The sequence below is a fragment of the Rosa chinensis genome, chromosome 6 (assembly GCF_002994745.2).
Source record: "Rosa chinensis cultivar Old Blush chromosome 6, RchiOBHm-V2, whole genome shotgun sequence".
In the NCBI taxonomy this organism is placed as follows: Eukaryota; Viridiplantae; Streptophyta; class Magnoliopsida; order Rosales; family Rosaceae; genus Rosa; species Rosa chinensis.
In genome coordinates this window covers 27,756,362-27,811,882 of record NC_037093.1, presented here as the reverse complement: position 1 = coordinate 27,811,882, position 55,521 = coordinate 27,756,362, and the positions used below count along the sequence as shown (strand labels likewise).

The window sequence follows — 55,521 nt, the reverse complement described above, 5'->3', positions numbered from 1 at the left end:
TTTGCATGGGAAATGATGGAGATAATGTGAAAATCAAGGAGATTACGTTGAGAAAATCTTGGGAGAGTTTCAAGGGATTGTGCAACAAGAAAATGCTCAAAACAAGTCCAGATTCGTTCCTTAATTCCCTCAAGATATGTTGGCTGAAATTAGAGAATAAAATCTACAATTTTAATGTGAAAATCAAGGGGCGAACATTGAGGATAAAGCCATGGAGAGATTTAAGGGAGAAAAGGTCCAAAATGCATCCAGATACATTGTCTAGGTTCATGCCTAGATATTTGGCCGAAAATTGTGAATAAAATCAGATTAAATCATGGGAAAATCAGCAACAAAATATTATGGATTGATTTTGGAGCTTTTTAATTGGTTGGATGACACAACAAAGCTGACGTGACGCTATGTGATTGGTCGAAGCTGTGTGGTGCAACCAGAAAATTCTTTGGAAATTAAATTCATGAAGCCTTGCCTTCCCCTATATATAGCCTCCTCTCTAGACGTTTTATATATCAACACACCTCTCTCCATTAGAAAATAAACATTAGAAAAATTCTCTTCATTCTCTAGTTTTCAGAAGCTCTGCGTCTCAACCAAGGAGGAGAAGAAGTCATGCAATACATCAAGATCCTAGCCACCATCCATCCTTGTGTCGTCCCTAGAAGATTGCTTGCTTTCAAGGATTTTCAAGTTCTTCTTCTCAAGACTTGTCATCCATCTTTCACGGTGTATTTCATACTTTCTTTTATTTTCCTTTGTTTGATTCGTAGAGTTATGAATTCTAGTTAACATAACGTTAAGGACAAAGTTTAAAGCCCGTTTATATATTTTGAAATAAAATTGTGATTTTTATATGTTGATTTATATGTTGCTTATGTGAGATTGCTTGATTGATTTTGGATTACAGAAAACTTTTGCATGTTTGTGTTCTTTGGTGGCCAACTTAGGATGTATGCATGTAATTGGAGCTAATTTAAGTAGTGAAGGCTTTGGACAAAAGTCGAAATCAATTAAGGAGGATTGCAAATAGGTGAACTTATTCATAACTAGGTTGTGCACTTTGGTTGACATCACTTCTTTGTTCTTAATACGTTGAATGTGTTATTGATTAGCTAGCTTTCTAGACTATGATTGCATGTTCAATAGGATTGATTTAGGTGCTTTCACTTAGATTAATTATTCAAGGAAAGTAAAAAATGGGAAATCGTTTGCTTTCTAACGTTTCACATAGTCAACTTCTTTCTCATGACATAGAATTTCAACTATAGGAATTGTGATTGGATTTCATTCATATGATTGTGGATTTGATCATTGTTCCTAATTGCGTTCCACCCTTGTATATGTGTTTTTATATTTTATTTCTTTTATTTATTTTAATTTTCAAAACCCTAATGTTAAAACCCCCTTTTATTTAGTTATTTGTATATATTATACTTTATAATTTTATTAATTCTTTATTTGTTTTACAATGACAGGTGTACGTACCCTCAATCCCCGGTTAGAACGATCCCTATTTACCGTATACTAACGATGACATTTTCAGGGTTAAATTATACGCTTGCTTTAAGCGTTTCACCGATCGATAACAAAACTTCTCCAAAATCTACCAAAATCATATTTACAAGTCCGTAATAATCTCAACCCAATAGACCAAAGCAGGACACCAGGAACGGCAGGTGATAAGAGCATAAAATGCGACGTTTATAATGTTTAACTCCCTATATTTTGCTAAGTTATTTCCTTTAACTTGATCAATTTAACTTAGTTAGTGTTTTACAAGTAAAATGGAGTCTCAAAGTCCAAAAATGACTAAGGAAAGCACAAGTGTCGTGAAAATGAAGGAAAAGGAAGAAATGGAAGTTCTCCAAGTTTGACTAGGAAAAGGAATCCCAGTTGGAGTAGGAGTTTGAAGCTGACTTGGACTAGGAGTTCTACTTGGCCAAGGAAACCCAATTCTACTCAGATAAGAAAACCTAGTGTGGCAAGGAGTCCCTATTGGATAAGGATTACTCAAGAAGGTTCCCGAAGAGTATAGAAGCATCTCGGGAAAAAGTTTGTATTTGATCGAACCAATATTTCCTATGTTTTTTGTGCATTTCTCTCTACATTTTACTTATTTATCTCCTTAACATTATCATTTCTAACTTAGTTTTGTGTTTTTAGGTAGTTTTGAGTCTAAAATGAAGGCAAAGAGGAAATGTGGCGCAGAAATGGAGAAATGAAGCTTTCCTAATTCTATCAGGAAAAGGAATCCCAGTTGAAATAGGAATCCTAATGCAACTAGGAGTGAGCTCGGAAAAATGGTGTTTGGAAATAAGAAATGATAGAGTCCCAGTTAGATTAGGAAACCTGTTGACGCTAGGAGTCCTGATGCTGCTAGGAGACCTGGTGAGACTAGGAGATGCTGTGTCTTGAAGATGACTCAAGATAGTTCAAGATTGTTCTAGAATATTGAAGAGGAATTTCGGCAATATAATATGGATTTCGAATTGGCCCATTTTGGGAAAGTTTGGCCCAAAGATTGAAGCATGTGACTTGCACATGATGCTCTAGATCATTCTTGACATCTTGGAGGAGTCATTGGCCCATTCTAATTACTTTTTTTCATGATAATTAAAAGGAATATCAAGGATTTTTGGGAAAAGATATACTAGGATTATTTTGGATTTTCTTGAGAATTTTTGGAGAGAAAATAGAGGAATAAGTATTGAATTATGACTCTACATACAAGGAGGCCGAAATATGGTCTAAATACATGGAAGAATTCGGCAAAAGAAGGTTACTTGCTCTACAATTTTCTTATTGGCCAAAGTGATGTAATTCAAGAGAAATTCAAGGGAACCGTAGCCCTTTCCGTTCACTATATAAAGAAGGTTTGTGAAGCTCTTCTACACACCACAAAATTCAGAATCAAAAGCCACAAACACTTCCCCTTCTCTTCCAAGTTACAGCAATTTCAAGAAATTCAAAGTTCAAGGGCGTGGAGCATCCATTCATCCATTCAAGCATCCTTGCCATAGCTCTAATCCATTCCACCACCTTTTGAAGCTTCTTGCATCCTTGAAGATCAAAAAGTGTAACTATGAAACCCTATTTTCTGTGTTTTGAACTATGTAAACCTATTTCAGGTTTTTATGAATTTCGATTTTGGTTTTCTTTCTTGGATTGATGATTTGCGATTTCTATGGATGATGAAGTATTTATTTTAGATATGTGATTTCCAAATACTATGAAGCATGATTTAGGTTTTAGGTTTTCAAGTTGAAAAATTGCGATTTCTATATGTTCTTGCATGATTGTTAATTTCGAGCTTCAATCCCAATTTTTATGTGTTAATTGATCTTTGGATGCATACTGTAGCTTCCGCTGTGTTTCTACAAAAAGTTTTTCAAATAAAATGCCTAGCGGTCTTTAGAATGTAAATCGAGCGTTCGGTTTATGTTTTAGAGATTCGCGGCACTGTGACGTGCTTAAACTGGTGAGGTGCAGTTTGGGGCGTTACACATACTTAGGTTGATGAACATGTAATTGAATCCATATTAAGGTACTAGCGTTCTAGGCTTTAATTATTTTGGTAGAAAACCTAAAATTACTTAGGTAAATTAACAATGAGTCTTGCAGGCTTGATTAGCATTCTAACTTGTGTTCTTGACTTGAATTGATCAAACTTCCATGATTCTTAATGCATTGAAAGTGTTTTTATTAGTGATTAGCTACCACTAGTGATTGCATGATTAATAGGGTTAACTATGGTGCGTTCATCTAGTTAATTTAATTAAGGGAAGTAAAAAGAACTTCGTATACGTTCATCTTTGTTCTTGATCGATTCTATGCTTAAACACATTTTGATTTGTGATTTGATGTTTGAACCCTTGCCAACGTGTTAGTAGTAGTTAATTACATCTAAATTTGTTCCATTCATATATTTCTATCTTGATTCTAGTTTTGATGTGTCACATGTGTATATTTACTTAGTTGTTAGATTAAATAAATCTTAAATCCCTCTCTTGTATTTTTCTTAAATAATATGTATAAATATTCTTTTATTTGTTTTACTAACGTTTTATTTTTCAGGAATTAATTAGGCCCTAATCCCCAGTTGAGAATGATCCATACTTATTCTTACTACATTCATAAGGTTTTAAATTGATGCACTAATTTTGTGCACGTCAGTATTCAACTAGGAAACCTGATTGCATATGGAGTTCTACTTGCACTAGGAGTCATGTGGAAGCGAGGAAACAATATGGAAGACTCAAGAAGTGTCTAGAAGCCTTGTGAAGGATCATGTGCCATGCATACTTAGAGGAATACACAAGGAATTCGGATTTCAAAGCAATGTGGAGTTTGGATTTCTAGTTGGTATTGGATTGGATTTTTCCGTGAACTTCATGAAGGATCTGAAAAGAGCACAAAGTGTGACTTTTTAATATGTATTTTGCCTCATTTAGCTAAGTTATTCTCTTAAAATTACTAATTATAACATAGTTTTTGTTTTTAGGTACTTTAAGGTTGGAAATGGAGAAAAAGAGCAGAAATGAGCGTAAATTAAGGACAAGTCATTTTAGAAACTTTCCTCTTTCATTTTAGGAAATATTTCCTATTTTGTTTTAGGGAACTTTTTTCATTTGAACTTTCCTATTTTTGATTTTCTTGTTTTAAAGAGAGTCCATCCCATTGAAAACTCTTGAGTGATGAAATCAAGGAAACATGAAGGATAAGATGAAGCACATAAATCAGGAGGAATTCAAGGAGTTTTCAATTACATAAAATTCTTCTTATTTCATGGAGATAAAAAGGGGAGTTTATAGTCAATATTTATTCCTAATTATCTTATTTTCTATTGATTATAAACTCTAATTAATTTCTAATTTTCTTGATTATAGGAGTTCATTGTGTGCACAATTGGAAGAAGAAATTAGTGCAATTCAAAGGAGAGGAATAAGGGATGTATCTGGTCACTATTTAAGGAAAAGAAGGAGCATTGCATAATTAACTCCAGAGATATCCAGGGAATATATCAAGGGAAAAGATATCAGAAATTTCATGACTTTGTCAAGAGAAAATCAAGGAAATTTGGAGGAGAAATCACCTCTAGATGAATGGCCATGATTGCATCACAAGAGAGGAGGATCCCTCTATAAATAGTAGCCATTCTCAACACCAAAAGTATCACTTCCTGGCCTAAAAACTAATTTGAAACTCTACCCAATTCACTCCTCAAACCTCCATCACCTACAAGATCGTGACCACCATCCTTCCATCAATCTACGAAGTTCTTAGGCGCTAAGTCAAATACGCTCCACCACTATAGCAGAGACGAGTTCATCACCTTGTTGCTAAGCCGTTGAGGAAAGCTTCAAAGTGTAACTATGACTCTACTTACAATTTTTGTTTCGGTTTTGTGTGTTTGGATTTGTGAGTTGTGTAATTGGAGATATGAAATTTTCAGAATATTTTTATTAATATTTTTGAGATTTTCAGTTTATTATTGAGTTAATTTCGAGAATTCTTTGATGAAGCATGTTACAATCTTATGCCCTTTTACGTGTTTAAATAATTTTCAGAGTTAGGTTAATAAGTTTGCATGCTAGAATCACCCTGAGTATTCTTGTGTGTTTGCTTAATTTGCCAAGAGTAATTATTATTTGTTAAGACGCTAAGTTAAACAAGTAGTAATTAGTTTTAAAGAGTGGTAAAAATCATGTTTTAATAATTAAACGATTCTGGAAATTACGTGTTAATTGCTATGTGTAATGGTTAATTTGCACGTGTGAGTTGATTCGAAGAACGGATCAGATAAATGGATTGGACCGTGACAGCTTTTCATTTGAGCTCTTATCTAGCATTTAAGATGGGCACGTTTTTGTAGCATGTTGAAATAAATTTTCTGTTTTTACACTTAGTAATTTCCGAGTGGTAGTGGTCTAGGTTACGAAAGTCGATCATTGTAGATAATTTTATTTATTTTGTTTTTATTTTAAGTAGATTAGAAACCAAATTTCAAAACCCCCAATTTTATTCTTTTATTTGTTAATTGACCTTTTTGTGTAGGTGTATCCTACAATCCCCGAACTGAACAATACATGCTTATCCTATACTGACAACTACATTTTGCAGGGTTAAATTGTGAGGCTATTTCAGCCGCATCAGGATCTAGAGGGTTCTTGACGTCAACTCTTCAACAAAGGCAAAGAGGACACGGATTTGGACTTGTGACGTTACTTTGATGATGTGAAATTATTTTATTGGTCAAGGGATGTGTCAACCAATCAGAAAATTAGAAGGAAATCCCGAATCAACACAACTTAGGAGAACTCAAGTAGGAACGAATTAGGAGAGCTCTTGGTGTTCCATTATATAAAGAAACATGTTTCTTACGTCAAGAGGTTCACCATATTCTCAACAATTTCGATTCCTCACTTGTGTGCTCTTGAGTTTTTAGGTTTTTCACATCTTCAAGTTGCTAGTCGTGCCATCCTCCATCCTTTCCGTGAATTCTACCTTGCACCACCACTTGGGAGCTACTTTGGATCTTTGGGATGTGACTAAGGGTTGTTCATACCACATTCCATATGTTTTCTTCACGGTTTAGTGTTCTTTTAGATAGAATTTCTGCTTTTGATTTTCTTTGTGTAAAACCGAAACCATGAGTGTACAATCTGATTTTTGGATTCAATTTTGATCTTCTTTTCAATGTTTAATTCGTTTATGTGTTCTTGAATCTTGTTAGTTGCCGAATTCATGGAATGATGATCTAATTTTGTTTGATTGAAATCTTTTATGTGCTCTTGTTCTTTGGTTCGAAACTTAGAATGCTTGTATGTAATTGGAGCTAGTAATTAGGTTTATGCTTTGTAACCCTAATTCAATTGAGTAGGAAAGGCTTAGGACATAAGTCAAAATCAGATTATGCATGCATTGAATTGACTTACTTTGAGTACTTGGATTTGCATGATTATTAACCAAACTTTCACTTGTTCTTAATGATTCAAAAACATGAGATTACAAGTTGCTTTGATTGTGTGATACTTGTCTTCGAAATATATTTTTTGAGTGCTTTGCTTGATCAATTGTGTAAAGGAAAGTAAAATAAGGGACATTGGTTGCTTTGATCTTTGTTTCTTGGTTGATAACGTTCCATGGTAACTAATAAGATAAAAAGATGCATGAATGAGTTGATCTTGAATTGTTCTTGATGAATTGTTTTCCAAAGATTCTTCTTTTCCCACCTATGTATATAAAACTTTTTAAATCTTTTTATTGTTTTCTGAAAATTTTGAATTTGATCTTAAAACCCCCCTTTGTTCTTACGTTTTTGTGTTCTTGTACATGTGTAAATTGATTAAGGATTTTTAGTATGCATGTAAACCATAAATAATAAAGTAAGTAATCTGAAAATACTTAAAGAAATCGTAAATATTGTTCTTGGAATTAATTTTGGCCGAAAATTAACTTTGGTGTTGTGTAGGAATTGTTTTGGTGGTTTTTAGGGATTCGTTGTGTGTTTTTTAGGAATTGTGGTTTTTAGGGATTTTGGTTGGTAGTTTTTAGGGATTTTGTTTCCTACTTGTTTTTGGTTTCCTAATTAGTGTATGACTAGTAATCCTTATTGTATATGGATTCCTAATGTGACTATGACTTGTAAAATGTATATAAGTAGGAGTAGGATTTCCAAAACCCATTCTAACTTGTGTTCTTCTCTCTAATTTCGAATTGTATGCCTATATAAGTGTTGTATTTCGTTACTTTCATGTTTCTTCTTCTCTATTTTTGTGTGATATTGTTGTATGCTCTTGCTTGATTTTGTGTATTGCATGTAAGTACCCTCAATCCTCGGTTTGAACGATCCATGCTTATTCTATACTTACAATGTTTATTTTCAGGGTTTAAATTGGCACTCCTCTCAAGTGTATCAGTGGGACACGCCCCCATGTGTGCCACAAGCGGCTGCGCATGGGCCCCAGGTGCCGCCGACTCTGACCCCGAATTGGATCACCAAATCTACATCAATTTTTCTTACAACATCCCCAACAACTTTCTCAACTACAACATTGATCAATTTCAAGTGTACAAGTCAGAATTTACCTCGAAAACCTGAAATCCCTAGATTTCCTTCCGATCTTCGATTCATCCATCTCCGAGTGAATTGGAGCTTATAGCTGGGTGGGTTTGAACCACGAAGAAGAGAGCTTCAAGATGTGGGTGGGGGCGCGGCCTGAGGTAGCCGGAATTCGGCTACTGAACCAAGTCAGCAGTATGGCGATCGAACTGAGGTTTTTGCTTCAAATCTCCTTCTCCGGTGCAAATCGGAGCCTGTGGTGGCTGAAGACTTGGTCACTGTGGAGAGGAGCACCAGACCTAACCAGTCTAGCGGTTTGGAGTGACCAGATGGCGGCGGAACCCGCCGAGCTGTAAAACTGGGTTGGTTGGGAATCGGGTCTGGGAGAAAGAGAGAGTTGAGTTTCTCGGAGAAAATGGAAACTTCCCCAAAAGTTTCTAAATGAAATTTTCTATTTATAGAAACTTCCTAAAACAGTAATTTTCATGTTTTTCACCATAACTTCGTCATACGAACTCTGATTTGAGCGTGCCACGTGTCCACGAACTTGGTTTAGCGTCCTCTACAACTTCTGTGAAGAAAATTTTCTCAAATAACAAACGATAAAAAAAGTCAAGTTTTGGAACCCCTAAAAGTAGTGAAACGAAGTCAAAAGTAAATCGAAATATTGTTTACCGTCCCAATGACCTGTAAACAGGTAAATTAAGGTACGGGACATAACAAAAAATGTATTTGTACTTACATAGATCAGAACCAGGTAGCCGGAAAGAGTCGTTGGCTTCTCTTTTCTCTACTTCTAAAGTCCATCCAGCAGAAAATCTATTATTACCTTTGCCCAATTGAACTGGCTGATGTTGTCGATGTCTTTGTAAATATTGATCAAGTCCCAAGTTATAGTTGTTGCTGTTCTGTTGAAGAAGAATAAATCAAACAAGTAATGATGATGAGTGCAGCGATTTTCTTGGGATCTTGCTATTCAATCAGTCTCCAAAACGCACTTAAAGTGCATTTCTGTTGCCTGCAGTCAATCTTTGCTATGTTTTTTTTATTTTTTTTTTTATGCATTTCCTCTTTTTCTTTTTCTTCTTCCTTCCGTCTTTTTTTTGCCTTCTCCTTTTTGATCTGTGGCGATTGAGGTTTTGTCCTCTTCTTCTTCTGTTTTTCATCGTCCTCCTCATTAGAATCTTCTGTTGCTTTTCTCTTCATACTTTTGGTCTTTACGTAGAACCTGCTTTGTTGTTTCGTCCCTGTCTTCATATTTTGTTTCTTCATCTGCTATATTGTTTTCTATTTCTAGCTTCCTTTGTTTAGTCTCTATTCCTTTGCCTTATTTCTATCATCCTCTGTTTTAATGTTTATTGAACTGAAGCTGAAGTCTCTTGATCTGAAGACTCTTGACTTTGTGTTTGTCTGTTGGATTCTTTAGAACTTGAGCTGACAACTGTTATTCTTGGCCTCGCCATTCTGCACATAAACAAAAAAAAAAAAATTCATTATTGCATCTCCATAACTGAATAAACTTTTATTGCTCTCTAATAAATCTCCTTAAACTTTTCAAAATGTGATTTTCATTGATCACTGACCCCCCAATAAACTCTTATATGGGGGCAATAAACTGTCATTGTCACCCAATAACCCCAAAAATATTTTTATTGGGGGTAATAAACTGTTATTGCCCCCAAATAAACACCCAAAAAATCTTCATTTTCAATCATTCACAGGCTACAGTTGCTTAATAAACACCACACAACATATATATCAATCAGTAACAGATATGAACATATAAACCCTAGATTTTCAAAATCAAACTTTCTTTGGTTACTGACCCCTAATAAACCTTTATTGGGGGGCATTAAACTGTTATTACCCCCCAACAAACATCCTTAGACTTTCAAAATCAAGCTTTCTATTGTTGTTGACCCCAAAACAACCTTTATTATGGGCAATAGATGTTTATTGACTTGCAATAAGCTCACAATAAATCTCCATTTTCAATCATTTTTGCAGTTTTTTGTTGTCCAATAAACACAAAACAACATATACATCAATTTATAACTGATTTCAACTATAAACCCTAGATTTGACAGATTTTCACACATGCAAATCCAATCTTCTCATCTACAAACTCGATTAACCAAATTTAGGCTATCAACAACTTTAAAATGCATATTCAATTTCACAGAATACTTCAAAAATCTCAAAAGTGAAATTAGAGATTGAATTTTAACCAACAAGTCATGGCTCACCTACTAGAAATTAGTAGTTAGTTTCTGAAAATAATAAATTTTTAATTCATTATTTATTTATGTTTTGACTTTTTCATCCCTAACAATTAGAAAAGTATATATTGTATTAGGAAAACTGAAATTGGGAGAGAACTGAGTCGTGCTTTTATTGATAATCGGGGTCTCTTTATATAGAGGATTACAAGCATAGAGATAGAGTTGTACATGGAAACAGAATCGTACAATGATTGGATGTCTACGAATATCTTCGAGAATATCTTTAACATAAACCCTATTACAACTAGAGCAAGTAACCTAGAGTTTGCGCCAGACACATATTTTAGATTTAGTTGAACACTTCCCCTTGTATTGCCTAAACGTGGTGCTCTTCTTGTTACCTCATTAAAAATCTTGTCGAGTAACAAAAACAAAAATAACCTCGACTGAAGGGGAAAAAGAGCACAACACACCCTTCACGTTTCAAGACCAAACATGTAGACATCTCCCCCTTGGTGACTATGATCATGGGAGTTCGGAACTTCAGCAAACAAACCTACCAACATGTTTCTCAAAAGTGGATTTAGGCAAATAAGTCTGCCATACTATCCTCAAATCGAACCTAGTTCACTTTGATCTTAAGGAGAGTCTGTTATCGCTGATTATGCTTGGAGTTGTCGCCTTTGATGAAGCCTTGATGTAGCGTTGCTTCATTTGTTCAAAACAAGTAGCATTATCCTCATAAATGCTCATAGGCTCATCTGTGGTAGACTTTAAACCACAATTATTTTGAATATGCGTAATTATGGATCTAATCTATATACATTCATGAACCACTTCGTGAAGAGCAATAATCTCTACAAGGTTCGAGGATATAGAGACTAGGGTCTGTTTTGTAGACCTCCAATATATCGCGATCTTGCCCATGGTGAACACATAACCAGTTTGGGAATGACCTCTATGTGGGTTAGAGAGATACCCAGCATCATCGAAACCTTCCAAAGTACTTATGTCATTTTGGGATGGGGAGAGGGAACGTAGACCACTATTGGTGGCGTCCCTAACATGTGATGGGTCCAAATCCATCATCTCTCTGTAGGGATAAAATAAGCTCATATCAATTGTACCACTTACGTATTGAAAGATATCTTTAACATCAGTCCAAAGGCGTCGTGTTGGCGTAGAGCTATGTCTAGCTAACAAGTTCACGACAAATGAGCTGTCCTGTCTTGTGCATTGAGCTAAGTACAATAATGTGGCTATTGTACTCAAGTAGGGCACCTTTGCCTCCAGCACATCTTCGTCATCATCCTTTGGACAAAGAGGATCCTTTTCAGGATCAAGATTACGGACAATCATAAGGGTGCTTGAAGGCTTGACCTTGTCAAAACGCCTAAGCATCTATCAACACGATGCTCAAGTTCCAAACCAGGACATAATCGTGTTCTCGCAAGATCCTTCATCTCAAACTCGAATTTTAAGGGTTCAGCGGTTTCCCTAAACTCTTTAAGGGCTTCTAATGAAGATCATGTCTAACATGAACCGCGATAGAATCCGAAAGTTGTCTTAGAGACGCGCGAGCATATCCCTTCCCAATCAAGTAGTCACTTTAGTGAGCATTTCAATCTCATTGCAAACGCGCTCTATGGCTAGAGCCACTTGACTTGGGTAAATGAAGTTCTCCACAAACCTTCATGTATATTCCGTATCTGGATCCCCATAGAGATACGTAGTGACCACATTCGTAAGCTGCATGTTCAGTTATTAGGAAACTACCAAATTGATAGGGTAGTAGAGTGCAAAGACATCTATTATGAGAGAATATGTCTCATCGTAGTCGATTCCAGGGCGTTTTTGAGAAGCCTTGCTCCATAAGGTGAGATTACCATCTCCTTTTGTCATCACGCTTTCTAACGAAGACCCATTAGTCAACAGGTTTTATGTAGGAGGTGTTGGCATCAGTGGCTCGAAAAACCTTCATCTTCATTAGAGAATCCAACTTAACATGGATCGCATATTTCCATTTATGCCAAATTTCTCTACGTTGGCATTCATTCATCAAAGGAGTGTGGTTCGATATCATCGAACTCAACAAACTCATGCGCGACTACATCATCAATTATGATGGAGTTTTTATCCCACGTCTCATGTACACTAGTGTAATTTTAATAAAGCTCTATATTCTCAGGAATAGGTTCTGATGTTGAGCCGTCCCCTAATGATACTATAATCCAGAAGATTCTCATGAGACGGATTTTGAGTGTCGATAACCCAAGAATTGGGTTGTGCCAAAATATCCTTTGAACCCATGGGCCTCCCACGCATCCTAGCTGGGGCCATGACCTGTAACGCCAGAGTGTCACTCTCTATGGCGTTGGCGCCATGCCTACCTCCTTGTAGGGTGGCGCTACGTCCTCTCTACGGACATCCATCATTGCAGGCATGTTTGCAGCAGATATGTATGATCTCGTCACTTTAGCGGGGATCGAGATGAGACATAGTGGGGACAGACCACGATAATTCCCGTCGTTCCTCCTAAACATCCATGTTCTTATCTCCCCCTAAAGACAGGAAGGCTGTCTCATCAAAGAGCAAGCGCATTAAATGTTGGTGTCTCAAATCCAACTTAGTTGCCCATTCGTCTGTATGGATCCATTATAGTGCGCTGTGGTGGCGCAATTGGCACATAAATGACACACTCAAATATGTGTAAGTATGATACTGGTACCCAGTCACTAGCTATAATGCAAAGGTAGATTGAGTGGCAGTGGGTCGTAGACCAATTAGCATAACTGCATGCGATATTGCATCACCCCAAGTGGATATAAGGAGATTGGTGCGCATTACCAATGTCCGGACTACCATCGTAGTCATTTCTGCGAAATCATTTGGGTGTGTACATGCGAATATGATGTCCAACATCAATCTCATTGCAATAACCATCGAACGTTTTCGATGTAAACTCTCTAGCATTGTTAAGTCCAATTGACTGAATATGATGATCTAGGGAGTGAGCCCGTTATCATATAATATGTGCTAAGTGTAGTATAAGAAGCATTTACAGGTGGACAATGGCACACCACTTGAACAGCGTATTTGCGTGTCAACCAACATCATAAAATATTTAAACGTTAGCAAGTTGGTTGAATCAGTCCACAAAATTCCCATGGATTCTATGTAAGAACAGAATGAGTATTTTCATATCCTTTTCATAGGACGGTCTCAATCCGAATTTCCCTAAGGAACGGGCTTTGTAAAACGAGGGAGAGGCCTTCGAAGCAACCAATGAGGAATTTGGTTGGGCCTGAGCGTCTGAAACTCTATTTGAAGCAAAGTTGGTGATTACAGCATCACCTAAGGCACCATCGCCATGATGGACACCATCAATGGCCATAGGAGACGTCAACCATGGCATCATTAGAAGGGACTACGACGGCCCTAGGCCTGCGGTGGACGGCGGCTATGCTAGAGGCAGTGGCGCCGGCAGTCACACTTAGTCCATGAATTAACTTTTGATTATTGCTTCATTTCACTCAAAAGAATGGATGTGCGTGAGAAGTCTTTAGTAGACGGATCATCATATCATGACCAGAATGACCTATCCTGTCGTGACAAAGCCAATATGTGTCTAAATCCAAGAGATCTTGTCTCATAACTTTATTGGATTTAATAGCTCAAATAGTGATATAGAGTCCACTAAAGAGACATGGAAACTTCTCTAAGATGCGCATTTGTTCGCAATCATTAGAGGTATTGCAAAGGAACTCATTTCCGTTCTCTGCATGCATTTTCGCATGGAATCCGTTAGCTCGAGTAGCTTAATGGGGTTCGATTCTCCCTAGGAGCGTAGAGAATTTCTATGACGGTAATCAAGATGCCATTGGGCAAGCGCATTTGGGCCGGCCATTCCATATCCTTGAACTAATTCTAGTGGCCCAGCCATCGTAGTCACAAAGTAATATACTTAGAATCAAAATGGAGTCAAAATGAAAAGAACTCAAAATTTTATTCATAAGCCAACGGAGTACATCATTATTTCTTAACCATTAAGAGAATCTAATCCAAATTAATGCAAAACAATGGTAGTTGTTTGACTTCTTTCGATAACTCCAAATTAAATATGACCAGGTAAGTAGAGAGAAGTCGGTCAAGCAAAGCTCGCTTAAGTACCACTTATCTAAAAACCTTCCTAAACATCATACTCACTTTGGATGAGCCTATTGGAAGAAAAACTAAACCAATGGAATTTACTACAAAGTATATGACAATTACCTATACATCTCTTGGAAAAATAAAGACTTAAAAACATAATTGGCAATCTATTGATCTCAGCCAGATTTAAAGTCTTCAACCCTTCATTCTAAATCATCTTCTTGATTTTCTTGTTCCATATAGTGAGCTTCTCTTGCTTCACAATATGCTTTGTAGGCAGTGACAATATCTTCACGAGTTCTACAAATGTGTGCCCAATGACCGGACACTCAACATCGGGAAAATTCATCTCTATGCTCAGACTCCATTGATTGAGCTGCTTTGAAAGCACCTCAATCAATGGCTCTTAGTGTTAGTGGCGCCACCAACATGGTCAGAGGCATTGCCTCTCTCTCTCTTTCCACGTTGACCTCTTCGGTTCCGTGTCTACCTGTGTTGATGGTTACCTTCCTTATTAGAGCGAGAATATGGACCAAAACGTCCAGAATTGTCCCTAAATTTAGGGTTTCGCTCTTGGCGCCCTCCCTTAGGGGCGTGACTATAATTGGACTTTGGAATATGCTCTGTTCCCACGGGTCTTGAATTATCTTTCTTCACAAGGATGTTGTCATGCTTCTCAGTGACATTCATAGCTCTAATAAGCTCATGAAACTTGTGATCCATCATGCAGTAACATCGATTCGATAGTTCTTAGCAACCATCAAAGTAGAGACAGGGAAGCTAGAGAGAGTCCTCTCAATCAACATCGCATATGTGATATCTTTTCCACAGAATTCCATTAAGGATTTAATGTGAAGTGCTTCTGAGTTGTAGTCAATAACAGACTTGAAATCACAGAATCGGAGGTTATGTTATCTCACTTGTAGTTCAGGAAGCAGGGAGTCGCGAATGTTGCCAAATCTTTCTTCGAGTGAGACCCACAACCTTCTGGGGTCTTCTTCATTCATATACTCATACTAGAGTGAATTATCCATATGACTAGTCATTAGAATGATGGCTTTCGCCTTATTTGCCTCCAAGGCTGCTCTATTTGCTTCCAAAGCTTGAGTTTGCTCAACAGTTAGCAGGTCCTGGCTGGGCTAGAGAATCATATCCAGCATTCCATTGGCCTTGAGATGCTGGCGGACATCACGAACCCACTTGTGATATCCAGAGATCCAGTTGTTCCTAATGGAGCGAAGTCCAATTTGTTCAGGTCACTCATCCTGAAAGAGAACAAGACAAAAAAGGGTTAGTTTTGGAGCGAAAAAGGCTACCACGAAAACAATAAAATTTCTAAGCGTAGTCGCTTCCAAGAAATTAGGAACTTTGTAGCGTAGTCGCTTCTAAGAAATTCGATTCCAAGAAGTATTGGATTAGATCAAAACAATGATGTGTTTGTGATCGATCATAACTTCTCAACAAACTCTAAGTTTGGAGGACTCTACAAGCTCCAAGCTTAGAGTGAACACAAACCCCCACAGCTTCCCTATGAAGAAGAAAGGGGGGGGGGTAGAAGAAAGGGAGGTTGCAAGTCCTCAAGAAAAACAAAAGAAATTAAAAGTATGGAAGCAGAAACGTTTAATAAAAATACCTCTTTTTGAAGTCATTGAGAGATTGGTCGAAATGTTGGTCGCGGGAGGTTGAAAAGTCCCTTTGACAAAAATGGGCCGGAGGTTGGAAATCCTTTGCTCAAAATAGGCTGCTTCCTTCTTCTCCTTTTTTTTTCCTCTAACGTGGGCTGCTTTAGCCCTTTTTTTTTTCTTTTATCCCTTTTTTTTTTCCTTCTTCTGCCTTTAACCGAAGTGTAGGCCTTAGGGCCCTTCTTTTTTTTTTTTTTTTTGTTTCTTTCTTTCCTTCTTCTTCTGCTAACGTGGGCCTCCCTTTTCTCTCTCTTTCTTATCTTCTGGGCCCGCTCCCCCCCCCCCCCCTTTTTTTCTTCTCATCTTCTGCCCAGCACGTGGGCTGCTTCCTCTCTGTTCTTTTTTTTTTTGCTTCTTCTGCTGGCACGTGCACTTAATGGGGCCTTTCTTTTCTTTTTATTCTTCTTTTCTTTTCTGCCAATTGAACCATGTCCTCCTTTCTTCTTTTCTCTTTCTAGACCACTCCCTCATTTTTCTTTGCGGTAAGATGGATGGGATTGGGCTAGTGTAGGTACAGCAATCGATTTTCTGGGATTCTAACCGGTTCAAGATTTGCAGCACTTTTGCAGGCCAATCCAGTCACTTTACGACCGATTCTGGGGGTTAATTTTTTGATTCCTTGATTTTGGAGTCAAGGCACCAGTGGTGACAAAAGTTGACGGTAGAAGGCGGTCAAGAAGGATGCGAACCGAGTAGGAAACTTATTTCTCTTCTTGGAGGGCTGGTTATGTACTTTTTCGGCCGATTCCAGTGGTTCCACCGCCGGTTCTGAGTTCCTGGGATCGAGAGCTTCAAGGTGGGGGTAGGTACATGACAAGACCCGCCCCGGATTTCACCCTGATATCCGAAGAGGCCCTGCGGGGCTCACCTTAGAAGAAATTCTACCAAAAATTTGGCAGAACTTCCCCTGAAAATGGACTACCCAAAACCTGCAGAAAAACATATACACTTCTAAACCATCCATCCTTATTCTCTTGGAGCCACTCTGCTCCCCAAATTACAACATTCCCCAATTCACAAAACACAAAATGCAACTTGAATAACATTAATCCCACAAGTAATCAGAGCAATTCTAATAAAAAGGGTAAACAAGGAAAACCTAATTCAAAGGAAAACGCGGAAGCCACGCTGTTGACTATGCCTCAATTCCATGTATGCTCGACCTCAACTAATTTCGCCTGCAAACTGGGCATTTGAAACCAAAGGGCCCAGGAGGAAAGTACATAAAAACGTTAGCGTGAGTGGACAAAAATAAATAATTGAAAAGAAAAAGGATTTTATACTTTCCCACATTTATTTTTTTTAAAACTCGATAGCCATACGAATGAGCCTCTCAGGCTCAGGTGATAGCCTCCCAGGCTAAAGTACTCCCATATACTCTCGTTATATACCCACACGCCACTAAGTGCAGCGATTAGGATACTGGGCTTCAGCATTACTGTCACAAAGACAGTAACCAGCGCCATAAAGGCGGACGGGCTTCGAAAATAAAGTGAAATCAATCTCCGAAAATAAATCATATGCTCGAAATATAATATGATAAATAACTAGAGCATTACTTTAAGAAATAAATGCATGCATCATTATTTAAAAACAAAAATCCACTCACAGTACTATTCCAATGATCACGTATACGAGTTCCTTCATCGAGCAAGAGCTCGGTACATCGCCCTGTATATAGACTTGTAAATGGACCGGATTTTAATCCGGACCCGCTCCAGATCCGTGGTTATTGGACAGGTTTGGATCAAAAATTTTGATCCGTTGATCCGAATCCGTTAACCCGTTTATTTAATCGGTCAAATAGGGATTTAGGTCGATCCGATCAGTTAATGATCCCACCCATTTTCTTAATAATAAAATATTATTTTTTATTAACATATTATTAATTTTTTAAAATATAAAATATAAAATATAAAATATAAAGAATTTCTAATACAAATTTTTTGCAGAAATCTAAGGGACAGTCCATCACCCAAGATTTCAAGAAGCATTAAGAATTTTGATAATGTAATTCTACTTTTGGTGATCATGTTGTTTTAATATTTTATTAATATCTTATGAGGTATCATGATATAAATTTAATATTACTATTTAACATTTTAAAATATTTGAAATTATAAACGGGTCGGATTAACGGATACCCGATCCGTTAATCCGGCGGATACGGATTTGGATCAAGCTATCAATGATCCGCCGGGTTAACGGAGCGGGTTTGGATCGAATTTTTTTCTAAGTAAACGGATTTGGATTTAAGTCGATCCGATCCAAATCCGGTCCATTTACAGATCTACCTGTATACAATTATATTCGTGAATAAACTATTCAACAATTAAATACAACTCCCAAAATCAAATCCTCATAACTCATCTCTAATACCTCTTGAATTCAACCCAACTTCACCACTAATATCAATCCGTCGATTAAAGCATTTCATAGCGGAATAAGGGAAATCTGAAGATCGGATTCCCACAAATCGACATCTGAAACTCCAAACTTCGAAAATTCACAATCAATGTCAAACTCCTCCAAAATTCACAAAAAATCACATATTCAACCTCTACAACAATTATAGGATTTAATTGGCTGAAAAATAGAAATAAAAAAGCTGCCCTACACGCCGCCGCCGCCTTCCACAGTGGCGGCGATGCCGCCACCACCAGCAGCTCTAATGGCCACCAAATTTTGATAGCAGCACCTACTCAACAGACCCAACAACTTTCTCAACTGAGACAAAGCCAGAAAATGAGTAGAAGTACCTCAACAATTAAGGAGAAGGTTGGACCCGATTCGTGAATAGTGACCCATAATTTCAAACCTTCGATTCTTCCTTCTCGCGTCAAATCACTGTAAAAGGTTCGGAGAGCATCATCTACATCTCAAGGCGCTTCCAAAGGACTATGGTTTGTCGTCTGTGGGGGCTGAAATCTGGAGAAACCGGCGTTGATCTCAATCTGCTACAGTGACCGTCCTCTTCTTCTTGATGCTGCACCTTCCATAGTTCAAATTAAGCTACCAAACAAACCAGAAATGAAGAGAAGGAAGAGAGCTTTCCAACGACACCTTATGTGTCAAAATCCATTGCCGGATGGAAGAGTTATGGCCGGAAGAAGGTGAAGAGGTCGGGGAGGGAGAGAGAATCGGGGAGAGAGGAAGAGTGAGACTCAGTAAATTTCCGAGCACAGTAACTTGGCTTTTTATAGAAAATTATCATGAACAGTAACTTTAGTATTTTAGCCATAATTTTCTCATACGAACTCCGATTTTTACGTACTACATATACACGTGCTCGGTTTAACGTCCTCTACAACTTTCATGAGGAAATTTTCTCAAATTTTGACCCTAACAAAAAGTCAACTTTTAGGGCCACTAAAAGTATCGAAACAAAGTAAAAAGTGAAAATAGTTGTCATTTACCGTCCAAATGACTAGTAAGCAGGTGAATTAAGATACGGAACGTTACATTCTCCCCTCTTTATAAAAATTTTTCCCTTGAAATTTCATGCCGATTAGAAAAGAAAAGGCACACCAATTGATTCAAAATACCAAAATCTCAAAACTCATCCTTAGATTAAGCTTTCCTTTTCGCAACCTCAAATCAACAACCAACAGAAACTCTTATGATCCCCACTACAAAAGCAATGAAAACATGCTTATAATCCAAAATTATCAACATCCAAAGTCGAATCACTTGTCTTGTTGAACCATGTAGCACCATAAACTCACAAGTACATGAATTCCGGTGTAAAAGAAAATTCATTTCAATGGTTAGCTCAGATAACACATGGTATTGACGTCACAAACCACCCTATTAAAATTATAGCATTCATAATTTTCTCATAAAAGTCGCTTAGTGAAGATCGAACCCATTCACCATCAATATTGTGATAACCACAAGATGGTCACTGCTAATCGACAATTCCAAATCAAATAACTTCCTTAGCTACCACAAGACAACACTTCCTTCCTTGTTTGTTTGTGCTTAAATTCCTAATCGAAGGTCGTTCACGTAAAGGTCCCATAGTTGTCAAACATACAAAGGTCAATCTCGAACGAACCTATGAGTTCTTAATCAAGTAGGTTATGGGGCCACTACACTTCCGCTGCGCTACTCTGATACCTAACTAAAATCATTGGTCCAGCCTTGAAATGACGTTCCGAGTCGACTAGGAAAACTCCTTTGATAGCTACCTTGCTAGCCACACACATAACACCTCCCTCAAACTTTTTATAAGTACGATAATGTGGAAAACTTTTCTAACTCAAATGTGTCTCAAGAGATCTACTGATTACCAATGCCTCCAATCAAAACTGTTAATATTTCTCACAAGTTAGTACTCACTTAACTGCCATGTCATGTACCATGTCTTCAGAAATCTGGTGCAAGCAAGAATTATAACTACTAGCTCTACTCCAGCTCCAAGTAGAACATCTCCAACCAACTGTCTGACAAAACTTCATGACAATTTTATTACAGATACGACATTGTGGAATTTTTCCAAACTCTGTATTTACCAACTCCTTTACTGGACTACAATGTATCCAAGAACACTTATAAATGCTCCAAATCTGATCCAAGAGTTTACCAACAATAAAAGAAATTCAATACTTGAAATGAACGATTCCCAAACTGAAACCTTGCCAGACATTATAATTTGATCGATTCCATAGCAACCCTGCCGAACTCAAACATTCCAAAAGAAAGGTTTACCTCCGTTCGTGACTGAAAAATCCTATGTTCAAAGCAACCGGTAAATGGTACGATAAGTAAGCAAAAGTGCATCGTGTTACGTGAGCGTAAAGCACCTCAAATAATGCAGAGAAGAAAATCGACTCGCGGATTAAGGAGAAGAGGTATTGAAACAACAACATAATCTACAAGCAGGAAATAAATTCTTTCATAGTCCCCAGAAGACTAATCGAGAAATCCATCATAGAATAGTCCCCAGAAGACTAATCAAAATTTGTTGACTATCGTCACCCTACAAGGAAAGCTGCTACCATACCTTCGCTATAATTCAAAGATTTCAAATTACGATCATAGCCACATCACCTAGCACTTCCACTTGAATTACTATGGACACCCCGTGGGGTCACTACAACTATTTCTTGATCCCAAGTTCAACAATTTCACCCAAATGGATATCCAATGACAGTTAATAGTACCTTCATGCGCGATAAAAGTGATCACAACAGTCGTAAGACGATCCGAATGTCCTTGATTTCTGAAACCTTTCAAAACCTCAATACTCCCCTTTTGTGCTTTTACTCGGTTCCAACTTCCAAATTTCCCTACACACTTCATCCTCCCCTGACAACAACACCAGTTTTAAGATGAAGGATACCCGTCCAACATCATGTATCACTCCCAGCGATACCAGGATCCGACAGTGATCCCACCACACTTCCAATCAAATTCCAAGTTCAACCCATAAGGGGTTTGACTCAAAATATAACTTAGAACTCTGATCAAACTATGACCTGAAATAATTCCTGAATCAACTGGGAAAACCCATGTCCTTAGAGTTACTCTACTTACTACTCTTATAAAATCTCAACCATTCAATCTATCAATTGCTCCTTCAAGAACTTACTACATTTCAATTCCTATGACTTCACAATTCAGAAATCGAATTAAACTCCATATCACATAGTAATTCGCTTGAACCACTATGGATACCCAACAGTGTCACTACAGTCAATCCCCGAAATTGCGTTAAACCACTTCACCTAAAATCAATAACCAAAGACACACACTCTCGTACAATATCAATTACAAAGAGTTGGTTCTAATCTTCTCCATTATTTACCGACCAAGATCAACTCCATTGCAAAACTTTAAGCGTCCCGCCTACTTAAACTTAAAACACAAAATGACTTCAAAAACTCACTTCTGTACATCTCCATACTCACTACGATCCAAAGCTTAAGAAAACCAATTCATAACACAAAGAGCCACAAAAATCAATTTCCTTCACTTGAACAAAACTATATCCACAAGTCATGGTCAAGTCAACAGCCCATGGTGTCCAAATGGAGGAATTTCCAATCTGGTTTCCTTTGTGAATTGCATGGTATCGTTCCAAAATGATGCTCGCAACACCAACCACGTCTACGTGACACATCCCCTGAAACTCGGTTCAAAGTCAGAACCACTATTACTATTAGTCCCACTTCAAATAACCATTATGATTCTAGGTATTCGGAGACAACCCAAAGCTATAGTCGCTCGTCTCATTCACTTAAGCACGGAATTGAAATCCGTTCTCGCACCTTAAACCTTGCTTCAACAAACTTACTGGCATCGAGGAAGAAAATAACCACAACATTTCCTCGAATCATACTTCATAGCACAACTCAAAATTGTAGAGTAGTCTTACTCTACCATCAGTAGGGAAATGCAAAACATGCGACCAATCCGCTACGCAACGAAAACCCTAGGAGGTTAGCGTACAAGAGACATAGCACCTAAAGGAACATCATCTAGACATGTACCTTACACACTTAATGAATACATTAGCATCAAAGAGTAAACGATGGAGAACCGCTGTAGTCGGGCCATCACTCGGGAGGTACTGTGTAACATCAAGCATGTAAGGTAACAGAATGGAAACAAGATTACAGAATCTGACAACCTAATGCTCTGATACAAAGTTGACAGCACCTACCCCTGATTTCACCCCGAAATCAGAAGAGGCCCTGTGGGGCCCACCTTAGGAGAAATTCTACCAAAAATTTGGCAGAACTTCCCCCGAAAATGGACTACCCAAAACCTGTAGAAAAACATTTACACTTCTAAACCATCCATCCTTATTCTCTTGGAGCCAACCTGCTCCCCAAATCACAACATTCCCCAATTCACAAAGCACAAAACGCAACTTGAATAACATTAATCCCACAAGTAATCAGAGCAATTCTAATAAAAAGGGTAAACAAGGAAAACCTAATTCAAAGGAAAACGCGGAAGCCATGCTGTTGACTATGCCTCAATTCTATGTACGCTCGACCTCAACTAATTTCGCCTGCAAACTGGGCATTTGAAACCGAAGGGCCCAGCGGGAAAGTACATAAAAACGTTAGCGTGAGTGGACCAAAATAAATAATTGAAAACAAAAATGATTTTATACTTTCACACATTTATTTCTTTAAAAACTCGATGCATGCAACAATGGTAAAACATTTATCTTTAAAATCGAGAATCTTGTAAAGACAAGCCAGCCCCTCTGGTTAAGGGAAAAATCAGACTAGCCCCGCTAGTCAAAAATAATATAATAAGTAGGGGAAGAAGATAGTCATACGAATGAGCCTCTCAGGCTCGGGTGATAGCCTCCCAGGCTAAAGTACTCCCATATACTCCGGTTATATACCCACACGCAACTAAGTGTAGCAATTAGGATACTAGGCTTCAGCATTACTGTCACAAAGACAGTAACCAGCGCCATAAAGGCAGACGGGCTTCGGTGATCCCATCACCTCGCCACAAAGGCGGACATCAATGCTAGCATGATAATAGTCACCCAAGGTATGGCAAAAGAAAATCCGAAAACCAAAATAAATCCATAAATACATATGGCTTCCCCATCACTTGCAAAAGAATTTCCAACGACGTGTCCCACACGCCAAGAGTATCTCAAATCAAAAGCAGAAAGGCAAGAAATAATAATAAATCATAATCTCCATAATTCGAAACAAAACCAATTCCAAAATCATCATCAAGGCATTCCCAATGCCAAAACTGAAAGTCAATAAATAAATAAGAAATAAGAAATATAACTCTATCAAAATCCCATTTCGAAAATGCTTTAAAAATCTCAAATCGACTAATAGAAATATAATTAAATAGTATAATTCTGGAAATCACATTGGAAATAAATAATTCATCAAATAATATTATAAATCAGAACCAACTTCTGAAACAAATCATTATCGAAAGCAATTATATGAGATAAAGCGAAATCAATCTCCGAAAATAAATCATATGCTCGAAATGTAATATGATAAATAACTAGAGCATTACTTTAAGAAATAAATGCATGCATCATTATTTAAAAACAAAAGTCCACTCACTGTACTATTCCAACGATCACGTATACGAGTTCCTTCATTGAGCAAGAGCTTGGTACGTCGCCCTGTACACAATTATATTCCGTGAATAAACTATTCAACAATTAAATACGACTCCCAAAATCAAATCCTCATAAATCATCTCTAATACTTCTTGAATTCAACCCAACTTCACCACTAATATCAATCCGTCGATTAAAGCATTCCATAGCGGAATAAGGGAAATCCGAAGATCGGATTCCCACAAATCGACATCTGAAACTCCAAACTTCGAAAATTCACAATCAATGTCAAACTCCTCCAAAATTCACCAAAAATTACATATTCAACCTCTACAACAATTATAGGATTTAATTGGCTGAAAATCGAAATTTAAAAGCTGCCTACACACCGCCGCCGCGGTCCATAGTGGCGGCACCAGCTCTAATGGATACCAAACTTTGGTAGCAGCACCTACTCAACAGACCCAACAACTTTCTCGACTGAGACAAAGTCAGAAAATGAGTAGAAGTATCTCAACAATTAAGGAGAAGGTTGGACCCGATTCGTGAATAGTGACCCAGAATTTCAAACCTTCGATTCTTCCTTCTCGCGACAAATCGCTGTAAAAGGTTCGGAGAGCATCATCTACGTCTCAAGGCGCTTCCAAAGGACTAAGGTTTGTCATCTGTGGTGGCCGGAATCGGGAGAAACCGGCGTTGACCTCAATCTGCTACAGTAACCTTCCTCTTCTTCTCGATTCTGCACCTTCCACTGTAACATCCCGTATCTTCACTTACCCGTTTACTAGTCATTTGGACGGTAAATGACAACTACTTTCACTTTTTATCCTAATTCGGTTTTTTGGTGGCCCTAAAAGTTGACTTTTTGATCGGGCCAAAATTTGAGAAAACTTCCTTCATAAAAGTTGTAGAGGAGGTTAAACCGAGAGCGTGCATATATGGTACTCTAAAATCGGAGTTTGGATGCGAAAGTTATAAGCAAAAGATTAAAGTTACTGTTCATGGTTACTGTTCACGGTAACTTTCTATAAATAGTTGAGTTACGGTGGTACATTTCCATTTTCGGAAATCTACCGAATTTTCTCTCTCTTCTTCCCCGACTTTCCTTCCCCTTCTGCTCGTTTTCTTCCACCGGCGAATTCTTCCATTTCCGGCCACCCCATGACTGAATCCGGGCACCGGCAGGCTCGCCTCCTCCTCCTTGTCATGCCTGGGGTGGTGTGTCACGCCCCTAATCCGGGTCAAATTTTTTTTTAAATATTTCCCGAAATCCGAGGTGTGAGTAAAAATAAAAATAAACGAATAGAAAAAATAAAATCGACACTTTGATAATGGAATTGACTTCTCATTTCGGTATAAGGATAAATCCAACTCAAGATCACTAAGAATACTCACTTCCGGAATAATGATCTTACATATACAAAACTCCAACTAACTCTAATTGCTTTCGATCACTAATCTTCATAGTTCTTGTGTTTAATAACCTGCAAGACTGTTAAGGGGTGAGCTCAACCTGTGGCTCAGTAGGGAGCTATTTCTCTTCACACAAAAGATAACCAAACAATCATCATATGGTATGCATGAATGCATGTTCTATTCCCGATAATTCACACAGCAGAATAAACTGAGCCTACATGTCCCATACCATGTATTTTACCACGAAGGTGACTCAGAGTACTCAACTATATGAACTAACCCCCACCCAAAATCAATCCCCCTAACCCTCTTTTGCTAGTCATCTTGTCCATGCCCCTTTCGCCAGTCCCGAATTAACCTTTCAATCCTATACTAATTGCGCATTAACAATGGGCATACCTGGGATCTGGTACCTGCTGAGGTTATGGACTCAACTACGCAAAAGATAAATTTCAAACTTTCTTATATTGATAACATTACACGTATCACCATCACCACCCTTATACTTCATATGTACTCAATGGATGATGCATCAATTGATAACATATACTTCGCAATGTAATTGCATCAAATATTCATTCATTCCACGACAAACATGTCAAGCAACATATATGCATACAATACAATTGAGTAGAGGTTCCCAGATCCCCCTACCTGGATTTCAAGCTATTGTATAGATACATGTTCCTGCATAAAAAGTAAATATCAAAGTACAATTCACATTTCCTATGCATAAGCACATAATTTATTCTAAACACAAAGCTATGATTCTGCCTTAGGAACATACTTCAATATTGAGCTTATGTCTTAAGAAAATGGTACCTAAAATCTAACATTTGAAGTGCTAACTAACCAACCAAAATGTCTTGCAGATTTATTGTGAAGGAAAACTGATTTCACAATGACATAAGTATCTCATATGAATTCAGTAAATAGCGTCAAAAGTTTTGTTAAAAATAGAAGAATCTCTATGTTCAGTTGGTGGTCGAAATAAACAAGTTTGAATACAGGAAACTATTGAAACGAAATGGAACAAACAGAAACATAATGAAAATTGCAGAATTTCCTGATGCAGATCCTCAACTTCGAAAAATCATAACTTACTCTAGAAAAGTCTTTTTCATGAGATTTCAATTCTGAAATGATCTTTGAGATGTCTACTGAAACTTTCATGAAGAAACCAACTTCAAATACCCAGCCGAAATGTACAGTTTTTAGTAAAAAGAAAACTGTGTCAAAAACAACAGATTGCAGACCTCTGTTTTTAGCCTCAAAATTAACCACTGAATCTTACATGAAATTGTATGAAACTGTACAAATATCAAGCTTACATTATAAGCTTTTAACACATGCAAATGGTTTCTAAAATGAAGGTCTAGATCAAAGGATATGGTTGCTCAAAGTTAACTAATGATTATAATGCAGAAACTTGTTCTAGCTTTCTCCAATGCCTACAAACTAATGTTTGAGATTACTGCTCAGTCTAAGGTTGTTAAACTGATGCATATAGGTTCTTTGATCACTCTAACCTCTTGTTGTTAAGATAAAATAAGAATTCTAACCCAAACCGCAACCTAAGAATTACTCAGGACACCCATTCTTATGGAACCAATTCTCTAATCATCTTGATTTGTTTCTGTGCTTACAATCATTTACATTATTAACTGTAGAAAACATTAAGCCAACTTAGACAAGAACTGAGCAAAAACACATGAACAAAGTTCCATAGAAATAGAAATAGATTTTAGGATTGAAACAGACCTTTGAATCCCAAATCTAATTCTCCGAAACTAATCTTTGTAATCATGCCTTCCCTTCTCTTTCTTCTACCCCTTTTCTTTCCTCTTCTTCCCTCTCTATTTTCATTCTCACATATCCTTTTCTTTCTCCCAGTGTCTTTTTTTCTTTTGTTTCCTTTCCTTTCTATTTATTTCTTTCTTTCTATCCTACTCCTTTCTCTCTATCTCCCTCACTCATGTTCTGTTCCCCTATTGCTCTCATTGTAGTGTGGATATGAACCAAGTAGATAGCTGCTATTTATAGTACTAGTTAGGTTCTTGGCCATCAAGCAAAACAATTATAATTAAATCTGCATATAGATGTGTTTGTCCATACCTATCACTTAATGACTTAATCACCAAGCATTCAATAGATATACTTGTACAATCTTATCTCTTAATAGAAGCTTTCATCAGTAAGTATTGCAGAGATAGGTATGAAAGCACTTATCCCTTTATAACTTAATGACCAAGGTTATATATAAAAACATATAGGAAGAAAATAAGCTTTATTTCTACAATCTGGGGATATCCATGTGATAGCAGTAGACTAGAAGTTTTAATGATGGATAAATAGAGCTTGAGCTATAAATTGAGTGATGCCACCTCAAGCTACTAGCTAGCTTAGTCTACAGGTTCAACAAAACCTATAATTCCTAACTTTGCATAATCACCCAAATAGAATACTTATTCACACTTGGATATGAACAATGACTAATAAGAGATTCATTGATTGGGTTTATAAGGTCTCATCCGAAAATGTTTAAACTAATTGAGTAAAACTAGCTTCCTCACAAGTCTACATGTAATAGGTAATAGACTTCTTGAACTCACACACTAACACACACACACACACACAAGCTAGTAAAGAAAATATTATCACACGATCTAATATATAATTAAAATTTCGGGTTCTTACATGGTGTTTTGCGGTGGCTCGGCCAGAGGAGCTCGGAATTGAGCCGCGAAGTTTACTGTAGCCGAACAGAGGTTTCGTCGATTTTCGGCTATTCCGGCCGTTTCTGGCCACCAAACCACTGTCGAAGGCGCGGTTTTTGCCAAGGATCGTTTTGCCCCTAGCCTTGAGCCACGATTTGCAGTGTAGAAGGAGAATCAAGGAGAACCCGATTCTAGGGTTCTTGGGTTTTCTGGGCTCGTGTTCAACTGCCAAATTGGAGCTCTTCGAGGTAAAATTGGAAAATGTTGTGAACATGAAAAATGTTGGGTCTGATGAGTAGGTGGTACTGCCGAAATTTGGTGACCATTGGAGGTGGTGGCCACCGGCGCGTGAGCCCCACGCGCCGCCATTGTGGGTGGCGCGTGGAGGCGTGTAGGGCAGCGTTTTAATTCTGGTTTTTAGCCCATTAAATCCTATAAATTGTGTAGAGCTTGTATGTGAAGTTTGGTAATTTTTGGAGAAACTTGGAATTAATTATGAATTTTTGAAGTTTAGGGTTTTGATTATCGAATTACGAGAATCCGACCGTCGGATATCTCTCGGTTCTGCCTTGGAACCTTTAAATTAACGAATTGGTATTAGTGGTATAATTTGGGCTGAATCCGAGGAGAATGGGAGATGTAATTATGAGGAATTGATTTTAGGAATCGTATTAAATTGTTGAATAATTATTCACGGAATATAATCGTGTACAGGACGACGTACCGAGCTATTGCTCGATGACGGAAATCGAATGCGTGATCGTCGGAATAGTACTGTGAGTGGACTTTTGTTTTTAAGTAAATGATGCATGCATTTATTTTGAAATTATTGGTTTATTTAATTATCGTTTTATTTATCGAGCATAATATTTTGTCTTGGATTATAATTTGACATTGATTTTTCATGAGTTTCGGATATGAACTTATTATGCTCGGATTTGGATTTATGATTTAATTTCAGAAATATGATTTATTGTCGGAGATTATTTATACATTATTTTCAATTATGATTCGGAAATGGATTTTGAGCCTTCGATAAGTATCTCCGATATATGACTTTTATTTGAAAGCATGATTTTCGATGAATTATTTTCCGAGGTGATTTCCGGAATTATACTATTTACATTATATTTATATTCGTCGATTTGAGATTTTTTAAGAGATTTTCGAAATGAGTTTTTGATGGAGTTAGTTTTCATATTTATTTATCGACCTTCGGTTTTGGCATTGGGAATGCCTTGATGATGATCTTGGAATTGGTTTTGTTTCAATTTATGGAGATTATGTTTTATTATTATTTTCTCTCCTATTTTTTTTTTTTTTTTGAACTTGAGATTATCTTGGCGTGTGGGACACGTCGTTGGAAATTCATTTGCGAGAGATGGGGGAAGCTTTATGGATTTATGTGGTTTTCGGATTTTCTTTTGCCATACTTTGGGTGACTATTATCATTGCTAGCATTGATCGTCCGCCTTTGTGGCGAGGTGATGGGATCACCGAAGCCCGTCCGCCTTTGTGGCGCTGGTTACTGTCTTTGTGACAGTAATGCTGAAGCCCAGTATCCTAATCGCTACACACAGTGGCGTGTGGGTATATAACGGAGTATATGGAAGTACTTTAGCCTGGGAGGCTATCACCCGAGCGTGGGAGGCTCATTCGTATGGCTATCATCTTCCCCTACTCATTGTATTATTGCTGGGCTAGCGGGGTCTAGTCCCATTTTCACTGTAGCCAGCGGGGCTGGTCTTATTTCTTTTCTTGAGAAATGAGATTTCCGTTTTTGAAATTCTTGGTTTTAAAGCTAAATGTGTTTTCTTATTGCTGCATGCATCGAGTTTTTAAAGAAATAAACGTGGGAAAGTATGAAATCTTTTTCTTTTTAATTTGTTTATTTTTGTCCACTCACGCTAACGTTTTTACGTACTTTTCCCTGGGCCCTTCGGTTTCCAAATGCCCAGTTTGCAGGTGAAATTAGATGAGGTCGGGCATACATGGAGTCGAGGCATAGCTAACAGCATTGCTTCCTCGTACTCATTCTATTTCTGTGTTCTTTGTTACCTAATGGAATAGTATTGCTCTGATAACCTGTGAAATTAATCTTGTAATGTGGGTTGATACTGTTATTTGCGAAATTGGAGTTGTGATTTGGGGAGCAGGTGGCTCCAGGAGGATAAGGATGGGTTGATTTAGAAGTGTAAATTTTCTTTCTACAGGTTTTGGGTGGTTCATTTTAGGGGAAGTTCTGCCAAATTTTTGGAAGAATTTCTTCTAAGGTGGACCCCGTAGGGCCACTTCAGATTTCAGGATGAAATCCGGGGTGGGTCCTGTCAGTACAGTTCAGATTAAGCTACCAAATGAACCCAGAAAATAAGAGAAGGAAGAGAGCTTTCCAACGACACCTTATGCGTCAAAATCCGTCACCGGATGGAGGAGTTATGGCCGGAAGAAGGTGAAGAAGTCGGAGAGGGAGAGAGAATCGGGGAGAGAGGAAGAGTGAGACTCGGTCAATTTCCAAGCACAGTAACTCGGCCTTTTATAGAAAATTACTATGAACAGTAAATTTAGTATTTTATCCATAACTTTCTTATACAAACTCCGATTTTTACGTACCACATATACACGTGCTCAGTTTAACGCTCTACAACTTTCATGAAGGAAATTTTCTCAAATTTTGACCCGAACAAAAAGTCAACTTTTAGGGCCACTAAAAGTATCGAAACAAAGTAAAAAGTGAAAATAGTTGTCGTTTACCGTCCAAATGACTAGTAAACAGGTAAATTAAGATACGAAACGTTACAGTACGTTGTTAGGGTTTGAAGGCAACGATTTTAAGGTTTCAGGGTTAGGGCTTCATTCTGATAATGTGTTTTAGGAAAACTGAAATTGGGAAAAAATTGAGTCGTGCTTTCATTAGTAATAGAGGTCTCTCTCTATATAGAGGATTACAAGCATAGAGATAGAGTTGTACATGGAAACATAATCGTACAATGATTAGATATCTACGAATATCTCCGAGAATATCTCTAACATAAACCTTATTACAACTAGAGCAAGTAACCTAGAGTTTGAACCAGACACCTATTTTGGATTTACTTGAACAATTATTTAATATTTTAGGGTTATAAAAGTAAAAAAGTTAGTTATGGTGAGCAAAGGACTTCCCTACCACGTGGCGGTAGGACAGCCTAATAAAAAACTTTGTATATTTTGAAATTATCCCTCATTTAATCAAGCAATATACCCAAAACACTTCCTTATAAGATCCTGATTGGGCTGCCCTACCGCCACGTGGTAGGGAAGCCCTACCTAAGAATCTCTCCTACTCTTTCATATAGAATAGGGTCCTTGATCTAAAGCACAAAATGAGCCAAAATTATACCACTTACCCTAGCAACAGATTTTATTCCCATCTACCCAAAATTATCTGAAACACTCTCATTCTCTCTCTCTCTCTCTCTCTCTCTCTCTCTCTCTCTCTCTCAACCAAGTAAGAGTTTAAACCATGAGGGTAGTCTGACACCGACTGCTGCCTCAACTGGTATTGCGTTAGCTGCGAACCTTCAACTCGCTGTGTCGTCAACATTAACCTTTACGGCGAGTCGGAGCACCCCATTCTCTCCAAGTCCAGCCAGTCCGACTCCATCGCCCCTGAGATTTGCAACCTCGACAGCCTCACCACCCTCGTCTTTACTCGACTAGAAGGGAATCGCCGACCCAGGCCCTCCGGCGACTTAGACCACAACCTCGACGTTGAAGACGACATATGTAGACCGACGACATCTTCCTATCAAAATCAAGCAAGAGTGCTCCAAGGATCCCGATCTGGCTGAGACACTTAAAGGATCGATGTAGCTAAGCGAGGCTGAAATGATGAGTGTGGTTCTTGATGGATTAGGGGATTTGGTGCAGCAAGGAGAGAGGGTTTCGGTTAATCAGGGAAGAAGAAGACTGGATGCCCATATTTTTTTTTTTGGTAAACTGTGGGCAGAAGTCTGAGAAGGAAAGAAAAAAAGAAAAAAAAAAAGTTTTATTATCTCGTAAAAAACGTCTATTGAAGGGCAATAGAGGTCTATTAAAGGTCTGTTGGGGGCAATAGAAGGCTATTGGGGGGCAATAGACGGCTATTAGAGGCCAATAAATATTTTGAATTGTTGTAATATTCATTTTTTTTCCTTAATTAAAGTTTTATTTTTCTAATTTAGGGAGATTATTTCCCATTCCGGCCACTGAAAGGTCTATTTGGGGGCAATATAGGTCTATTGGGGGGTAATAGACGTTTTGAATTGATGTAATCTCCTCGTTTTTTTTTCTTTAATCAAAGTTGGATTAAAAAATACTTGTTACTCCTCATACTTTTGCATGAAAAAAAATTTAGTCCAAAATTTTAAAATTAAACAGTTTACTCCTTATTCTTTCTAATTCTCACACAACAGGTCCTAAAATGACTATTATACCCCTCACTTTTTATTTTTTATTTTTTCTCTATATATATATATATATATATAGTGTGTGTGTGTGGGCGCGCGCGCGCGTGTGTGTATAGATTGAGAGGCAGAAAAAAAAAAAAAAAAAAAAAAAAGAGAGAAAAAAAAAAAATGGAATTTACAAAACTTCGAAGTTCCATTTCCCTGCTGTACGAACACTAGCCTTTTGGTCAAATAAAAGAAAAAGAAAAAGAAAAAGTAAGGTCTTCTCCAAGTCTTTCAAATTCCGAGACGAGAATTTGATTCGACACTGCAGCCCAAAACCATACGAAGACGCTGAAGCTCAAGATGGGCTTGCTGGGTCTCGTTGGATTTGCGTTCCAACGCTTTCATGTTCTTGCATGGTACGCTTTCTCTACGAAGATCATGAACACCTTGGTAAAGTTGAAAACAAAATTCACATAATATAGTAACAGTTTTGGTTTTGTTTATGATTTACTTGCAGGCCTCTCTTTGCTCTGGTCTATCCTCTGTGAGTACCTCTCTGACTTAACAACTGTAATATTTAACTCATGATCATGATCATGATGATGGTGATTTGCCTGATCATTATTCTGACAGGTGTTCTTCCATTAAAGCAATCGAGACAAATTCCATTACAGATACTCACAAGATAAATACGTATTGGGTCGTCTTCTCATTGATCTTGCTATTTGAAAATGCTTTTATGAAGCTCCTTGAATGGTACTTCTCTATTTTCTTTTGCTTTTTTATTGGGTATTTCTATTTTTGATTTCCCAATCAATGATAAATCACAAATTTTGGAGCCTTGTATAATGTAGGCAAGATAACTGTGTTGAAATCCTATTTGTCATGTGGACCGAAAGTTGTGAATTTCCCCCAAATTTTTGTAATTGAATTGGTTATCCATACTAAAAGAAATGGAAAAGTAGTAGTAAAATTTAAAGAGGAATCTGTAAACATTTCCTACCCATTACCAGAATCAATAGGGGAGAAACTTTTCACACTATGGCTGTACTTAAATGCTGGACATATAGTGACAGGTATGGAATGTGGAGTTGGCATGACATATTCATTGTTTGTGGTGTAATCAAGGAGAAACAGAGAATTTTTCTTCACTAAGGAACAGACAGTTTCACAAGTCATTTTGAAAGTAACATCATGACGGATATAATATATGTACATGTGTTTTTATTAGATAAAGCACGGTTTCTTGTTTAAGGAGAAATATTGATAACCATGGTTTGTTTAGGATTACATGAATTTTCTGTTCTTTGTTGTTCTCTAATGCACTTCAACCTTTTCTAATGGATTTAATATATTCAGTTTCAAATTCAATGTCAAATCAGTTTATGTGCATGCACCAATGTATATCTGTGAGGAAGCTTTCATTCTTTTTTCTTTTATCCAGATTTTTTTTTTTTTTTTCAAAGGAAAGAGCTACTATGTTTGATATCAGTCAGGTTTCCTTTATGACAAAGTGCTGAATCTTGTTACAATTCTTCAATGATCGCGATATGTAATATTTGTTTCATTAACTTTTGTTTCCTATTTTCCAATTCGATACCTGTCAGGTTCCTGCTCTGGCCATACATTAGGCTACTGATTGTCTTCTTTTTGGTGATGCCACATTTTGATGGCGCCTTATATGTCTATAAACACCTTATCTGTCCATGCCTCTCCTTGGATCCCCAAATTGTTATCAACTTGTTCAACAAGCGGAAGGAGTCCCTTGCGAGAGATAACTTTCTCTCTGAGGTTGAGAGATATGTCAAGGAGAATGGACCTGAAGGTTTGGAAAAATTTATTGCTTGCAAGGTAGCAGATCTTGTTACTTGTATCATTGTATTTATTCATTATGTACATGAATGCTTCAAAATTTGAAATCTGAGAAAACACAAATTCAGTTTTGTTCAGTATGACTTTTGATGAAATCATTGTTAGAGGTTGATTACTAGCTCCTGACCTGGTGTCTCACTCCAATTTTTTGTTTCAGTCAACAAGGACAAATCTCAATGTAAAAGAGTTCAATGCAGTTTCATCCATGGATAATGAAGCGGTAGAATGCATAAGATCCCTGATGTGATTCATAGAGATTTCAATACATTATTAGTCATTTTGAGCTAGATGAATTGCTTAACAATCCCAAATGGCATAGGAAAGATTTTAGTTGTTGAATGTGATCACTGATAAACCCTGAAAAATATGGCTTTCTTTTATTGCTTCTTCTGACTTAACTATTAAATTGATGATTTGACCTTTCCTTGTCTTTTCTTGTAGTCAAAATCCATAAAGCCAAATGGTGGACAGAATGATATCAAAGCTGTGCAGGTAATGGTGAAAAAGAAGGAAACAACTGCTAGCCAAGTAAGGTTTTGCATGTGGTAAAATCTTATAACTACATTGTTGGTTATAAATATGTTCATGGTATTATTTAAAAAAAAAATATATGTTCATGCTATAAAGACTTGGCATTAGTTGCAATTCATTTACATAAGAAAAAAAATATGCTTCCAGTAGTTCCAGTCACTTTGCTGAATCTTTGGTGGTGGGGTTGCTTCTTATATTTCCGCCTAATGTGTCGCTGTCATTCTTTTCTCCAAACTTCTCACATGAATTTGGGTTTTATTCTTTATTTGGAATGTTTTGTTCATGTTTACATTCTTTATAGCAACAGAATTGTGTCCATTTTAAGAGTGTATAAATGAAAAAAAAACAAAAAAACAAAAGAATCCTTTTGAACCTCGTTTCATTGCATTTGTAGGTTAGTCAGGCAGAGCCTAATCTCACTGTGAATGAAGATAAATTTTCTTCTAGGAAGATGAATGAAAAAGCGATTGGGGCTGCAGCCGACAGAGAAATTCTGAATACTCCACCTCCAAAGAAAGTCCAGAAGGAGTGGACCACAGTCAGTCCGCTACCAACTCAAACTGATGCAACTTTTAATTCCCCTCTCGGTGATAATAAACACAAGGCTACATACGAGGCCTTGAAGATAAAGAATGAGGCAGAGCCGAAGCTCACTTGGCCTGAAAGCAGTACTGTTGCAGCCATGGAAATATATGAAAAGCCGGTTGAGGTTGGAACAGTTATAGAAGATCCCGAGCCTCCTAAAGAAGTCCAGAAAGAGTGGACTTGTGCTCTCTGTCAGGTAACTACTGCATGTGAAAGAAATATGAATTCCCACCTGCAAGGGAGAAAACACAAGGCAGCATATGAGGCACTGAAAGCAGGGAATCAGACATTTGTGCCCAAGATTGCCCCAGCTTCAACTGCAAAAACATCCAATCAACCAAATAAAGAGCCTGGAAAGAGTATACGAAGTACAGGGAAGCTCAATTGGCCTGAAATCCATACTGTTTCATTCATGGAACTATTTGAAAAGCCTGTTGAGTTTGGAACAGTTATAGAAGATCCCGAGCCTCCTAAAGAAGTACAGAAAGAGTGGACTTGTGCTCTCTGTCACGTAACTACTGCATGTGAAAGAAATATGAATTCCCACCTGCAAGGAAGAAAACACAAGGCAGCATATGAGGCACTGAAAGCAGGGAATCAGGCATTTGTGCCCAAGATTGCCCCAGCTTCAACTGCAAAAACATCCAATCAACCAAATAAAGAGCCTGGAAAGAGTATACGAAGTACAGGGAAGCTCAATTGGCCTGAAATCCATACTGTTTCATTCATGGAACTATTTGAAAAGCCTGTTGAGTTTGGAACAGTTATAGAAGATCCCGAGCCTCCTAAAGAAGTACAGAAAGAGTGGACTTGTGCTCTCTGTCACGTAACTACTGCATGTGAAAGAAATATGAATTCCCACCTGCAAGGAAGAAAACACAAGGCAGCATATGAGGCACTGAAAGCAGGGAATCAGGCATTTGTGCCCAAGATTGCCCCAGCTTCAACTGCAAAAACATCCAATCAACCAAATAAAGAGCCTGGAAAGAGTATACGAAGTACAGGGAAGCTCAATTGGCCTGAAATCCATACTGTTTCATTCATGGAACTATTTGAAAAGCCTGTTGAGTTTGGAACAGTTATAGAAGATCCCGAGCCTCCTAAAGTAGTACAGAAAGAGTGGACTTGTGCTCTCTGTCAGGTAGCTACTGCATGTGAAAGAAATATGAATTCCCACCTGCAAGGGAGAAAACACAAGGCAGCATATGAGGCACTGAAAGCAGGGAATCAGGCATTTGTGCCCAAGATTGCCCCAGCTTCAACTGCAAAAACATCCAATCAACCAAATAAAGAGCCTGGAAAGAGTATTCCGAGCAGTGGATCAGAACAAAAAGTTACTGTAAATGAAAATGTGCAAGGCCAGAAAAATAGTAGTCCACCTCCAATCACAAAGAAGCACTATAAACCGAAAGAGCAGCTAGCAGATGGTGTATCCAGCAATGGCCAGAAAGGGAAAATTGCTATACACATCGAGAAGGTACAAAGTCAACAACCAAAGCCAAATGAAGTTCCAAGGGTGAAGAGTTCTCCTATGCGGTGCAAAATTTGTGGCGTATGCTGTTCTGATGAGATTGACTTGCTGTCTCATCTTAACGGAAAAAAACACCAGGAAAATGTGCAAGAGTACCTAATCAGGGAATGGATGAAAAAGCCCAGGGGCCTTTGTGATACCGAAACTGGTGAGTTTGACATTTACTGGTGAGTTTGACATGGTATCTCATCTTAATTGAAGGAATTTCCGTCATCGTTTATCACCAGAAATGCAGGTTGTGGAGAGAATGCTTAAAAAAGAAAATAGTATAGTTTGTAATTCTGATTTATTTTTGTTTGCTAAGCAACTGAAGACATTTCATGATCAGCTTATATCATGTTCTATGATCAACATGAGTTGCATCCCGTATGAAGGCTAACAGGACCTCACAAACTTACTCAACATGTGCTCAATATATAAAGTTATAATCACAAACAACGTAATTGGCTTATATGAGTTCCATTCACTTTAACCCTTCAACAAAGGCCGCCGTTCATGGCAATGATGAACATAGGTAGTGAAATAAACAACCACTGAACACATGCAACGAACAATAAAATAAAATAACCACAGCCGTCTACAAATTCCAAATGCTCAAACCCCCTCAAGTAATATTCAAACCCAAGCGAAGCGGAAAACTATGGGCTTATTTGTCTCGCATGAACCAAAAAAATGGCTAGAAGCCCTTGTGTCAAACTCATGTTTGATGGTCTTTATTTTTTTTATAAATACAGCTTCTGGTTTTGTCACTTAGGAATTGGGATTCAAAAGACTATGGTCCTAAACCATGAATTTTTAAAGCCCTTGCTTTAAGAGAAGGTCTCCTTTGCGCACAAGATGGAGGATATTTGAAAATTATGCTAAAATGGAAAGTGGATGCAGCATTCCTTGGCATCTAAAGATGATCATACTGGACATCAAATCTCTTGTTTGAAGAGATCTCGTTTTCTCACATCTTCGGCTTGGGGTCTTCCACTTTCGACCTAGAATTTGTTGCCCTATACCCATAGGCCATAGTCCAATTTACTAGGATGTACAATTGAATTCCAAAGCAAACTGATTCTTCCTGCAGAACTTAGATGTTATGTTAGAACAACTTCAAGTCTACTCTGCACTGAACGGCGCTAAACCAAAGACTAGGGGCAGTAATAATTCCTTTTTCTCTGTTTCCGTCGGTAAATTCTTTAGTTTAACTCATTGTTTGCTCGAGTATGACCACATATTCTCTTGGCCAAAGCTAACTCTGAGCTTCCAATGCAACAACATTAATATGTGTATCTTAACTAATACAGGTTGTTGCTTTGATATTTGCTTAGCTATTGGATTGGGGTTTAGGCCCTATACCAACTGCCCACTTCTTAAAAAGAAAACACCAACTGTGGTACATGGCCAACGTATAAAGGAAAAGAGACCTTGACATTGATTTATTGTAATGAGTTCCAGATTGGTACAATATTTTGTAGACAACTATGCCTTTTGAGAAACACTGCTGCCTGGTAAATTTCACCATTGCTGTGTTACTGTCTTGATCTGGGTGAAAAAGTTGACACCTGCCTTGCCTGTAGTTAAATAACAAACTCTATAATTAATACCTCAAAGGAATTATTTACAATCAGCTTTTAACAAATAACTACAATGATATAGAAAAATAGATCGCTACTATCACCAAACATAAAGTCAAGTAACTGGTAAAAGATAGGTAATACCATAGAAGTTCAAATCCCCTACGAAGGATGCCTTGTTGCCGGTAAAAGAGAAAAAGGGCAAGGGAACTGGAATAGGAACGTTGATACCAACCTGTTTCATACTCAAAATAAGTTAGAAATTGATATAAAATGTATTAACTTTTCTTGCAGGGTTGTACTTATTAAGTTGACCATCACAATTCATCAGTAATGTAGGTAGAAGGGAAACTGTAAACACTGCCCAGCAGAGCTAAGAAAAATTTGTGATATAGTTTCTTGTTTGAACTTTCTATCAGTCCAATTATTATTCATGCAAATTCAGCTACATAAGATGCTAAAAAATGTGATTGTTGTTACATTTAATATTTTATTTATTATTGAAATTAAATTTGGGTGAATTTATTTTGTGTTTAAAATCTGAATTTATTTGTGTGTTTAAATTCAGAATTTATTTTGAATTTTATTTTGTAACTCATGGTGTTTTATTTGATTTATTTTGGGTTTTAATTTTTGTAACCTATGGCTTTTGGTTACTACCCTATTAATGGTAGGGAGTGTCCTAAGAGCCTATAAATAGCACCATTTGTTGCATGCTCAAATAGATCATCGCTTTTACGTAATATTGTTACGAAACACTACTATTCGCCCATCAATTTTCTTTCCAAAATCTCCCAAAGTGTCTTGTGTGTTTTTTGGCCAAAGAAAGGTGTTCTTTTGGTAGAGCTTTGGGTTCCTCCAATTTGTGCAGATTGGTGTGAGCCACACAACTTATTGTTGGGCTGTTGTATCCTAGAGGGGACAAGTCAAGAGATTTCTGGTGCACCGGCATTGTTCCGCAGAGGGCTTGAATCTCCTTAAAGAGAGCGAGATACCCGCGCCTCAGCCTTTTGTCAACGAGTTTCTCATATAGAAATTATAATTTTATTATAATTTCACCAACAGTGATTACCTGCCCAGCCTCAATCTCTGTCAGCCTCAATCTCTGTCTGAAATTTCCGTGCAGCTACCCAGATGTAGTAAATATAGAAGAGCCATCGCCATATCTGTTTCAAAAAAAAAAAGTACAACAATAATGAACCCCACAGAATACTTGGGAAATTGTTCTATTAAGAATGTATTGATATCCATGTTCATAATTATGAAATATCAATGTTGGACTTGGAGGATACTTCAGCAACACAAACAGTGGAACTTGATGCATGTATAAAAAACTTTAGTCTTGTATTAAACTTAACATAATACCAAACCGATAAACAATGCACCTTTTAAACATGTGTATTCTAAAAAGCAGTCTATTCATGATAAGAACATCTAGGATGGATATAGTGCATGCTACTGACTCGCAACACGGATAATTTTTTAAATTTGAAATTTGAATTTTGAATCTGAGTATACAAAAATTGCTAATTGGTACATTTAGGATGGATATTGTACAAGCTGATTGAAATGGGTCAATGATCACATATAGTTTTATGTCTTTTTTTAACCCTCTTACTTGAGCCATAAAATTAGAAGGGTGTTTAAGAATAAAGGATTCAAGAGAGATTGATGAGAGAATTGTGTGTTTCATTATTGAGAATATGAGCCCTATATATAGGGATTACAAAGTACATGTTCTAATGGTATAAGGAAAACTATTCCGAATAGGACTAGGAATTCTTGAACATTCTCTCCTATTACAATCATGGAACTAATCCTAGTTTGATTAGGCACACATAAGTCGATTTCCTTCAACACTCCCCTTTGTGCCGCTCAAACTTGGTGGTGACGCTTCCTCCGTTGCCTCGTTAAAAACCTTGCTCTAGTGAAAAACCCTGTGGGACAACAACAAGCTTGAGGAGGAGAAAAAGAGTACAACACGTCCTTCACTTTTCGAGATCGAACATGTAGACATCATATCTCCCCCTGATGTCGATATCTCCCCCAGATTACTACAATCATGGGAGTTCGGATAACTTTCTCAATCCGATGCTTTTCACATGTTTCTCGAAGGTGGATTTAGGTATCGACTTAGTGAATAAGTACGCTACATTATCCTCTGATCGGATTTGATTCATTTCAATCTTTAGAAGCTACTGTTGTTGTTGATTATAAAAGAACTTAGGTGATGTATGCTTGGTGTTGTCGCCCTTGATGAAACCTAACTTCATTTTCTTAATACAAGCTGCATTATCCTCATAAATGCATGTAGGTTCATCCGTACGGTAGACTTCAAACCACAACTTCCTTGAATATGTCTAATTACAGACCTTAGCCATATACATTCACGCACGGCTTCATGTAGAACAATAATCTCTGTGTGATTTGAGGAAGTAGCAACAAGGGTCTGTTTTGTAGACCTCCAAGATATTGTAGTGCTTCCCGTGGTAAAGACATAACCCGTTTGGGAGTGACCTTTTGTTAGGTCCATAATTACCTAGTAATTATTCCCCTAATCTTGCACTTTTACTTAACCTTTGTGTTTATTTATATATATTTATTATGTTTTCCTTATCATGCTAGGAAATGATGGAGAAGCTTGGAAATGCACTAAAAAGTCAATCTTAGCACATTTTCCTACTCCGTATAGGAGAAACTGAGCTAGGCAAGGAAGGAAGAGCGGAAGACTGACCAAATGAACTCCAAATGAGTTGACACTTTCCAGATACATTGTAGACATCCTAAGGATCATTTCGTATGAAGAGTGTAAGAGCTATTTCGGAGTGGAAGGCCTTCAAAAGATCGGTCCAAATTTCTGACTAAAAGATGAAAACTGCAAAACCGGACTGTACCGATTCCCGCAGCATTTTCGGCCAAACCACGACGAACCAAGCTCTGAAATTTTACCACGATGATCTACACACATGGAGAAGCATTTGGTATGAATAAGTGAAAGGTGAATTCGGAAGTCTTGGTGGAGATCTAAGTGAAGGAAGAAAAGAGAGGAAAGTGCTCAAACTGACGAAAAAGAATTCAACGGAGGTCAACGCTGGATTCTGGACATTTTCGGCTAAGTTGGCCGACCAAGAACATGTGTGGAGGACAAGGAAGATCTGATTAGGGTTAGAGACTTTAGGTAGGAAGACTTTAGGTCTAGGTTATTTTGAAATTCAAAATTTGAAAGATGACAAGTGGTCTCATTCTTACATCTTACACCTTTGTCTCCCATTTATTACCTTGTTCCCTTACACAATGATCCTTCTACCCTTACTTTTTCTCCTCCACCAAAATATTTATGGGCTTTCTAGGTCATTTCTATGTGAAGTTAAAGACTAGATCTACATTTTGTGCTTACACATTTGTCAACCACATCTAGCCTTTCATTTCCTTTGATCTCCGCCCTCCATTCATCACTTTTGGCCTATAAAAACACCCTCCCCTCATTTGGACGTTTTTCATGTATTCCTTCATCCATTTCATCTCCTTTCTCTCTCCATTTCCTCTCCGTTTTCCATAGTTCTTCATCATGTAGTTCATATTTCTTAGCTTTTGTGTAGAGAAAAGTGTATAGCTTCTTGGGTTTTGTTCTAAAACCGAAGAATCTATACATCTTTGACCAATCACACTCTAGTTTCCATATATACAAGCCTTGTTCTTCATAGCTTCTAAGAGTTTTGTGGATTTGTATGGCAATTTGGGTTTGAGAAAACCGAAATTTCCATACTTTGAAACATCTCTCACTAGTTTTGCATCAAGGAGAGCTAGTTTGGTAACCAACCACTTTCTCCACTCTTCCTCTCTTTTGCTTGATGTTATAATTTTTATGGGTTTGATGTATATAACTATGGGTTGTGAGTAGAATAAATTTAGGGCTAGGCCTAGGCCTTAGCCCTAGCCAAATTCATGTATAAAATAATGTGATGCCATGTTTTTTTATAATTATGCATGTTTTGAGTCATTTAGGTACTTTACTTTAATGCTTTCTTACATGAGTTTTTGGATTTGTCACCTAGAAGCATGTTGTAGGGATTAATGAAATCGGAAACTTAAGCTTGACAATCTTTTGTAACCGAGAAGCATATATGTGTAGCAAATATGGTGGTGGTCTAGCTTATTCTTACGGGAAGAACTAGATTTCTTGGGTTCCTTACCTTAAAATTAATGCTTGGTGTCATGAGTTTAAGAGTCGAGAGGCCTTAGGCTTTACCACATCAAAGCCCTTTTATGTTTTAGCGAATGTAAATGGGACTAAGGTTGTGTGATCTAGCTTTGCTCTAGCGACAAGGTTAGGTTGCATGATTAGTTGGTATCTTGGTTTCTCTAGCGAAAACCGAGGGGGAATTTATCAAAGCATGTTGTTATTAGAAAATGGGTTACATTATATGCATGAGGAAGGCTAGGTGCAAAAACCTATGCTCCTATTTATCTCATTGATCAATTAAAGTCTCTATTTTATTTTATTTTTATTAGCTTAGTTTATTTTTGTGTAACATATTTTACTTTATAGAAATTAAAATCAACAAAGCCGATTCACCACTTTACCATTGTAAATATCATTATTGATAGTTTTGGCTTCAAAAGGGCCGAGACTATTAATTTGTAAAAAGATAGACTCGCATGTGTTTTCTAGGTTTTATTTTCGCGGTAATCTAGTTTAGGGTAGAGTTACTCAATCCCTTGGGTACGATACTCTTACTTTTCCCTTTACTAAAACTTGACCTCCTAAACTTGGGAGTAGGTAACATCACACAAATTTGCACATATTTTCATACTCGTGATGGAACCAACACCTTTGTGAGGGTCAAAGAGGTACCCTGCATCAGCAAAACTCATCAAAACATCATTGTCATTTTGATCGAGGGAAGGAGGAGGACGCCGGCCTCCTTGGACGGCGCCGGCGTCGGCGGCGGTAGCATGGCCGGCGGTCTTGCTACGGACGGCAGCAACTTGCCTCTTGGGGTCATGATCCAATCCCAATTTTCCATCATTTCTCTTTTCTGTAGGGATAAAATAGGCCCATATCAATCGTAGCTCTTAAGTATCGAAATCTCGTCTTTAGACCAATCTAATGGCAGCGTATTGGCGCAGAGCTATGTCGAGCTAACAAGTTCACTGCGAATGAGATGTCCGGTCTTGCGCATTGAGCTAAGTACAATAATGTGCCTATTGCACTTAAATAGGGCACTTCGCCTCTAATACCTCTTCGTCCTCATCCTTTGGACGAAACGGATCTTTTCCCGGCTCAAGAATATGGCCAATCATGGGAGTACTCACAGGCTTTGCTTTATCTTCATTAAAGCGCCTTAGAATTTTCTGAGTATATGCAGACTAATGGATCAAAATCCTGTCATTACGGTGCTCAAGTTCTAAACCGAGACAAAACCGTGTTTTCCCAAGATCTTTCATCTCAAATTCGGATTTCAAGTACGTAGCAGTTTCCTTTAAGTCATCTAGAATTCCAATTAGGTTCATGTCATCGACATAAACTCCTACAATTGCAAATCCGGAACTTGTTCTTTTAATGAACATTCATGGGCATATTTCATTGTTAATATATCCCTTCCCAATCAAGTAGTCACTTAGACGGTTATACCACATCCGTCCGGATTGTTTTAATCCATATAGTGAATGTTTTAATCTTATTGAAAATGCGCTCCGTGGTTTAGAGCCACTTGATTTAGGTAATTGAAGTTCATCTAGAACCTTCATATACATCTCTGAATCTAGATCCCCGTAGAGATATGTTGTAACCACATCCATAAGCTGCATGTCAAGTTTTTCGGAAACTACCAAACTGACAAGGTAGTGGAACGTTATAACGTCCATTACGGGAGAATACGTCTCCTCGTAGTCGATTCCAGGGTATTGTGAGAAACCTTGCACCACGAGGCAGGCTTTATATCTAACCACCTCATTTTTCTCATTACGCTTTCTAACAAAGACCCATTTATGGCCAACAGGCTTTACATTTGGGGGTGTGTGTGTTATAGGCCCAAATACCTGTCTTTTGCTAGTAAATCCAATTCAGCCTGGATTGCATCTTTCCATTTAGGTCAATCCACTCTTCGTTAACATTCTTTGACAGAACAAGGTTCGATATCATCATATTCTATAATTCCTTTTGCAACATGATATGCAAATGCATCATTAATAGCAATAGAATTTCTATCCATCATCTCATGTACACTAGTGTAATTCATGGAGATCTCCCTATTCTCTGGAATTGGTTCTGACATTGGAGCGTCCCCCAATGATGTCTCTTGGACATAACCATAATCCGGAATATTCTCATGAGATGGATTATTTACGTCGATGATTAATGGATTATTTTGTCCCAAACTCGCTTTCTTTATTGGTCAAGAATCCATCGAACCTTTGGGCCTCCTGCGCTTCCTAGCAAGAGCCATGGCCTGATCCATTACGTCACCCATAAAGGGGACGTTGGCGCCATGCTCATGTTCCCTTGAGATGGTGTCATGTCCTCTAATTTTAGGGACATCAATCCTTGCAGGCACGTTTGCAGCAAGTATATGTGATCTAGTCACTTTAGCGATATCAGAAAACGCATCAGGCATCGATTCTGCTACGTTCTGAAGATCGAGAATTCTTCGTACTTCAATTTCGGACTGTGCGGTTCGGGGATCAAGATGAGACAGAGTGGGGACAGACCATGATAATTCATGTCGTTCCTGTTGAACATTTATGTTCTTATCATTCCTGTTGAACATTTATGTTCTTATCTCCCCCTAACGATGGGAAGACTGTCTCATCAAAGTGACAATCCGCAAATCTAGCAGTAAAGAGATCGCCTGTCAAGGGTTCTAAGTAGTGGACAATAGTTAGAGAGTCATATCCAACATAAATGCCTAATCGTCTTTGAGGATCCATTTTGGTGCACTGTGGCGGCACAATTGGCACATAAACTGCACACCCAAATATGCGTAAGTGTGAGACATCAAGCTCATACCCAGTCACCATCTGGGTCATAGAAAATGGTTGAGTGGCAGTGGGCCTCAGAAAAATAAGCATAGCTGCATGCAATATTGCATATCCCCAAGCAGAAATAGGGAGATTGGTGTGCATAACCAATGCTCTAACAACCATTTGCAATCGTTTAATGGCGGCTTCTGCGAGACCATTTTGGGTGTGAACATGAGGAACTGGATGTTCAACTTCAATCCTAAAGGACATGCAATAATCATCAAATGTTTTTGATGTAAACTCCCCAGCATTGTCTAATCTTATAGACTTAATAGGATGATCAGGGTGGTGAGCCCTTAATTTAATAATTTGTGCTAGGAGTTTAGCAAATGCAGCGTTCCTAGTAGACAAAAACATAACATGTGAACAACGTGTCGATGCATCAACCAACACCATAAAATATCTAAATGGTCCGCAAGGAGGTTGAATAGGTCCACAAATATCACCTTGGATTCGTTGCAAGAATGGTATATTTTCTTTAGTGTACTTTGCCTAGGATGGTCTCGATCCTAATTTTGCTAAAGAGCAGGCTTTGTAAAATGAATGATGGGCTTTAGAAATAACCAATGAGGATTTTGGTTGAGCCATGAAGTCACAATGGACTTTAGAAGTAGGAATTGGAATCAAGGAGCATAGGTGGCGTCAAAGCCACCCTTGGGTCACAGGGGAACGGCGGCGTCGGCCTGTGATGGCCAGTTTTGTAGGGAGACGGCGCCGTGAGGCTCATGGGCTCCTTCATGGTCCAAAATCCGATTTTGACTTCTTTTCGTTCAAAAGAATGGATGTCCGTGTGAAGTCTTTAATATATGGATCATCATATCACGACCTGGGTGTCTCAAATGGTCACGCCAAAGCCTATATGTGTCGGAATCCCATAAATCATCTCTCATAACATGATTGGATTCAATGACTCGAATATTGGTTGCATACAACCCACTAGAACGGCACATAAGTTTCTCTAAGACTCTTTTATGTCCGTAGTCATTAGAGGTGATGCAAAGGAACTCTTGTACATTCTCACAATGTTTTTCCACATGAAAACCATTGGCTCTTATATCTTTGAAATAATAAAGTTCGAAAAATGTGTCCAAGACATGAGATAAAATAAGTCAACACTTTATTAATGATAGCCAATGATTACATCAAAGTTTCTTGATCAAAATCTAATCCAAAATAAAAATCAAACTTTAGACAAATCGTAGTCACTCAATCCATTTGGTAACTCCAATTTGGTTGTGACCAGGTAACGTAAGGCGAGGTTTTGTTGGAGCATTGCTCCTTTTAAAACCGTTCTCTCAGTTCAAACCTTTCCTAGACATCACAATTACTCTTGGATGAGCCTAGTGAGAAAGAGTTAATACAATAAGTCATTTTATTGATTAATGCATAATTGCCATTACATAATTCTTGGAAGAAAAAAAAGACTATTCTAAATAAAAATCTGCGGCATATTGTCTTCATCGCCAGATTTAAAGTCTTTTTTGAACTCGATATCTTGATCACCATGATGCGGCTACCTTCTTAGGTACATTGCAAATTCAGGTCCATTGATCAGACGTTCCATATCAGACATAGACACCATAAGGAAGATTCTCCTTTGATTGAGGCGCATTGGCACAATGTGCATGGTCCCTAGGACCAGTGGCATTGGAAAGTGATGACCATGGCCAACGTTGGCTCCATGGTTTCCAATCCTTCTTCCCTCAAAGTCATGCCTCCTACGGTCATGTGATTGTCGCCTTGGGCGATTACCTTCATGAGCATTTCGATCGTATGGATCATGACGTCGATGGCGATTTCCTCTAGCCATAGGACGATGCTCTTGATGGCTATCTTGAAGCCTATCAATTTCTCTTTTCACAAGCTCGTTGTCATGTCTTTCAGCAGTGTCTTGCATTTACATGAGTCCGAAATAAATCAGAGGACTTGATAGCATGGAGGGGGAAGGTAATGAGGGTTTTCACAATCAGAATTTTGTTTAGATCTTCAAGCTGCAGCCAATACTTGTCAAACTTTTTTTCATCGAGGTGCCAATGCTAAGAAGAAGAGGATCCTCACTAGTTATGCGCTTATCAAGCTCACCAACAATTGTGCACATCCAAAGGAGAGGCTCTGTAAGACCTCGGAAATTTGTTATTAATTCCTAAATGTTTCCTGGGATTAATAAAGTGTTCGTTTGTACGATTTCGTGGTTCGAGGGTGGAGTGGAATTGTTTTTGGACGAATAATTATTCGAAGTGCACGTTTTAGGGGGTTACGAAATTTGACTTTTTATACGTTAGGATTCTGTGAAAACTTCCTTCATGAAAGTCGTAGAGCGCGTCGATACGAGTTCGTGGACATGTGGAACGCGTAAATCAGAGTTCGTATGAGAAAGTTATGATCGATTGAAATTTGAGGAAATTTCTATAAATAGGCGAAAATTCCGGATTTTTTTCATAAATCCCAAAAGTTCCGAAATTCTTATTTTCCTCCCCCATTTTCTCTCTTCAGAACCCTTGGGTCCCGACCGACCCGACCCGACAAATTTTCTCTCCTCCGGCATCCTCCGGCCACAATCCGACCCTCGCCGTGCTCGTCTCTCCATGCCCAGCCGCCTCCTGCTGTCGCTTTGATGAGCCGCTGCCCCTAGGCCTGGATAGAAGCGACCCAGGCGGAGAAACCGACCCTATCAGATCTCGCCGTACCGGCGTTGCACTGGCCGATCCTCTCTGTTTTGGGTTGTCCTCCTCCTCCTGATCATCCTCATATCCTCCTTGTACCACGATTTTGAGTGTAAAGTGGTAGATCAAGGTTTGAAGTTTTCGACGTCCCTGATTCGATCTAGGATCTAATCAAACGCACGAGAGTGATCCAACTTCCAAGCTTGATCTAGGACGATCTAGACCGAATCGCACTTAGCTCCAGGTATGAAGGTGGTCCATCTCTTCATTTTGAATAAGTTTGTAGTTGGTCACTTTGCCATTGGAGGTGGTTGACCCGGCGTTGACCGCCTGCTGACCCGTCGCTTGTGGTGGCGCGTGGCGGCGCATCAGACCATATTTTTGTGTTCTGTTTTCAGTTTATGCGTCTACGCATCGATACTGTCGTTTTGATATATTATAAGGTTATTTTGGAGAAAGTTGATGCATGCTAGATTTACGATTTTACGCATTATCTTCGGTTTGCGATCCCAGAGGATCCGACCGTCAGATTTACTTCAAATTGTGATATGTTGATCGCAGAGCTGTTCCGTTGACTTTGTGTGGTCATGGATGAGGATTCAACCGTTGGATCGTCGTTTAAGTGTGTTTATTGAATCAGTTGCTAAGTTAAGGTCGTACTTGTTTAGGTGATTGACGGTTTTGGTTGGGCGAACGGTTGTGATTGTGATTTTGGGCTGTATTGAAGACGCAGCTGGATTTGAGGTGAGTAAATCTCACGGTGTTTCGGTCGATAAATTAGTTATGTTTTAATTTAGTATATTTAATTGTTAGCATGAAAAATCGTATTTATCAAAATAAATTATTTGTTTTAAAATATATGAACTTGATCGACAACGGTTCATGGGTAGGTTAAAACAATGTTTTGATATAAAATGATTTTCGAGAGGAATAATTTATAAAACTATAGTTGGTATTAGTGGTCATTCCTGCGTGAATGACTACGTATATATATATATATGTACGTGTTATATATATATATATATATATATATATATATATATATATATATATATATGGATGGATGGCGTGACATTGTGATGTGCGTATGAACTGTGAATTATTCAGAATGTGGTTTTGTGCGTTTACTCTTTGTGGAAATACGTTATATCATGGGATTGTTGATTTGTCGTGTTGAATGAGAAGACAAGTTGGGGTAACATTTTGAGTCATGTGGGATTCTTTGTAAATGTTTTCTGATCTTCGGATCAGGAGTCACTGTGGGTGACCGTTTTCTGATCTTCAGATCTGGTGTTTATTGGGAGTTGATGGGTGATCATCTACTTTAGTCGAAGTTGATGGGTGATCATCGACTATCGACTTTAGTTTGGAGTTGATGGGGGATCATTGACTTTAGTGTGAGTTGATTGACTTCTTCATTGATTTTCCTTTTCCTTCTAAATGATTGATTTTTAAGTAATCTCCTGAACTAAGTTATTTTAATGTAATCTCCTAAACTAAGTTATATGCAGGGATTACTGTTCTTTTTGAATTGTTTGTTTTAACGTAAATTCCTGAACTAAACTCTATGCAGGGATTTATATGATTTCTAATGTTTGTTTTTAGTGTGATCTCCTGAACTAAGTTTCCATACAGGGATTACTGATTTACTTAATTCAATTGTGAGAGCGGTTGTGGTTTGAGACTTGTAGTGAGTTGTGAATGAGTTGTGAGGTCATCATTGTGACAAATGATTTATGTTGAGGGGAAGTGAGTGTGATTTGTCGTTAAGATAATATGATATGAGATGAACTTGATGTTTGGTTGTGTTGTGGAATTAAATATTGTTGCTTTAATTTTCTCACGAGCTGAGAAATTATAAGCATGAGTGACGTGAGTCACTTTAATTGAGTTTACTCATACAGGCTGAAAAGCTTACCGGGTTTGTTTTGTTCATTCCCGGTGCACTATTCTATGGTGTAGGGGTTTTTGTGCAGGTTTGATTATCGAGTGATCATTATCAAAGCTGAGGTGTACGATCGATGGAGTGGACATGGAAGGGTGCTCTTAGTTTTAAGTCTTCCGCTAGGTAGTGAGTTGTGGTGGGTGTGTTTACTTATTGAATTGTCATTCAGTTTGATTTGTAAACTATCTGTAATGTAATATGTGACTCTAAAGAACGAGTCGGTATTGACAGTGTGAGTTCAGTTTGTTTGTTACTTAGTTTAAATGAAAAATTTTCTATATGTGTTTTCTTGTGTTTGTTCTTGTGTTTCGGATTTGAATTTTCTTTATTCAAAATTCGAGGCATGACAGGCTCATTAGCGGTTACATGCTTAATGGCACTAAACTTCAAGGTTGCTTCATAGAAGATCTTGAGAAATTTGACGAGCCTTGCTGCCTTTTCCCAATCTGCAGCTCTAGGAGGTCCTTGTTTCTTGCTTCCACCCACTCTCTCTTGAAAGTAATTCTCAAATTGCTGATCTTCATCCTCAAGCCTCATAAAAGCCTTCTTGTACTTGCATGCAAGATCCAACATGAAGTATGTTGAATTCCATTGAGTGCAAACATCTAAAGGTATAATTCCTCCCTTGTGCTCAACCTTTTCTTGAGCTGCGCACTACCTAAACTTCTCTAATCTTGCAGGTGGTGATCTAATGTACTTGACACAATTCTGAATGCCATCAATAGAGGAGTCTAGCTCCTCCATTCCATCCCTCACAATGAGGTTCAGAATGTGGCAGCAGCATCTCAAATGCAGAAAGTTGCCTCCCCCAACACCAACTGATTCCAATTTCCTATCTTCTCCTTCATGTAATCTAGGGCTACCTGATTCGGACTTACATTATCTACAACTATGCTAAAAACCTTATCGATACCCCACTTAATCAAACAAGATTCAACCAGCTTGCCTATTGTTTTACCCTTGTGATTTGGAATCACACAAAAGTTTAAAGTTTAAACTACTCTGATAGTCTCATCGTTGAACTATCACACAACTCTCATAGTCTCATCAAAGTATGAACTGGTTTTGAACACAAGAACTGGAAAAAAAAAAAAAAAAAAAAAAAAACAAGACTTTCACAATCAACCGAACACATAGCAACAAAATCAAAAAACAATACTTTCAAAATCTTGGGTTTGGACTCCATGCTCTATTTTGGGTTTGTTTCACATGAAATTCTCAACGCAAGCAAAATAAGTGGTGCGAAAGAGAGAGAGGTAAAATTGAAAGGGAGCTCGATCCTTACAGGCGATGTGGTTCTGGCCTAGAGAGAAGGGACACGCGAAAGAGGTGCCAGCAGCGGTGGTAGTCGTGTGAGAGATGAGGGAGAGATGTTGTGAGAGAGATGAGGGTATGTCAAAAATGAAGGAAGCGGTCGAGATACTGAGATAGAACCCTCGAAGCTAGGGTTAGTCACTTAGTCGGGTGACAGTATGAGTCAGCAATCAGAAATCAAGAAATAATATAAAAAATTATTAATAATTATTATATATATATATATATTAATAAAAATCGGTCCGGTTCGGTTAAATGCGGGTGGTTGGAAGTCATGAACCGAACCCGCACCGCAGTTAAGCGGTTCGGTTCGGTCGGTAACGAATTTTTTCCCAGTTTATGCCCAGCGCTAGTTTGAGGGTCTGGAGCTGTTGCAGTAGGACAAAGCTCTTGGATTGTATGCAATAATCACGGGCAATAAGGTGGATCTCGACATCAACGACCCATATTAAGTACATTTTGCCTGCATAATCCAATGGAACAAAATCGAGTTTGTTCGTGTTTGTCATCTTGAAAGATGAAATAAGAACAAGTTAGTTTCGGAGTCAATGCTTCCACGAAAACTAATAATAATGAGATTTCCGAGTTATGCTACCAAGAAATTGATTTCCAAGAATTTTTGGATTAGACCGAAACAATGATGTTTATATGGTCATAAATCGATGCTTACGGACGCTCTTAGTCCGAAGCTTACGAACACTCTTAGTTCGTGGTTTTACGAATGCTCTTAGTTCGTATAGCGTGAATCCCCACGATTATGCTTTTTCAAGAATCAAACCCATGTTATAAGAAAGGTGGGATGTAGAAGAAGGGAGGTTGCAAGTCCCCGAGAAAAATAAAAGGAATTTAAATTGCAGTAAGCAGGAACTTTAACTTTAAAACTTACTTGTTTGTTTGGGGCTTGAAACCTTGAAATCTTGAACTTGGAGTTGATGTAGCTTTGGTGGGAAGGCCTTGGATGGCTTGGTGGTGTGCGGCAGATGTGTAGGCTGCAGCTGGCAGCTGCTGTTGAAGATGGGAGCCAAGATTAGCTTAAGGTGGAGCGGAGGCGCTGCAAGGGCAGCAAACGCACGGGCGCGCAGGAGGGCTGCAGTGGCAGCAGGCGTACGGGAGGGCAGGGGAAGGCTGCGGCCCAGCAGGCGTGCGGCAGGGCTGCAGGGGTAGTAGGTGGTAGGGCTAGCGTGGGCTAGGTGTAGCTATGGTGAAGCTAACGGTGAAGAAGATTTCGGTTTTGGGTTTTGGTTTTTGTGGTTAGGGCTCGTGCATATAACGTGTTTAAGAATAAAGGATTCGAGAGAGATTGATGAGAGAATTGTGTGTTTCATTATTGAGAATATGAGCCCTATATATAGGGATTACAAAGTACATGTTCTAATGGTATAAGGAAAACTATTCCGAATAGGACTAGGAATTCTAGAACATTCTCTCCTATTACAATCATGGAACTAATCTTAGTTTTATTAGGCACACATAAGTTGATTTCCTTCAACAAAGGGAAGAATGTCCACCAGAAGAAGAATTTTAAAAATCTTCACCATTCACACTAGTGCTAAAATCCATTATTCCTAACAAAAAAAAAAAAACCTAAGTAATGTACTTTCCTTATTTCATTATATTCTGGCCAGATATTGGATTGATGACATCCTCCGATCCACTCTCATATCCATATCAGTGGCTTCAAAAACAGATATGTTGGTGGATATTTTCATTCATGATCTACCAAGTGCTCTCCAGAAACTAAGATCGATCCACCAAGCAGAAAACAAAATGGAAATTTTAAGGAAAATAAAAATGCCAAAAAGAAAAAAAGAAGAATATTTTCATTCATCATCTACCAAGTGCTCTCTAGAAACTACGATTGATCCACCAAGCAGAAAATAAAATGGAAAATTTAAGGAAAAGAAAAATGCCAAAAATACCTTGTAGCACTCCATGTCAGCTGTAACATTTGCTGAGATAGTAGGGCCAATAAAATTGCCATGCTCATAACCTGCAGGGACCTGCTTGTCATGCATAAAGGTAAATTAAAGCAAATCAATCTCTCTGAAAACCGAGTCAGTTGCATATATATACATTAAGAGGAAAATTATGAAATCTACAAAAAAAGTACCTCTATATCTCGCCCATCCAACAATAGCCTGGCACCACTTTCAACACCAGATTGGATTAGATTGCATATGCGCTCCTTGGCCTGTGAGTGAATCCCGTAAGATTTCATCAATAAAATCTAAAAAGCAACCATGTCACCCTGATGTTTTTAAGGACCTGATACCACCGCTATAACAACATGTGCTATTTTGGGCAACAGTTATGTAAATAATGGATAATTTATAGAAAGACAACTTTCAATATCACTATTGTGTCTCTTGAAAAATAAAAATCATAATCTTGTCGTCAAATTGGTCTTCCGGGAAAAAAAATGGAACTTCCATGCGCTTACTTGCTTGCTAATCACAGGACCAAGGTCAGCGTCAGGTTCCGTTCATGAACTTGCTTTCAGTGATTTCCCGTACTCCACAAGTTTATTCTCCCCGGAAAAGAGTAATAGTTTAAATCTAATGTCAGTTATTCATTTTGTTTTTTAAGAAATGACATTGAAATAATAATAATCTTAAGGGGGAGAAGACTATAAAGGATACCAATAAAAAGTACAGATGAACATAGTAAAGTAGGTAGAAAATTCCTTTTCTCTAATGTACATAGCAAAGAATTGGATCTTATTATCTTAATAATGTCAGTCTTCTTAAACATGTGGTTTGGTTTTTCGTTTTTCCAGAAATATAAAGGTATATTTCATACAAGAAATGTGGAAATGATTAGTAAATATCCTTTAATAAACATATATTTTACCAGATGGGAAAATGTTGGAACTCGAAATGTACAGGAACATTGAACCAGGGAGGGTCGAGTTAGTAGGTGTTTCAGTTAGAGTTTTTATCGTCTGTTTGAATAATCCCTGTTGACTATGGAAGTAGGTTGTTGTTTGACTTGTTCTTCTGTTGATTACCACGTTTTTAGTTAGTATAAACGTGGGCTTCATTGTTGCTTTCTGTTAGGATTGTAAAGGCTATTTAATAGCAAAAGCTTGTTTCATTCAATAAGAAGTCATTTCCAGATTGAGTGTGTTTTGCTTTACTAGAGTTCTTAGTTCACAACTTTGCTTAAGTTCTCAGTTAACAACAATCTGGTATCAGAGCCCCCACTGGGCCTGAGAGAAAAAGTAGCAGACTTTGAGTGACTTCCAAATAGAGAGAGAAGTATGACGAGTGAAGGGAATTTTGTGCAACCTGCAATTCCCCGCTTCGAGGGTCATTAACTCATTATGACTATTGGAGTATGTTGATGGAGAATTTTCTGAGGTCCAAAGAGTATTGGAGCTTGGTGGAGACTGGTTATACAGAGCTATAGGTTGGAGCAGCTGTGACAGAGGCGCAGCAAAAAAGGCTCGATGAGTTGAAGTTGAAGGATCTGAGAGTAAAGAACTACTTGTTCCAGGCCATTGATTGAACCATTTTGGAAACCATTCTTTAGAAGGACACCTCAAAGCAGATTTGGGACCCAATGAAGAAGAAGTATGAGGTGAATGCACGAGTGAAGCGGTCAATTCTTCAAGCTCTTCGCAAAGAGTTTGAAACCTTGGAGATGAAGTCTGGTGAGAAAATTTCTGACTACCTTTCAAGGGCAATGTCCCTTCTCTCTGTAATTGTTCACAAGCAGAAGTTTCATAAGCATGATGGGGGAGAACAAGCCTCGAAAGTTACTCATGAGGA

At 38.1% G+C, this 55,521-nt stretch overlaps 2 protein-coding genes and 1 long non-coding RNA gene across 8 annotated transcripts; 1 reads left to right on the top strand and 2 right to left on the bottom strand.

Annotated features, from left to right (window-relative positions):
• Positions 1–25,387: 25,387 nt before the first annotated feature.
• Positions 25,388–27,589, bottom strand: LOC112170376. Of its 2 annotated transcripts, none has more exons than XR_005801591.1 (3): positions 27,358–27,589; positions 26,251–26,283; positions 25,388–25,664 (listed from the first exon to the last, which is right to left on the bottom strand). It is a non-coding gene; the product is annotated as an uncharacterized LOC112170376 (long non-coding RNA). The 2 variants fall into 2 exon arrangements; XR_002925072.2 differs by having other exon boundaries at positions 25,389–25,672.
• Positions 27,590–32,959: 5,370 nt separating this feature from the next.
• On the top strand, positions 32,960–37,595 carry LOC112170375. 4 transcript variants are annotated; one of them, XM_040508276.1, is made up of 7 exons: positions 32,960–33,141; positions 33,243–33,269; positions 33,359–33,481; positions 34,333–34,576; positions 34,755–34,817; positions 35,039–35,089; positions 35,523–37,595. In XM_040508276.1, exons 1-7 carry the CDS (start codon positions 33,086–33,088, stop codon positions 37,413–37,415), a joined length of 2,457 nt encoding a protein of 818 aa, XP_040364210.1. In that variant the 5' UTR covers positions 32,960–33,085; the 3' UTR covers positions 37,416–37,595. The 4 variants fall into 4 exon arrangements, with proteins under 4 accessions (XP_040364210.1, XP_024163402.1, XP_040364212.1 ...); XM_024307634.2 differs by having other exon boundaries at positions 35,039–35,125; XM_040508278.1 differs by lacking the exon at positions 34,755–34,817.
• Positions 37,596–38,702: 1,107 nt separating this feature from the next.
• Positions 38,703–53,987, bottom strand: LOC121049915 (methylmalonate-semialdehyde dehydrogenase [acylating], mitochondrial-like). 2 transcript variants are annotated; one of them, XR_005801634.1, is made up of 5 exons: positions 53,862–53,987; positions 53,671–53,751; positions 39,879–39,972; positions 38,951–39,041; positions 38,703–38,803 (listed from the first exon to the last, which is right to left on the bottom strand). XR_005801634.1 is itself a non-coding variant. In XM_040508353.1 (4 exons), exons 1-4 carry the CDS (start codon positions 53,967–53,969, stop codon positions 38,748–38,750), a joined length of 336 nt encoding a protein of 111 aa, XP_040364287.1. In that variant the 5' UTR covers positions 53,970–53,987; the 3' UTR covers positions 38,703–38,747. The 2 variants fall into 2 exon arrangements, 1 of the variants encoding a protein (XP_040364287.1); XM_040508353.1 differs by lacking the exon at positions 39,879–39,972.
• Between the last annotated feature and the right edge of the window lie 1,534 nt (positions 53,988–55,521).

Bases quoted from the DNA above. Each gene is read 5' to 3' on its own strand.
- LOC112170375 (XM_024307634.2), top strand. From the start codon at position 33,086: ATGGGCTTGCTGGGTCTCGTTGGATTTGCGTTCCAACGCTTTCATGTT. The intron at 33,142-33,242 runs GTACGCTTTCTC...ATTTACTTGCAG, and splicing joins CGCTTTCATGTTCTTGCATG to GCCTCTCTTTGCTCTGGTCT. The intron at 33,482-34,332 runs GTACTTCTCTAT...GATACCTGTCAG, and splicing joins TTTATGAAGCTCCTTGAATG to GTTCCTGCTCTGGCCATACA.
- LOC121049915 (XM_040508353.1), bottom strand. From the start codon at position 53,969: ATGAAATCTTACGGGATTCACTCACAGGCCAAGGAGCGCATATGCAAT. The intron at 53,752-53,861 runs GTACTTTTTTTG...CATGACAAGCAG, and splicing joins TGGATGGGCGAGATATAGAG to GTCCCTGCAGGTTATGAGCA. The intron at 38,804-38,950 runs GTATTACCTATC...ATTTAACTACAG, and splicing joins AGGGGATTTGAACTTCTATG to GCAAGGCAGGTGTCAACTTT.